This window comes from Amblyomma maculatum, chromosome 6, assembly GCF_055883805.1.
Source record: "Amblyomma maculatum isolate TAMU_Amacu chromosome 6, ASM5588380v1, whole genome shotgun sequence".
NCBI classification, from domain to species: domain Eukaryota; kingdom Metazoa; phylum Arthropoda; class Arachnida; order Ixodida; family Ixodidae; genus Amblyomma; species Amblyomma maculatum.
In genome coordinates this window covers 123506286-123578374 of record NC_139349.1, presented here as the reverse complement: position 1 = coordinate 123578374, position 72089 = coordinate 123506286, and positions in this window count along the sequence as shown.

The window sequence follows — 72089 nt, the reverse complement described above, 5'->3', positions numbered from 1 at the left end:
GCACAGCACAAGTTGAACGCCTATCGTCCACCACAACAGGGAGGCATACTCACTCATCCTTAGGCCTCAACCCTATAAGTTCCCTCAGACCCATGCACTCAAGCCCGAGAGAAATTCAATCTCTTTTAACAATCCATCCACTCCCGAAAAAACATCCATCCGGTGAATCACCTAGCTCGGCGAGAAGCTAGAGCCGCGGCGCTGCGCAAACAATACCACGCTGATACCAGTGCAATCTATGTGGACGCTGCAAAATATGCTACTCAACAAGCCTATGCCTTGAGTGTGGTTTCCAACACAGTTCACCCTACAGTTTCTGGTTTGGTTAAACCTGCATCCTCGTTAGAGGCAGAAGAAGCTGCAATTGCATTTGCAATCTCCTCAACCACTGCCTCCCTAATCTTTCATCATCATCATCATCAGCCTGATTATACCCACTGCAGGGCGAAGGCCTCTCCCATATTTCTCCACTTAACCCGGTTCTGTGCTAGCTGCATCCACTTGACCCCTGCGAACTTCTTAATCTCATCAGCCCACCTAACTTTCTGCCGCCCCCTGCTACGCTTTCCTTCCCTTGGAATCCAGTTTGTTACCCTCAGCGACCATCGGTTATCCTCTCTTCGCACTACATGTCCTGCCCATGTCCATTTCTTCTTCTTAATTTCCACTAGAATGTCGTTAACTTGAGTTATTTCTCTGACCCACTCTGCACGCTTTCTATCTCTTAATGTTACCCCTACCATTTTTCGTTCCATAGCCCTCTGGGTTGTCCTCAACTTAAGTAGAACTCTCTTGGTTAGCCTCCACGTTTCAGCCCCATAGGTGAGTACAGGCAAGATGCAACTGTTGTATACTATCCTCTTGAGCGATACCGGTAAGCTGCTAGTCATAATCTGCGAGTGCTTGCCAAATGCGCTCCATCCCAATCTTATTCTTCTTGTTATTTCCTTTTCATGGTCCGGATCTGCGGTTACTACCTGTCCTAAGTAGACATATTCGCCAACTACTTCCAGTATTTCGCTACCTAATGTAAACTGCTGTTCCTTCCCGAGGATGTTGAACATTACCTTAGTCTTCTGCATATTGATTTTCAATCCTACCTTTCTACGTTTTCTGTCTAGGTCATCAATCATTATTTGCAGTTCATCCCCCGAGTTGCTTAGCAAGGCAATGTCATCAGCAAATCGCAGATTACTGAGGTATTCTCCATCTACCTTTATCCCTAACTGCTCCCATTCCAAGTCTCTGAATACTTCCTCTAAACAAGCTGTGAATAGTACTGGGGAGATTGTGTCTCCTTGCCTAACACCTTTCTTTATGGGAATTTTGTTGCTTTCTTTATGTAGAACTATGGTTGCTGTGCAGCCACTATATATATATATATATTCCAGCACTTTCACGTACGGCTCGTCTACCCCCTGATTTCGCAATGCCTGCATCACCGCCGAGGTTTCAACTGAGTCAAATGCTTTTTCGTAATCAATGAATGCTATGTATAAGGGCTGGTTATATTCCGAGCATTTTTCTATCACCTGATTGATGGTATGGATATGATCGATAGTAGAGTACCGTTTCCGAAACCCTGCTTGATCCTTTGCTTGATTGCAGTCTAAGGTTGTCCTGATTCTATTAGCGATTACCTTAGTAAATAACTTATACGTAACAGACAGTAAGCTGATTGGTCTGTAATTTTTAAGGTCCTTAGAGTCCCCTTTCTTGTGAATGAGATTTTGCATTCTTCCATGCTTCCGGTACCGTCGATGACACCAGGCACTGCGTATACAGGGTGGCCAGTTTTTCTAGCACGATATCCCCCCCGTCCTTCAGCAAATCTGTAGTTATCTGATCCTCTCCAGCTGATTTCCCCCTTTTCATAGTTTCTAGTGCTTTCTTGACCTCGTCCTTCGTCACTGGTGGAACGTCTGACTGTTTTTCCCTACCGCCAATCTCATTACGGTCCTGACTACTTTGGCTACTGTAGAGATCTGTATAGAACTCCTCGGCTACTTTGACTATCTTGTCCATATTAGTGATGACATTGCCCGCCTTGTCCCTTATCGCATACATCTGGTTTTTGCCTATGCCCATCTTTAGTGACTCAAAAACAGCAATCCGCAACTTCGCACGAGGCAGGATTCATACGCCTGCTTTCAAAATTCTCAGTTCTATTCAACCCCTGACCAAATCAGTTGAACTCCTATGGATACCTGCTCATGCGGGCAACCATGGGAATGAAGGTGCCCACAACACAGCTCGAGCGCCCGTCAACTGAGCAGGGCAAACTACAGACCAAAGCAGTGCACGTGAACGCCTGGTTACCTATAACGAAATTACTCCCCACTACAGGGAGCAACGACTCCAGTATCCGCCCCCCCAATCACTATCTAAACTCGAGCAGGTGACCTGGCGAAAGCTCCAGTCCCGTACCTTTCTATCTCCAGCACACCTTGCCCATATCCAACCCGGCCTTTTCCCCCGTGTATGCCCCCTCTGCGGAGCACCCAAAGCAGACTTTCATCACATCCTCTACATGTGCTCTGAGCTCAAGCTACCCCGCAATTTGCAACTAACAGACATAGAGCGATGGGAGATTGTGCCGATGGGAGCCGAGCCCACCAGCACGAAAGGAGCTGGTGGGCTCGGCTCTAAGAGTCGCTGAGAGCCACAAGCTCCCGGCCACCCTACGCGATATCGAGCCGACCCATGAAAACAGTCAATGAGGCTCAAGATTCAATAAACCTTTTCACAACCACCACCAGTACCTGTCGACGCACGTTAGGAGATACCGGAAGTCCTATCAGGCAGGCAATGGCCCTGCTGGGTCCCGTTGCACGTTGTTAAAACGGGACTCAGGAGATACGGTTCAGGCGCCATCCATGTGTGGTGAGTGATTTTAGCGCACGGGCACTGCTGACATAACTGCGCCAAGCGTCAGACACCAGCATTCAAACTAGGTGAAACGCAGCTGTCAGTAATGAGTCGCTGCTTGTCGCGAATGACAGGGTGGCTGCCTCTGCGCACCGAATCGAACACCACTCATCGGAAACTGAGTGGACGAAGAGTCGCCGGTTCGCCTTGGATGTGTCACACGTCTCCTTGGTTGTGGTGTTCGCTATTTTCGCCATAACCAGAGATTACGGTCCGTCACGTAGTTTGCGCAGCTCTGCGTCATCAACATGTGCTGCGGCGAGTGTTTCAAATTTCATGGAGGCGGGAAGGGCAGATAAAACACCGATTCGGGAAAGTGTGTCTGCTACTTCTGGGCCCCTAGCAGTGGCGAATATCAGCGGGGAATTGCGATATAAATTTCAGCTGTCGGAGCTCACGTTTGCAGAGGAAGAGTTGTTTTTGAACACGATGGTTAGCGGCTTGTGATCCGTGAGGATGTAGAAAATGCGGCAATCGAGGATGAAGCACAGATGCTTGATGGCGCAATCAATTGCGGTCATCCATCTGCTAACTGTACTGTGCCGCACTTCTGTACGCTTTAGGCGCTAAGAGAAGAAGCCTACTGGCTGCCACGCACAGCCGTTGTATTGCTGAAGGACAACCCCTAATGCAGTTAAAGCGTTCCCCATCAGACGTAATGGAGCGTTTCCAAGAGGGTGGATTAGAAGCGTTGCGTCGGTAAGCTTCTTAGCTGTTGTGGAAAAGGCGGCGTGTTCCCGACTCCAGAAAAACGCCTTACACTTCTTTGCATCCCCGCGGAGTAGGTCTGGGAGCGCTTGGAGAATGAATTGGCAATAGAAATATACAAGACTGAGTATTTCGCGAAGCTTGTGCCAATAAGTTGGGGCGGAAATGCCGTTGACCGCTCGTGCTCACAAATCCAGCGGCAGGTTCCCTTGAGCTGTCACGCGATGGCCGAGAACGTCGAGGCTATCCACACCGAAGATGCATATTCTGCGGTTTTATCACCAATTCATATTCCTCAAGATGTTTGATGAGGATCAGAAGGTGGTTCTTGTGTTTGACCGAAGTGTTGCTGACTACCAAGATGTCGTCTAGATACACGAACGCAAAAGACAGTCGGAGACTGGCTTCGTTCATGAATTGCTGAAAAGTTTGTGCCGCGTTTTTGAAGCTGTTTCAACCGTTTTTCAAACTCAGGAAGGCCAAAAGGTGTTGTTATAGAAGTCTTAGAGATCTCATATGCTTCGATGGGTGTTTGGCGATAGGCGGTTTTCAAGTCGACTTTGCTGGAGATTTCGGTTCCGACAAGGCGAACGCTGAATTCATGGATGTGGGGCACTGGGTATTGATCGGGCGTCGTCTTAATGCCAGACTCCATAGACACCTCTGCGTCCTACGCGCCGGGCGTTGTGCGCGTAAAAAAAAGCGGTTCACAACTCCAAGTGCATGGCGCGGTACGCACCCGGTCACGCGCTGCATAATCGGCGAAACTTGTCGCGGAGGCTTTTCCACCGCATCTGGAGCATTTTTAGAGCCTCTATGATGAAAACTCAAGAACATATACATGAAATGTTTGATATATACGACATGAAAAACGAATATACACACTATGAATAACGAACGACCGGTTCAGCATCTCACCTTCGCGCGTGAACCCCGGCACAAGTTCCGCGGCCACTGTTATCAATCATCAGCTCTTTCGAATGAAGCGCGTGGCCCGCAAGCCATAGCAGCTACCATCGTTCGATGGCGGCGATGAGCACCTGGTTGTTGACTTCATTTATTTGGCTGCGAATGCAGGACGATGCGCTTCCACAGAGCTGGAGATCCGCCATTTTGCTCAAAACATGCTTGGAAGGCCCGCCAGTCCCGCCCCGGAAGAAACAGACGCACAGCGCTCGCTGATTTGTCAATGCTTGCACGCCGGAATTCGGAGGCGCGCTGCCGTGAGCAGCGCGCGCGCCGAATATCTGGCACTGTCGGATCCGAGCGTTGCGAACGCGCTCGGCTGTGGGCGGCGCGTCGCGCATGCGCAGACTTCCTCAAGCCGGCGCGTGCGCAGCCAAGCGCGCAGGACGCGCGCTTCGAGGGCTCATGGAGTTGAGTCTTTAGCGTTTAAGGCGCGGTAGTCAACATAAAGCCATCGCTCTTCTGCGTCGTGTTTAGGCACTAAGTGTAGCGCAGAAGACCGGTTGCTGAAAGGGCGTATAATTTCTAGATGGAGCATATGCTCAAACTCCCGGCGAGAAATTATTAGCCTCTGTCCCGCAAGCCACTGTGGTCTGGCCGCGACAGGTGGTCCAGTGATGACAAAATGATGCAGTATTTTCTGGATCACTGAACGCGCTATGCTGCGTAGCTTCGTAGGCTTGGGAAATTCAGCCAACAGCTTATCATGCGCTGAAGTGGGGCAAAAAGAGCAGCATCTTCAAGCACTTTCAACAAAATGAAGCCCAAACAATGTTTGAGATTTGCGAGCTGGTTCGACCGACGCGGTACTCAGTCGTCGACTATGCCCTGAAGTTATAAAGCACTTGTTGTACAAACCCGCTCAAATTTGCGAAAGCGACAATCGTACATGGTTACCTTATTAAATATATATTTCATCATCATCATCATCGTCAACCTGATTATACCCACTGTAGGGCGAAGGCCTCTCCCACATTTCTCCACTTAACCCGGTTCTGTGCTAGCTGCATCCACTTGACCCCTGCGAACTTCTTAATCTCATCCGCCCATCTAACTTTCTGCCGCCCCCTGCTACGCTTTCCTTCCCTTGGAATCCAGTTTGTTACCCTCAGCGACCATCGGTTATCCTCTCTTCACACTACATGTCCTGCCCATGTCCATTTCTTCTTCTTAATTTCTACTAGAATGTCGGTAACTTGAGTTATTTCTCTGACCCACTCTGCACGCTTTCTTTCTCTTAATGTTACCCCTACCATTTTTCGTTCCATAGCCCTCTGGGTTGTCCTCAACTTAAGTAGAACTCTCTTGGTTAGCCTCCACGTTTCAGCCCCATAGATGAGTACAGGCAAGATGCAACTGTTGTATACTTTCCTCTTGAGCGATACCGGTAAGCTGCTAGTCATAATCTGCGAGTGCTTGCCAAATGCGCTCCATCCCAATCGTATTCTTCTTGTTATTTCCTTTTCGTGGTCCGGATCTGCGGTTACTACCTGTCCTAAGTAGACATATTCGCCTACTACTTCCAGTATTTCGCTACCTAATGTAAACTGCTGTTCCGTCCCGAGGCTGTTGAACATTACCTTAGTCTTCTGCATATTGATTTTCAAGCCTACCTTCCTACTTTTCCTGTCTAGGTCGTCGATCATTATTTGCAGTTCATCCCCCGAGTTGCTTAGTAAGGCAATGTCATCAGCAAATCGCAGATTACTGAGATATTCTCCATCTACCCGTATCCCTAACTGCTCCCATTCCAAGTCTCTGAATACTTCCTCTAAACAAGCTGTGAATAGTACTGGGGAGATTGTGTCTCCTTGCCTAACACCTTTCTTTATGGGAATTTTGTTACTTTCTTTATGCAGAACTATGGTTGCTGTGCAGCCACTATATATATCTTCCAGCCCTTTCACTTACGGCTCGTCTACCCCCTGATTTCGCAATGCCTGCATCACCGCCGAGGTTTCAACTAAGTCAAATGCTTTTTCGTAATCAATGAATGCTATGTATAAGGGCTGGTTATATTCCGAGCATTTTTCTATCACCTGATTGATGGTATGGATATGATCGATAGTAGAGTACCCTTTCCGAAACCCTGCTTGATCCTTTGCTTGATTGCAGTCTAAGGTTGTCCTGATTCTATTAGCGATTACCTTAGTAAATACCTTATACGTAACAGACAGTAAGCTGATTGGTCTGTAATTTTTAAGGTCCTTAGAGTCACCTTTCTTGTGAATGAGAATAATGTTTGCATTCTTCCATGGATCCGGTATCGTCGATGACACCAGGCACTGCGTATACAGGGTGGCCAGTTTTTCTAGCACGATATCCCCCCCGTTCTTCAGCAAATCTGTAGTTATCTGATCCTCTCCAGCTGATTTCTCCCTTTTCATAGTTTCTAGTGCTTTCTTGACCTCGTCCTTCGTCACTGGTGGAACGTCTGACTGTTTTTCCCTACAGCCAATCTCATTACGGTCCTGACTACTTTGGCTACTGTAGAGATCTGTATAGAACTCCTCGGCTACTTTGACTATCTTTTCCATATTAGTGATGACGTTGCCCGCCTTGTCCCTTATCGCATACATCTGGTTTTTGCCTGTGCCCAATTTCTTCTTTACCGCTTTAAGGCTTCCCCCGTTCTTTACAGCATGCTCAATTTTCTCCATGTTATACTTCCTTATATCGGCCACCTTGCGCTTATTGATTAGCTTTGATATCTCGGCCAATTCGATCTGGTCTGCTGGATTGAAAGCTTTCATACTCTGGCGTTTCTTAATCAAATCTTTCGTCTCCTTAGACAGCTTACCGGTATCCTCTCTAACTATCCTACCGCCTACTTCTACCGCGCACTCGTAATGATATCTTTGAAATTATTGTTCCTTGCCTCTAGGGTAATGTCGCCATCCTCAGTTAGAGCTGAAAACCTATTCTGTAGCGAGATCCTGAACTCGTCTGCCCTCCCCCTCACCGCTAATTCGCTTATGGGTTTCTTTCTTACTAATCTATTGCGTTCCTTCTTCAGATTTAGGCTAATTCGGGACCTCACCATCCTGTGGTCACTGCATCGCACTTTCCCGATTACCTCTACATCTTGCATAATGGCGGGGGTTGAACACATTATGAAGTCGATTTCATTTTTAGTCTCTCCGTTAGGACTTTTCCATGTCCATTTTCGGTTCTTCCGTTTGCTGAAGAAGGTATTCATGATTCGTAAGTTATTGCGCTCTGCAAACTCAACTAGTAACTCCCCCCTGCTATTCCTAGAACCAATGCCATAGTCACCTACTGCCTTGTCTCCTGCCTGTTTTTTCCCTACCTTGGCATTGAAATCGCCGATTAGTACAGTATACTGCGTCTTTACTTTTCGCATTGCCGATTCTACATCTACATAGAAGCTTTCAACTGCCTGGTCATCATAACTACATGTAGGTGCATAGGCCTGCACAACCTTCAGTTTATACCGCTGAAGTATTGCAGCGGTGGCGTAGCGGTAGAACATCCGCCTCGCATGCAAGAGGACCGGGGTTCAAATCCCGGTGCCGCGCAATTCTCCACCGGATGAAGAAAACAATCCGCGTGTCGATGGAATTGCATAAACAGGTTTGGGGTGCGACCTGATGCCGGTGAACACCTCCGACAACGCACTCCCTCACCAGTACATGAGTTGGCCACCCTGGTGCAGTAATTGGCCGCAACCTCCTATGATAAGCTCCATAAAACCCCGGCCCTCAGTCACCAGCGGCTGCGGAACAACTGACCACGGCGGCGGTCAGACCTGTGACGCAGCAGGGGGTGCTAAGAAAGTCTGGCTCCGCTGGACAGGCCGCCATTGGAAACTGACCCTGGCAACGTTTAATGCTAGAACCCTAGCTAGTTAAGCTAGCTTAGCAGTGCTGTTTGAGGAACTAGAGGGCATGAAATGGGATGTCATAGGGCTTAGTGAGGTTAGGAGGCCGAATGAGGCATATACTGTACTGAAGGACGGGCATGTACTGTGTTAGCGAGGCTTACCAGAGAGCCGGCAACTAGGAGTAATTTTCCTTGTCAATAAGTATATAGCGGGTAATATATATGAATTCTATAGTATTAATGAGAGGGTTGCAGGCATCGTAATTAGGCTTAATAAGCGGTATAAACTGAAGGTTGTACAGGCCTATGCACTAAATATATATTTAAGCTGCGGTATTACTGTCTTTTCGCCAGGCATTCTGCCCCCTGCCAGACGCGGCGTGTCTGAGATGCGAATTATAACCAGCTGCTTACTTCGTACCTGCATTCAATATAAGCAGGCACTAAGACAAGTGATTGTAAGGAAGAGGACATGACAGGAACCACTGGAGAATTGGTGACCGGTATTACAACCGCCAGAATATAGCAGAATACAGGCACGCGCTTGACGTGGTCATGGTGTATGTTGGTCGAGTTCTCAGGACTTCTGTTACACCCCGTCAGATGCAAGCCCCATTGTAGCTTAAGTGCAATGTGTAGAACTCTGATTCAACGTGTTTTCTTACTGGGAGTCCTGTCCTTTTGCGCTAGAAAAGATAAATTTCAGATTTCATTCAAAAGTCGTGCAGTACGAATCTAACCTTAGTGGACATCCCTCTCTCCGTTAGTTTTGTGCCTGAGAAGCAGCAGAAGCAGGAGAAGAAGCAGAGGAAGCGAGACGAGCCCAGACTGATACGGGTTTTCTGAGCCGTGTACGTGCGTCCGTCATTTGACGTTCACCTGTATTAAAACCAATTCATTCGTTACATTTGGTGCTATGCGCTGGGTAAAAACGTTCTGGATCCGCCAGTACCTGGTCGTAGCCGTTGTGTAGCAGGTTAGCCTCCGTTATCTTTTCAATAGTACCTTTCAATGGCTACCACCCGCACGACGCAGACTCATGAACTGCGACCTGAAGAGACGGCGACCTTACCCACATGCGAGAAGCGTACTTATTCATTATTAATATGAATTATTCATTATTAATAATGAATAAGTACCAACTCGTCCAACAAAGTATCTCGAGAAGCGTACGTTTCACTGTGAGCCCGAAGATGACGTTGAAGAGCGAATCCGACATTACGAAAGATGCAGCAAATACAACCGCTGGAACTCGATCGCACGTCTGTACAATGTTGTTTTCTTCCTCGCTGCGCGGCTTTGACTTGGATTGATAGCCACGATGAAATCCTGACTGCCTGAGACCGATTCGTCGAAGAAATTGCGAAGTCCTTGGGGGATGCACTTGCGAAGAAGGAACGCGCTGAGCATCAGCTTTCCCAGAAAGCCAAGCTGCCCGGTGAGACATGCACACGTTACATCGAGGAAATATTGAAACTTTGTCGCATTGTAAACCGGCAGATGTCAGATGAAGACAAGATAGGACATCTTCTCAAGGGGATTGCTGAGGATGTGTACAACTTCCGTATTTCGCGGGACAGCCTTGCCACAGTAGCAGATGTCATCAAGCAGGGCCGGGCATTTGAAGTGTTAAAGGCACGTCGGATAGCACCCAAATTTGGCCGTCTTCCTAATGTGATAACTGTTGCCGGTATCGACATTCTGGTGGCTGAAGACATCGTTTTCGTTGTCAGGAGGATTATATGCGAGGAGCTGGATATTCAGCGGCAACGTATAAATTTAGATGTACCTTACCACCCGGCTTCGAGGTCCGTATCATCATGGGAACAGCGCACGCCATGGGCTTCACAAAATAACAGCAAACCATATTACAACAACGGCGTGGAGCGGACCTTACAACAAACATTGTACCCTTATTTCCAGCAGCATCGATCCCATCCGGATGAAGTGCCTCGCGGTGCTCCTCGTCGCGCTTTGTCGCCCCGTCTCTGCCTCCAAGGAATCCTGAAATGAAATACCAGAGCCGCCAGCCACCCGTGTGTTACGGCTGTGGAGGCAGCGGTCATATCTTCCGCCCGCCTCGTCAAATTACCCGAACCCCTATCTAAAGAGCACTCGCTTCACGAATGGTGCTCAGTGGGAGCAGGGGCCACCCGCTACCTTTTATCGGCCCCCTTCCCCTCAACGCCACACACGGAATGACTCTCCTGTGTCCGATCGCAGCATCACTCCCCCTCCTTAGCGACAACCTCGTTCGCCATCCCCACGTCGCCGCTTTATTTCTCCACCGCTGGGAAACTAGGTAGTGCGACCGATAGGTAAGGTCGCCAGACGGTGAATTTCACGCATACCTCTACCTATCGTCCTGCTAAAGAACAAAGTCTCAGTGTGTGTAGATAATGTTAAAACGGATGCTTTGGTTGACAGTGCTGCCGCTGTGTCAGTTATGATCCTTTCATTTAAAACCGCCTTCGACAGAAAGTTATGACAAAAACAGTACGTTTTGTGGAGTTGGGGTGAAACTTTAGTTCCGGTTGGCCTGTGCTGAGTTTTGGGGACGAATGCTATAGGACAGAATTCGTTGTATTGAGACGTGCCACGCATGACGTGCTCTTGGGTGTTGATTTTATGCGCGAGTGTGGTGCGACTTTAGACTTTAGTGCCGGTGAAATTTGTTTGCAGCCGAACATTATCCCGCATTAGTAGATAACATGTCTCAGAGTCAGCAAGGAGTTCTCGCCCTGAAGGAAAATGTGCTGCTGCCTGTTATCATAATAATAATACGTTTATTCGGACATGAATCATGTACACTGAACATGCCCACGGGAAGAGGCAAAAGGAAGAAGCTGCAGCATTCTTCCTGACGAGGCCTCACCCCGGGTTACACATCAATGGCAGAAGGATGGACAAGGTCAAGGTAAGTTTCACCAAGACAAAACAAAACAAAACATAACCAATGAAAACAAAAATCTCATAGATTATATTTTGCATTTTAAGAAATTATATAAGAACCATGGCATCGTAAACAAGGAAAGTACATCAGTAACGCTACAATTCGCGACAAAACAAAATAATATAAGACAAGCACTACAAGTAGCATAGATTTTGTGCATTCCTAAGAAGTGGAAAAAAGCAACTTCATTTTCTTTTCAAATTGAGAAATTGTTTTACTGTTTATAGCATCATCAATTATTGAAGGGTACGCATTGCATACTATACTAATTTGGTTGTCTGTATGTTGGGTGCCGTAGTTAGTCCGGGCACGAGTGGAAGCAAGAGAGGTAACACGCAGACTGTAGCCGGTATTTTTGTTCAGATATGTATTTCTAAATGATGTGATGTCTTGCTTAATTTTATGAAAGATATGTATAGCAACAGAATACTTATGGCACACAGGGAATGGAGGATTATGTAGGGCGTGAAATGAGTGGTCGCCGTTTGAAGGGTTTGTGGAACAAGGGCGTAAAGCTCTTTTTTGCAAAGAAAATAGTCTGTCTGAACAAGTTTTGTTGCAAGTCCCCCATATTAGATTACAGTACACCAGTTGAGAATGGATTAGGGCAAAATACAACTGTTTTTTTTTTATCTGGAAGGGCAACAGGTGTCTGATACGATTGATCACACCAATTGATCGAGCTACCTGCGGGCGAACACGATTTACATGGTCACCCCAGTCTAGGTCACTTCGGAAAAATATGCCCAGAAATTTACAGGAGGTTGCAGATTCAATCAAGGTATCGTTAAACCGCAGTTGAATGGGATCATCTATAGGCTTATTTTTAGGTTGGAATAATATAAATTCAGTTTTCTTAGCATTCAATTTCAATTTATTCACAGCAAGCCAAAGCATCAGTTCATGTAGCCAGGAGTTGGTGCGACGCTCGATTTCGCGAAGATCACAACCAGAAAAAAAATCTTCGCGTCATCTGCGTATAAAAAAATGTTAGAATAAGTTGAAATATTTACTGTCATTGATATATAATATAAAAAGAAGGGGCCCCAGTATGGATCCCTGAGGAACACCAAAGTATATTATTTATCATTTAGATACGGCATTGTTTAGTCGTGCGTACTGAGTGCGATTGGACAAGTAACTTTGCAGTAGCCTGTGAGGCATTCCACGAATATCATATCTCTGTAATTTATGAAGAAGAATGTCGTACTTGACCGAATTGAAGGCTTTGGAAAAGTCAAGAAATACAGCGACAGTGAAAAGCTTATGTTAAATATTATTAATCAAACTATTTTTGATTTCGAGCAGTGCTGCCTGCGCGGATTTTCCAGGCTGAAATCCATACTGCTCCTTACAAATTATTAATTATTATAATTCAGAAATTTGTATACCCTCGTAAAGATAACTCGCTCTGCAACTTTCGAAAACAAAGGCAGTACGAAAATAGGACGATAGTTACTGGGGTCATTTTTATTGCCTCCTTTGAAAATTACTGTAACACGGGCGTAATTCATTTTTTCTGGGAATTCACCTGCAAGAAGCATTAAATTACAGATATGTACGAGAGGAAAGATAATAAATGTAGCAGCAGCTTTTACGGCTAGTGCAGTAATCCCTTCTGGGCCAGGAGAGCATGTATTGCGCATTGAGTCTATAATTGAGAGAATTTTATCTTCTGATGTCGGAGATAAGAATATTCAACTCTGACATGCCGGAAACAAAAAGGAATCGACAGATGTTATAGCTGAGGGAAGAGTATATGAAGTGGGATTTCCTGCATTTAAAAAACAGTCGTTAAGTTTATTAGCGAGTGAGGCACCGCTATAAAGAACTCCATAGATTTGCATTTCTGAAGGAAGAACATGTCGCTTTCTTCCAATAAGTTTATTGATGCTTCCCAAAGGGATCTAGCAATATGCATGGGTGAAAACTTTCGGTGATAAAAAAGCAATTTTGCCTTTTTAGATCCTGATTTAATTTGTTTTGAAACCTCTTAAACTCTAACATATGTTTTTGATTACGTGCTCCAAGAAATCGTGCAAACAACTTATGTTTTTGTTTAATACGTTTTAGAAGGTCCTGAGAGATCCACTATTTCCTTGCCTTCCTGCATTTCTTAAATTCTTCAATTGGAAACGTCTTGTTAAACGCAACCAGTGTTTTCTCTGTGAATGCGTTGTAAGCGGAAGATGAGTTCTCCACTTTGAATACATCGACCCAGCTAATTTCAGACATAAGTAAACAAAATTTAGCGATGTTCTTTTGGTAATAGGTTTTACGTATGTAAACAGGAGCATCCGCTGCCTTCACATTCGAAAAAAGTGCAAAAAAGGGAAGATGATCGCAATTATTCCCGAAGAGAAAACACCAGACATTGTGTTGTTAGGTAAAAAGTTTGTAAAACATACATAGAGTAGGGTTTCCGTCTGATAGCCTATTTGTGTAGGCAGATCAACAATATTTTCGCAACCAAAAGATAACATTATTTTCAATAATCTGATATGTGTTTGGTTAACACTCATAATATCGATATTCAGGTCACCAAGTAGTACTACATACATTTTGTGTTGACTGGTATATTCCAAATAGGCTCAACAAACTTAAAAAACACAGACACGTCGCTATGAGGAGGACGATACACTACCATGATAGCTATATTATGATACAGGATAGTAACAACTTCAAAATGGTCAGTCACAAGTGAATAATTGTTCGTTATGTCAAAAAACGTAGGTGGTTCTTTATGAAAAGAGATACTCCCCCACCGCGTTTATTTACCCTGAACTGTGATACCACTTCATATCCTACGATTGGCATAACATCTTCCGGACAGCTGAACCAAGTTTCCGTAAAGGCCAAAAAATCAAATTCGTGCACCAGTGATTTAATTTCGCCTTCAATGCGTTCGATTTTAGTTTTCAAACTTTGGGGGCATTTAAATAATAAATAGATAAAGACTTGTCTAAAGAGCAGCTTGCATTTCTGAGTAAGTCGTTAAATGTTGTGGTATTGAAATAAGACATGGTAAAAAAAAGGGGGGGGGGGGGGGATCCTCGTATGAAACTTTTATACGAGGCCAGACTACACAAGCTTGTTCAAATCTTCTTCGCGCCCAATCCTGGTGGCATTTGCACCTGCTTCGTTTCGAGCATACACCTTCCCTTCCTTTGTCCAGACAAATTCATATCCCTTTTCTTTGGCTGCAGATTTCGCAAGCCACAAAAGCTTCTTATTTAAAGCAGTCAAGTTGTCAACAAAGTAGATACCATCCATAAGGCCTGAACGCTAAGCCATCCAATTTGTTTTCGTCGCCCGCTTCGCAAACCACATAAGCACAGCTTGAATCGTGTTTGATCGAGCGGGCAGACGATGTAGGCCTTCGATGTCGTTCTCTGTGAGGCATGGTACATCGAGCTGATTCGCAATGTCATTCACTTTTACGAGTAGCTTTTTACTTACTGACAGGGGTAATCCGCGAATTTCTATGTTTTGGCCGCGACTGTACCGTTCCATATCGTTCAGTTCAAGCTTCAACTTTCCGATTTCTTCTTTGCCGTGTTCCTTTTCTCTTTCATCGAACCTATTGCGAATAGCATCGATCTCTTTTTTATGCCTCTCTGATGTTGGAAGCAGCTGATCATATCTGTCCGAATGTATTTGATAGAAATTTCAATGCTAGTTACAGTTTGTTTTAAGGATGAGAGGTCATCCACCTTTGCTGTGAGAGCAGCAAGGGCTTTACTTATCTCAGCAAGTTGCTGAGTTAAGACAGGAGAGTGAGAACTTGAGTGCGGCCCTTCATCAGTGCGGGTTTGCGATAAACGACATGTTGGGCATCTCAAGGTTTTTCTTGCTTCAATGTTTTTCTTTTTATACGCATGCTCGCTGATGCCCGCACACTTCCCTAGGTGGTAGTACTGACGGCACTCTGCACATTCCATCATCTCATCCCCATCTTGAAAAAATTGATAGCAAGTAAGGCATGTATCATCAGGCAAGGCTGTCGTGGCTATAAGAAAGAGAACACACAGAGGCTTCCGCGGCGCAGTGGCAGCAACGGCAGCGGCAGTTACGTGAAAATAATGCAGTAACTAGAGCAAAACTAACCTGTAACATGAACACAGGCTTATAGAATTGCTGGTTGATCGCTGTTGCCGCCACCGCTACTGCCAAGCACGTGAAGAACTGCTGCGATGCATCGGGCTTTTGCAGACAGGACAAGGGGTGTTGTTTACTAGCTGCCTCAACGAAGATGATTTCCACAGATTTTCTGGTGACGTCAGCAGCCCTCGAGAAGCCTGGCTCTCCGGTGGCACTGTAACATGAACGCAGGTTTATAGAGTTGCTGGCTGATCGCTGTTGCCGCCACCGCTACTGCCAACCGTGTGAAGAACTGCTGCGATGCATCGGGCTTTTGTAGACAGAACAGGGGGCGAGGTCCGCTTGGACAGGGGGTGTTGTTTACTAGCTGCCTCAACGAAGATGATTTCCACAGATTGTCTGGTGACGTCAGCAGCCCTCGAGAAGCCTGGCTCTCCGAGGACACTGTAATATGAACGCAGGCTTATAGAGTTGCTGGTTGATCGCTGTGGCCGCCACCGCTACTGCCAAACGTGTGAAGAACTGCTGCGATGCATCGGGCTTTTGTAGACAGAACAGGGGGCGTAGTCCGCTTGGAAGGGGGTGTTGTTTACTAGCTGCCTCAACGAAGATGATTTCCACAGATTGTTTGGTGACGTCAGCAGCCCTCGAGAAGCCTGGCTCTCCGGTGAGAGTGTATTATGAACGCAGGTTTATAGAGTTGCTGGTTGATCGCTGTTGCCGCCACCGCTAGTGCCAAGCGTGTCAAGCGACGTTTCTCCCCGTGCAGTCTTCTGAATCCTTCATGCGTAAACATTCAATGGTCTTCGAGCCAGATGTCTCAAATGGAGCGAAAAAAAAATCTTTTAATGCCGCGCTCCGGGGCGGGGGGGGGGGGGGGGGGTCATGGAGGCGGAGGGTGGTCGCAGGTCTGGGCTGTGAACGTGTCAGAAGAGCCTGTTCGTCTTCCTTCTGGTTTGACACTCGCGACATTTGAGAATTATGTGACTCATACAGTTGGAATTATTTCCTATTGCAGAGGAGCCGCGAAACACAAGTCTGAATATTGTGCTGAGTTTGAGGGCATGGTCAACAAATCGCTCCCTAGTAGTGAACATCGTATTCTGCAAGACATTTTAACAACTCGTACCCAAGTGTTCGACTTTGCCTCAAACGGATCGGGTAGCCATTTAGCAGCTTCTCGGCAGCAGCACAAAATTAAAACAGAAAACGCACCCCCTATTCGCTAAAACCCTTACAGAGTCTCCCCGGAAGAGCGCAAGATAATTCAAGAACAGGTGGACGTAATGCTGCAGAAAGGAATCATCCGAGAATCTTTACTCCGTGGGCCGCACCTGTGATCCTAGTGCGAAAAAAAGACATTTCTTGGCAATTTTGTGTAGACTATCGTCGTTTGAATGCGGTAACAAAGAAAGACGTATACCCGTTACCTCGCATTATTGACGCTGTCGATTGTCTGCATTCGGCGTCATATGTCTCCTCTATTGATTTTCGATCTAGCTATTGGCAAATTCCTCTATATTCATCCGACCGTGAGAGGACTGATTTTGTAGCACCAGATGGTTTATACAAATTTAATGTAATGCCCTTTGGATTATGCAAAGCTCCCGCGAATGTGTTACCTTGACGATGTTATCATTTTGGAAAGACATTCCAAGAGCAAAGTGAGAGGCTCCATAATGTTCTTGAATGCATTGGCAAAGCGGGCCTAACTTTGAATTCGAAGAAGTGCAATTTTGGAGAGTGAGAATCTTAATATCTAGGGTTCCTCGTCAACGAGGATGGTATCAGGCCGGATCTGCAGAAGATTGCTTCAGTAAGCGACTTCGAAACACCACGAACTCTGAAAAATCTTCGGAGCTTTCTTGGCCTCTTCCTATTTTCGTCGCTCCATTGCTGGTTTTGGGCAACTTGCCCACCCCCTTACCTCTCTACTGCACAAGGATTCGCAATCTTTGTGGACCCCAGAGTGCGAATCCTCTTTCAATATGTTCAAGTCTTCTCTAACTTCAGCACCACTGCTGTGCAACTTCGACACCTTTGCTGTGGCGGAGGTTCGCACTGATGCCAGTGGCGTCGGTCTTGGGCCGGTGCTTGTGCAGCTACATTAGTGGGGCTGAGCATGTTGCATATGCCCGGCGCACGTTGACAAAATGTGAACGCAACTACACAGTTACCGAATTGGAGTGCCTCGCAGTTGTGTTCGCTGTGCACAAGTTCCGACCATACCTACATGGACGCTACTTCACCACAGTTGCTGACCACCATTCGCTATGCTGGCTCATCGGACTTAGCGGTCCATCTGGCCGTCTGAAGCGCTGGGCATTACGCCAACAAGAATACAACTTTGGTGTCGCGTAAAAAAGTGGACGACATCACAAGGATGAAGACTGCTTGTCACGGCACCTATTGCTTACTTCCGTTAACGATGAAGACGGCTTCTAAGGATGTTTAGCCTCAATCGCGACGACGGTTTCTAGTATGGCGACCTTTAGGCGAGAACAACGCAATGACCGGTCACTACAGCCTTTGATACAAGAGGCAGAAGGAAGAGCAGAGCCAACGCAGTTTACTATCGAACACGGTGTTTTGTTCAAGAAGAACTGCTCAGTTGGCGGTGCTGCCCCCCTTTTGGTCGTTCCAAAATGTCTCCGTGCACAAGTTTGGCATGCCATGCACGATGACATTACATCTCGACATCTGCGCTTCTGTCGTACCCTGCACCGAATTCGCCACCGTTTTTATTGGCCGCAAATTTATAAGACAACCAAGCAATACGTTGCGACTAGTGAACTATGCCAACAACTTCAGGCACGCACCACCAGGCTAGCCGGACCTTTACAACCCGTCAAGCCACCTGCCTCACCCTTTGAAAAGATTGGAAGTGACATCCTCGCTCTTTTTCCAAAGGCTGTAGAGGGCTGCCGCTGGGTTATCGTCTGCGTGACTGTTTTACCAGAAACGCGGAGACCGCTTCTCTCGCTACACCAAAGGGTGCTGACGTTTCGTCGCTTCTTTTGCATTCCTTTATTCCTCGCCATGATGCACCCCGTGTTATTGTAAGTGATCGTGGTCAGCAATTGACGGCTGATGTCATGGAAGAAATGCTTCGACTTTGTGGTTCATACTACGGCACTCGACACCGTATCACCCGCAGACCGATGGTCTCACCGAGCTCACCAACCGCATTTTGACAACCATGCTGTCCATGTACGTCTCGTCTGTCCATCGCAACTGGGATGCAGTGCTACCGTATGTAAATTACGCTGAATCATACTGCAAATCATGAAGTTACCGGCTATTCGCCTTCCTATTTACTCTATGCAAGAAGTACCCACGTTTTTCTAGACACCATCTTCGCATTTTCTCCCTATGATGATGCGTCTGTTTCCCAGATATGTCGTGCCGAAGAAGCCCGTCGTGTAGCCCGCTTACGCACTGGCTTCTCAAAGCCGCTCAAAAGAACGCTAGGATCTGCATCATCGTGCTTACTCCTCTGGAGACTACGCCTGGCTTTGGACGCCTATTCGCAAGCGAGGATTATATGAGAAGTTTCTCTGTAAGTACAATGGCTCCTTCGCCGTATTGGACCGACTGAATGACGTGAATGCCATCATCGCCAAAGTCACGACGGATAACCGCCTATCCCGCAATACACAAGTTGTTCACGTGGCTAGCCTGAAGCGCTGCCATCTTCGATCTGCCTAATTTTCTCGAGGACGAGAATCGTTTGTCCGGGGGAAATTGTTACGCCGCGTAGTGCCTTACTGAGAAGCAGCAGAAGCAGAGGAAGCGAGGCGCGCGCATACTGATCCGGGTTTTCTGAGCCGTGTGCGTCCGTCCTTCATTCGACGTTCACCTATATTCAAACCATTTCATTCGTTACAATACGTATGATTGGTTTGGTTTGTGGGGTTTAACGTCCCAAAGGAGTCAGGCTACGAGAGACGCCGTAGTGGAGGACTCAAGAAATTTTGAACACCCGGGGTTCTTTTATGTGCACGGAAATCGCACACCACACGGGCGCCTTGCTTTTTCCTTCCATCGAAAAGCGGCAACCGAAGCGGGCATTCGATACCGCATCCTTTTGAACAGTTGTTGAGCGCCGTAACCACTGCGTCACCCCGGCGGGGATCATACGTATGATAACAATAAAAAAATTTGTTGTGGTTTCACTCTGGTTGACCTTAGTCAATTGAATTGCGATAGCAACAACGGAAGCTTCTTTTTCTAGCTACATTATTCCCCTATCACGCCCTATCAGTGTAAGGTGCTACATTATTGGGCACACTTAAGCTCATCATTTAGGAGTATGACGAGAGAGGGTAAGTTACCAGTCTTCTTCTTCTTTTTCTGCTCCTCCTCCTCCTCGGCTGTTCAAGGTCAAGCATGGCTTTCGCCGGGACCACGCGACGGCTCAAAACCTGACTCAGTACTGCTATCGCAATAAAACTTCAGCGTCGCATCTGGAAACATGCAAATGACGGCGTAACGGCTGCGCATGCGGAGAAGATACAAAAATCTTCAACATAGAGACCACGACGCGCGTGGATACACCTTCCTGTGCTCCACTCACGCCATCGAGGTAAAGACTAGCAGAGACTTCATCACTCCAGCTACGTCCTTCCAATATCCATAGCATTATCGAATATTAGCTTATTACCTCACTGGCGAAGGCGATGTCCACGAATCTTTAGTGCATTTGTTAGCTAGCTGTCAGCGAATTCATGACACCAGTGATGCCTGTTTTGATGTCAGTATGTGTTGTTTGTGTAAAACAGCATTGGAGGGGGGGGGGGGGGGGGCTAGCCTTTGTCGCAGCTCAGTAGCTCGTGCCATCACGAGTTGGGGTCATTGGTTTGAACAAGCATCTGTTTTTAGGCGAGGCAAATGTGCATTTCCTCCTATTATCACTTCACTCAGCCACCCGTATGAGTGTCAAAGCTAAAGCGGACTTTACTTGCCCATGTAATCATTACATGTGGCTTCGTGCGAACACACTAAAGATTGGCGATGCAGAGAATGATAGTAGGTTAGACCTTCTTAAATAGTGCATAACAATAAAATTATTAACTCATCTTATATCACATGGTGCGTTTGTCACTGGGTTAGCTCCTCATCAGGATCTTGTGTCATGTTTGATGCAACATAAAGTTTAATATTTTAACCAACGCAGGTTTACATCCACAAACGTCCTTGGCTCTTAAAACCTATTATATTAGCAAGCAAAGCTTCTGCCAAATTCAACATGAGCATTAAAGCATAAAGTGCTGTTATTTTGGCGGATAGTCACTACGTCTTGCGTTTGGCATCCCGGCCGAGGTTTTCTACTAGCGAAATAGAACGGTCGATAGATGCCAGAGTTTTTCAGTTCAGTTCAGTCGTTCAGTCGTGTCCGACTCTTCGTGACCCTATTGACCATGTCATGTCACGCTTTCCGGTCTCTCACTATCTTCCTAACATCACATAACTTCATCTGCAGTGCCTCGAGGATGCCATCTAACCATCGCGTTCGCTTGTACCCCTTCTCCGGCGACCCTCAACCTTTCCCAACATCAAATCTTTCTCCAGCGACTCCTCTCTTCTCATCAGATGACCAAAGTAGCTGAGCTTTAACTTTAGAATTTGACCCTCCAATGAGTCAGAGTTTTTACCCTTACCGAAAAGGAAATCAGATGTTTGCACTATGGTACAAGGCGGATAATGTCGTTACTAACATAGACAAGTTAGTCAAGGTAGCCGAGGAGTTCTGTACGGACTTCTACATTTTGCAATATTAGTGAGGACAAGAATAAAATTTGCTGTAATGAAGAGCAATAAGACGCTCCGCCAACAACAAAGGTCGAAGTTAGGAAGCCTTAGGAGCTCTGAAATGGAAAAAAAGCAGCTGACGAGGAACAGGTAACTACAGATTTGTTGAAGGACAGAGGTACGATCATGCTAGAAATAAAGACCACCCTGAATATACAATGCCTGATGATTACAAAGGTATCGATATCATTGAAGAACGCCAACATAATCCTAATTTCTAAGTGAGGGGACACTAGAGATTTGAACAATTACAGACCAGTAAGTTTAGAAGTGCTTAGGTTAGGGCTAATTGGGACATCTTCTCATAAAGGCTGAGCTGTTCAATTGTACACAGACAAAGAAATTGGACAAACGCTAAGGTTAAGCTTCAATTTAGACTCGGTTGCTTACAAGGTATTTAATAAAGTAATTGCTAATAAGATGAGGACAACATAAGGGTTTAATGAACCAAATGATTAAGCAGGTTTTCGGAAAGAGTACTCTACCATCAGTCATATGCATGATATCAACAAGGTTATAAAAGAGTACTCGGAATATAAGCAGCTTCTATAAATAGCATTCAGCCTGTTTTCTTTGACATCGGGTATCTGTATCATTTGGCTACTGCTTCAGGCCTCTGCCTAAGATTTCAGTGAATACAAGCCTATTGAGGCATTAAAGGCAATGAAAAAGCCAATGAAGCGGCTCGTAAAGGCTACCAACATCAAAGATACATTCGGACCTACTTCATGAAATCTGATGCATCCCAACTGGCTAAAATATTTGCTACCGAAGCAAAGTCTCGACTTTGGAGCTTGCCGACATATCACTATCAATTTCTTTACTCGGTTGACCTAAATCTAAGGTAAAGACTTCCTCTAAAATTTCCTCGCCAACTAAAAACTCTTTACCACCGACTCCGCCTGAACTGTGCGTATACAAATAGCTTGCGATACCGTTTTGGTCAAATGAACAGTCCGCTGTGGTTCGGTTTAAAGTATGCAACATATCCTACTTGAGTGTCCTGCGAACGCTGGAGAGCTTGCGTACTACGAACACAGCATGGAAAAGGTATCCCCAGTGCCTTTACCAATGGACATTGTTTTAGGTCCCTACGATGCTTGCCGTATCTCTTGCCAGGCGTTACACATTCTACGTTCTACAGCACCCTATTTCACAACTCGCTTACTTCTTTGGGCTCCAGCCCACGAGTCGCTCAGCGAAGACGCCCCGGCGCGCACACTCGCTCGAGATCTCAGCTGCTGAGCTGAGAGTATGATCAGCCTCCCTGCTTCCGCTGACACTAATATCTCACGAGCTTGTCTACTCACCACTTACACGGACATACGCCAGCAGTACCGACTCCAAATATGCACATATCCTCCCGCACACCGCGATCTAACAAGACGCGAGGCCGTACAATGGCGCAAACTACAAACTGGTAGCTTCACACAACCCATCGTATACAGCAGGATCTTTCCGGAACAGATAGCCCCCATGCATAAACACTGCTCAACTCCGACCACTCTCACACACATGGCGGGGCCTTGTACACACTACAACACAGACAACTCAAACACCCCAGAGACGTGGGAATCTCTCCTGCGTATTTCCGAGCCAGCAGACCAACGCTGGCTGTATCCAGCGCGCGGTAGAGGCCGCGGCATCCCAAGGGATCCCCGCAGACCTCCTCTAAGCCAGAGCAACCGGTCCTTTGACTGGTCCCCTGTTTCTGGGCGCAATAAAAGAGTTCACCACCACCACCTGCCCTAGGCAACAGATACTCGCAATGAGCTTTTTATTCACGTATTTAAAAGACATTGGACTTTTAGACAATTTTAAGTTCAACTTGAATGTTAAACTTTGCCATTTTTCATGCTGTAAACTCCATAAGTACATTTATCGGACTATGCATTTCATTATTTCATTTTATACCATTACTTCACGATGCCCCTTAGAACACACTTAATGGCCGGATTTCATCTCCGCATTCATTTCATTTAATCTCCTCACGATTCTTTTTCCGTCTCTATCTCCCGAATTCCCCTTGCTACACAGAGTAGCATGTAAGCGAAATTTAAATGCTGGATAAAATCTCTGTTCTTCATTAAATGGTCTCTCTCTCTCATTCGTGGACTATGATTAAGCATTTGACACGGTGGAAACCTGAGCTGTCATGGAGGCATTGCAAGATGAGGGTGCAGCTCCGCGATATGTGAAACTACTGGAAGATATCTATAGTGGCTATACAGCAAACATGGGTTTGTATAAAAAAGTAACAAATTACAATAGAGAAATGTGTTAGGCGGGCAGACACGATGTCCCCAGCGATATTTACGGATCGCTTAGGTGGTGTATTCAAAGATGGAATGGGAGCAATAAGGCGCCAATATCGAAATAAATTTTTTATTAATGTGCGATTTGCTGACGCAACAAGGACCGCGCCTTTTGACCAACAATAATGAGTCATTGAGCCTTTTTCAACAGTACAGAATGTCCCAAAATTTATTATCTTGACAATGATATACAAAAATTGAGCAAGAAGCATCTTGGTGCAAATTTTGTCCAAAATAAGCAATGGCTAGCTCTCCTATTAGGTAAGTGTTGAGCAGCACGCCGACATAAATATTTCTGACCTAATAGGCACACTTTAAGAAGACAAAATAATAAGTTATAGATATTTTGAAAGAAGGGCTAGGTTGAGACGGCCAGGCAAGTGATGCCTTGTCTAGCGTTTTAATCCGATGACAAAAACCCAGGCGCGTGCCGCAGACGTCGCCACGGGACGATGATGATGGTATGTACAAATGAAAGAGGAAGATCATGGAATTAAAAAATTAAAGAACATCCACGGAAGGCTCACACAATCTGCCCGGCGAATCGGAAGCGGCCAGCCTGGCCGCTTCCAGCGAGACACATGAACAATTTCAGTTCCACGGTGGCGGCGATCAGGGGGGGATCAACAGGCGTCCCTTTGTAGTTCACTGGGGAAGTTTGGCTTATGACCTCATAGGGACCTACGTAGCGGTGGTGAAGTTTGTCACTAAGGCCAGGGGTGCGCAATGGTGTATAAAGCCGTACTTCGTCGCCAGGACGAAAAGAGGCCACTCGATGTTTAGAATCATAGCGAGTCTTGTGGTCTTCCTGGCACGCTGCCGTGTTGAGGCGGGCAAGATGACAGCATCTGGCCACACGAGTTAAAAAATGGGTAGGTACTGATGTGGAGTAGTCGGGCGTAGAGAAGAAGGAAGCGTCGAGAATTGTAGGGGGAGATCGGCCATAAACGAGGAAAATGGAGAATAACCGGTCGTCCGTTGTACTGCTGTGTTATAGGCGAATGTGACGAATGGTAGAATAGTGTCCCAATTTCGATGATCTGGTGTGATGTACATGGATATCATGTCTGACAAGGTGCGATGAAATCGCTCAGTCAGACCGTTAGTCTGGGGATGGTAGCTTGAGGTTGTCTTATGAAGGGTGGATGACGCGTGAAGAACTTCGGCAACGACTTTCGATAAGAGGGCTGTACCGCGGTCACTTAGGAGCACCCGAGGAGCACCATGACGCAATACAATTGATCGCAAAAAAGAAATTTGCTACTTCTTCAGCGGAACCAGTCGGTACAGGTGCTGTCTCAGCGTAGCGTGTGAGGTGGTCGACAGCTGTTATAATCCAATGATTACCCCCATCAGAGAGAGGTAGGGGACCATATAAGTCGATGCCGACTAAGTCGAATGGCGTGGCGGGACAAGGAAGAGGTTGTAGAAGGCCAGCGGGCGAAGAAGTCAGCCGTTTGCGACGTTGGCACAGAGGGCAGGATGCGACGTATTTGGTAACGGTGGAAGATAAGCCAGGCCAAAAGAATCGTTTTCTCACGCGGTCGTAGGTTTTGTCAAAACCAAGGTGCCCTGCAGTAGCGTCATCGTGGAGAGCCGCCAGTATACGTGGGCGAAGCACACGCGGCACGACTGGGATCCAGCGAGTTCCGTCAGGGCAATGCACGTAACGGAGTAGGATGCCATCTTCGAGCTTGAAATTGCGAAGCTGTCGGCGAAGCCTAGCATTGGGCGGGTCCGAAGCGCCGATAAGGCGGTCAATGCTAGGACGGCAGTAGACATCGGCTAATTGCTGTGAGCGGAGAGCGTCCTTGTTCTCAGAGTCGTCAAAACAAACGGTTGTGATATACGTCGGGCAAAGAGTTGGTCGGCTCTGGTCAGAGGTGGAGATGGATTGGGAAGAAAAACAGCAAGTTGATTCCGAAAGGGGACAGCGAGAGAGAGCGTCGGCGTCTTGGTGTTGGCGACCAAATTTATAAGTGACGTCGAAATGGTATTCTTGCAGGCGTAGAATCCAGCGGCCAAGTTGGCCTGTCAAATTTTTGAGTGAAGACAACCAGCAAAAAGCATGGTGGTCGGTCACAACTGTGAAGTGCCGACCGTATAGGTAAGGCCGAAATTTTTGGACAGCCGAGACGACGGCAAGACACTCCTGCTCGGTAATGGTGTAGTTTTTCTCAGCTCGAGTCAGAGTCCGACTGGCAAAGGCAATCACTTTCTCACGCGATGCTGCATCACGCTGCAGAAGTACAGCGCCAAGACCGTGACCACTGGAATCGGTGTGCAGGATAGTTGGCGCGCTGTCACTGAAGTGGCCAATAACAGGATCTGATGTGAGGGCGTGCTTTAGGTCATTAAAAGCAGTTTCGCACTGTTCCGTCCACACGAAAGGGCTGCGTGCTTTAAGTAGCTCATGAAGTGGTGCAGCAATAGTTGCAAAATGCCTTATAAAACGCCGGAAATAAGAGGCGAGGCCGAGGAAACTGCGCAAATCTGTAGTCCGTTGTAGACGAGCAAAATTCAAGACCGCGATTATTTTTTCAGGATCTGCGCGAATGCCATCATGGCTGACCAGATGTCCCAATATTCTAATTTCCTTCTGTGCAAAGTGGCACTTTTTGGTGTTCATTTGAAGGCCTGCCAAAGCGAGACAGGTGAGGACTTCATTCAGGCGCGTGAGATGATCAATAAAGGTTTCAGAAAAGATAACAATATCGTCCAAGTAACAGAAACAGGTTCTCCATTTTAGGCCACGAAGCACAGTATCGATCATTCTTTCAAATGTCGCTGGTGCGTGACAAATTCCGAAAGGCATAACATTAAATTCGTAAAGGCCATCGGGTCTTGCAAAAGCGGTTTTTTCTTTGTCGTCCTCGTGCATAGGTATTTGCCAATAACCTGAGCGGAGGTCCAAGGTCGAGAAATATTCGGAGCCTTGGAGAGAGTCAAGGACGTCATCAATTCGTGGCATCGGATATACATCTTTGCGGGTAATTTTGTTGAGTGCTCGGTAATCAACACAAAAGCGTACCGAGCCGTCCTTTTTTTTAACTAGCACTACTGGGCAGGACCATCGGCTTGTTGAGGGACGAATTATATTACGATGGACCATGTCATTTACATCTTCTTCAATTACTTTTTCATTTTCAAACCAGATAAGGCCGTCGGCGAACGATAGAGTTACCTTCAGTAATGATGCGATGGTGCGCAACACTAGTCCGTCCCAGTGGTGTGGAAGTGGCATCAAAAATGGCTTGGTAGTGTCGAAGCAATGTGAGCAGTTCTTGGCGTTGGTTCGGCGTGAGTTTAGGAATTATAGTCTTTGCGAGAACAGAAAGAGAGACATCTGACGAAACACTTTGCTGAGGCGGAGGGGCGGTGAGCACCATCAGTGTAAAAGGTTGAACATCCACCATGCAATGCAGAGAAGTTCCTTTTGGGAGCACGAGGGATTCACGTGAAGTGTTAGTGGCCAGTACTGTCGCTGAGCCGTTGTGGAACCGGACAAGACTTGACGGCAAAGCGATGCCGCCTGCAAGATGACTATATGATGGTGCTATGAGTACGTCCCCGTCAGTGATGTGGTCAGAAACAACAGTAAGCAGTTTTTTGCACTGAGGAGGCAAAACAGTATCAGCGGCGGCAACGAGGGGATGATGTCATTCAGAAAAATTAGATGAAAAATCGCTGTCTGTCATATGAATAACACGGTCACCACAAGAAATTCACGCTGAAGCGCTTGACAAAAAATCCCATACAAAAATCATCAGGTGCGCACAAGGTGAGAACACAGCAAACTGCACATGATGGCAGATGCCGTCGATAACAACTCGTACGGTGCACTTCGCTGAAGGGCGCAAAGGGACGTCATTGGCTCCACGGAGTTCAGGCCCATCATATGGTGTTGTCACTTTTCGCAAATGGTAGCACAAATCAGCGTGAATGACAGAAATTGCAGCCCCTGTATCAATCAAAGCTTCGACCGGTAAACCTTCAGCGATAACAGCAATCACATTATACGGGCGATCAGGAGGACATTTAGTAAGTTCGCAGAGTGCAGTTTGACCTCCGGAAACTGCAACACTTAGTTTTCCGTATGGCGGACAGGGAGAATGGTTGCGGGGCGGAGAGGGGAAACTGAGCGGCGGTACGGGGATGTGGACCGGCGTTGGGATACATGGTTCCCACGAGGCTCAGAGGAAGATACTGGAGGTGGGGAGGATCGTCGAGGTGCGCTTGGAATAGACCGGCGTTGATAATATGAGGTTGAAGACATGTCAGTTTCGAAGGTGTCGTAACCACGGCGCTCGTTCTTAAGGCGGCGACAACAGAAGCGGGATATATGTCCTCTAATACCACAGTAATAGCAGACTGGTCGGGAGGGACGCCAAGGTGCGTAATAGGGTGGTGTAGGTTGAGCCATCGCCATTGCATTAACGTGATTGTAAGTTGGTGCCGGTCGGGGCGGGGGAACCAAAGAAGGGGGGGATGCAGCGACGTGCGCGTAGGTCGGCGCTGGACGGTTTGCAGAAGGTTCGGATGTCATGGGGTGGCTGATAGTTGATAACTCTTCTTTAATCATGTTGTGGAGAACGGCGTCATTAGAAGGTGCGGAAGAATGATCGCACCCATGTCGACAAAAAGGATTGAGGGCTTGGAGCTCCTCGCGGATGATTGCTCGAATCATTGCCCGCAGATCAAGGTCAGCAGAGGTCGGACCAGTTGCGAAGCTGGGCTGTAATCGAGAGGACTGCAGCTGGTCGAGGCGTTGACAGGTCGTTGTAATTGAATCAACACTTGAAGGAATCTGGGCAACTAAGGTATGATAAGCCATAGAATTGATCCCTTTTAAGACGTGGTGCACACGTTCGGGTTCTGTCATGGTGGGACTAATGCGCCGACAAAGTGCAAGAAGAGCCTCTATGTAAGACGCATATGATTCATCAGGACCTTGAAGGCGGGAAGCGAGCTTATTTCTCGCGATCTCAGTCCGAACTGCCGGGTCGGCGAAGTATTGTCGGAACTGCTGCTTGAAAGTGGTCCAGTTAGTAGTGTGGGGTTCGCGATTAATGAACCAGTTTCTGGCGACCTCAATGAGATAGAACGAAACATTGAGGAATTTGAAAGCATCGTCCCACAGGTTATAGGTACTGCAGCGTTCATATGTGTCGAGCCAGTCATCGACGTTTTCGTCGCGACACCCAGCGAACAGCGGCGGGTCACGTTGACGTGGGGCCAGAGTCGGAGGCATCGGTGCAGCCCAGGTAGAGGGTCCGGCCTGGTCGGGATTGCTCTCGGTGGACATTATTATGGTGGAAGTTGCCAAACGGCGACCGGAACCTAGCTGCAGCGAGAGGCAGGGCCCAAGGCAGCAAGGGGATCGAATTGGACCTCCACCACTTGTGAAAGAAGGCTAGGTTGAGACGGGCAAGGTCGTGACGGCAAGGTCAGTGATGCCTTGTCTAGCGTTTTAATCCGATGACAAAAACCCAGGCGCGTGCCGGAGCCGGCGCCACGGGACGATGATGATGGTATATACAAATGAAAGAGCAAGATCATGGAATGAAGAAATTAAAGAACATCCATGAAAGGCTCACAATATGTATGTTTTACCAATTACATTATAAATGTTTTTGAATGGCATTTCGAAAAACAGAAAACTTTTATTGAGGTTTTCTACTTTCCCGTCTTCGCGACTATGATTTTTCCTTCTATTCTCGCGCCTGCTATTATGATGGCGATGACAACGAGACATTTTGGTACTGCCACTCTTCGCCCCCCCCCCACCCCCCCCCCCCAAAAAAAAAAAAAACTTTTCCGCAGCAAGAACCACACCGGCCCATAGTGCATAGCGCGCCAATGAAGGCTGAAGTGCAGCGCCCCCAGCTTTGCCTATACGCTAGATAAAAGGCTGTTTTGTAACAAAGGTGCGGTGCATTGCCGCTGAAATGGCGAATTATTTGCTGCGTGTAACCACGCACTGCGTGTAAATTTCTTGCCTATGGAAAACACGAAGCCTAGCAAAACTAAGAATGTCCGTTTTATTTTTTTTTTTTCGGTTCATAAATTGTCATCAGCATTCTCTGCACAAAGGTGTTTACAAGCTGCACAGGTGGCACATATTTGTGCATTCTTGCTATTACAACAAATTAGACAGCCTGCATTGTGTAGCGAGTGAGCACACGTCACGAATGATCTTCCCCGATGCTTTTTTCTTGGTCTAAATGTCAAGTCGGACATTGTACTAGCAAGATGCAAGATATCGCATAGAGATCGAAATCGACGAAGCCCGTAATAATTGTGTGAATGAATATATTATAGCTCAACTTCTATGTATGTTTATATATATATATTGTTACGTGCTTTGTACGCACGGGGGGTTTATTCACAGGGATCGGTACAAACAGGACTGCGGCCAGGCGTACAAACGTTCCTCTGCCCTTGCTCTTCTTTCTTCTTCACCGGTCTACCCGACCGTTCCTCTTCATCTTCCGTCGACGTTCTACGAAGGCGCGTGATATTTCCCTCCTCGCAGACGAAGCCCGTCGGGCGAGTTACAGAGGTCCTCTGGAATGAAATCTCTTGAGGTGGGCTACATGCACCACCTGAGACTGCCGTGACCGTCGACTATTCGCCGTTATGCGTGCTATGACGTAATTCAGGTCATTGATGCGTTCTAACACAACAAACGGTCCGGTGTAGTGTGACAGCAGTTTTTGACAAAGACCACGCTTACGGAGAGGTGCCCACAACCCCACATAGTCACCAGGAGCATAAGAAACTTGTTGGTGTCGGGCGTCGTAGCGGTTCTTAGAACGTTCTTGTGAAGATAAAATTCGAACTCTGGCCAGCTGGCGGGCTTCTTCAGCTCTGCAGAGTGTGGTAGCAAGAGAAGGTTCGTCATGAATGAAAAATGGCAGTATGGTGTCGAGGGCACAGCGAGGCGTGCGAGCATAGAGAAGGTAGAAGGGACTGTAGCCTGTTGTCTCATGTTGCGCTGGGTGATATGCATGTGTAATGAACGGTAGAACGCCATCCCAGTTCTTATGGTCTGCAGCGACGTACATAGCCAACATGGTGGTAAGCGTGCTATTAGTTCGTTCTACCACACCGTTCATTTGGGGATGATATGGCGTGGAGTGGCGAAAACTGCAGGCGCTGAGGTGAAGAAGTTCTTCGACAATGTCCGCTGTGAATTGGCGTCCACGGTCACTAATGATGACTGCAGGAGGGCTGTGCCGAATAATGACGAGTCGAAGTAAGAAATTTGATACTTCAGACGCAGTAGCGGATGGTGTCGCGGCTGTCTCACAGTAGCGGGTTAAATAATCAACGCACACAAGTATCCATCGGTTTCCTTTAGAGGACCGTGGAAAAGGTCCAAGGAGGTCAATGCCAACTTGCTCAAACGGGGCTGTTGGAGGTGTGACTGGCTGCAGTTTTCCAAGTGGGCTTGACGTCGACAACTTAAAGCGCTGACATTGCACACAGCTGGCTACATATCTTTGATCGTTCAACGCATCTTCGGCCAGTAAAATCGCTGCTGTGTGCGGTGGAGTGTTCGGGCCACTCCCAGGTGACCAGACGTGGCGTCATCATGCGTCATTTCTAGAACTGTGATAGGTAGGCTTTCCGGAACGACGAGAAGCATACGTGCTCACCGGAGATGAAATTTTTCTTCTAAAGCACTCCTTCGCGAATGCTAAATGTGTTCTTCATAGGATCGCTGGCGGAATCAAGCAGTGAAGTTAATGTTTTGTCTTTGCGTTGCTCGGTTCGGAAAACTCGGAGATCGGGGAAGGTTTGTGAAATTGGAGCCAAATATTCATCGCAATTGTCTGAGTCGTTATCAGTCGTTTGAAGAGGCAAACGCGAAAGACAGTCAGCGTCTGAGTGTTTATGGCCGCTTATATGCACCACAGAAAAATTAAACTCTTGTAGGCGTAAAGCCCATCGAGCGAGCCGCTCACAGGGGTCACGAAGACTCACGAGCCAGCAAAGGGAATGGTGGTCGGTCACAATCGTGAAAGCATTCCCGTACAGATAGGAACGAAAGCGCTGTACAGCGAAAACAACGGCTGGACATTCTTGCTCCGTAACCGTGTAATTACTTTCACATTTACTCAACGAGCGGCTGACATACGCTATCACGTGCTGATCGCGTCCATGGCGTTGTATAAGTACAGCACCGATACCGATACCACTTGCGTCAGTGTGTACTTCAACTGGAGCTGATGGGCAGAAGTGGCGGAGGATTGGGCCCGGTGTCAAAAGAAAATTCAGATGACGGAAAGCTGAGTCACATTCGCTGGTCCAATTGAATGGTGTATCTTTATGCAGTAGACTCGTAAGTGGGTAAGCGGTGTCTGCAAACCTTGGTATAAAGCGTCGAAAGTACGAGCATAGCCCCAAAAAGCTCTGCAGCTCTTTTACTAATTTGGGCACGGTAAAACTTTTGACGGCTTCAATTTTTTGGGATCTGGTCGAACACCTTCTTTCTCAACTAAGTGACCGAGGACAATTGTTTCGCGATCGCCAAAATGACATTTCTTTGCATTCAGTACAAGACTAGCTCGTTCCATGCAATTAAGTACGATATTCAGACGGCTGTTGTGCTCACTAAATGTTCTGCCAAAGCTTACTACATCGTCCAAATAACATAAACAAATTTGCCACTTTAGTCCACGTGGAATTGTATCCATGAACCGCTCGAATGTGGCAGGTGCCTTACATAATCCAAAAGGCATAACGTTAAATTCGTAAAGTCCGTCTGGTGTTACGAATGCCGTTTTTTCTTTATCTGCTATGTGCATGGGGATTTGCCAGTAACCGGATCTCAAGTCAATAGAAGAAAAGTATGAAGCTGAGTGTAGATAGTCAATTGCGTCATCTATACGTGGAAGCGGGTAGACATCTTTCTTTGTGACTGAATTTAAACGGCGGTAGTCAACACAAAACCTCCATGTGCCATCTTTCTTTTTAACAAGGATAACTGGAGCTGCCCAAGGACTACAGTACTCTCGAATAATGCCGCGCTTTAGCATGTCTTGAACTTGCTCATCTATTGCCTTACGTTCAGTTGCTGGGACTCGATATGGCTTCTGACGTATTGGAGGGGCGGACCCAGTGTTAATGGTGTGATGAATACGACTGGTAGGCAGTGGCATTGAGTCATCCTCGGCAAATTCGAACACTGTCACGTATTTCAGTAGTAGTTCCCTTAGAATATTGTCACGTAACCGTTCAGGCCCGTAACCAGAAGGTTGGTCTTAATAGGGGGTTGGCCTAGTAAGCACAGAAGAGCAGGTCCAGAGCGCACTGAGTGACAGCAGCAGACTTCAACTTCTTCTCGAACGCCACGGGGCCACTTCTTCGAGTCCGCGCACGAGACTCTCGATGAGCAGCCGCCTAGCGGCTGCTGTTGCACACGCTACATTACCCCCCTCTCTAAAAAAAATAAATGTCAATTTGATGAATTCGAAAGCAGAGAAAAAAAATAAAGCAAGAAACATGCGTTAGGCGGTGCGCTAATTTTCTCGCGAAAAGTACGGCTTCCTGCGCACGATATGGACAACCTCGGATTTCTGCTGGCGACGAGCAGAAGAAAAGCCGTCCGAAGCACTTCGTACGTGACGTCGCTCAGCTGACGGAGCACTTTGTATGGCCCAAAGTACTGCTTCAAAAGTTTTTCAGATAGTCCCCGACGTCGAATCGGAGTCCACAGCCACACTCTGTCGCCCGGTGCGAAAGTCACTACACGGTGGCGGTGATCGTAACGCTGGGCGTCTCGGCCTTGCTGGTTCCGGATGCGTGCCCTCGCCAGCTGTCGCGCTTCTTCTGCGCGTTTAGTGAACTCCTCGGCGCCAACTTCGAGGTCACGGCCGTCGTGGGGCAACATGGCTCCGAGCATTGTCGAAACTTCGCGGCCATACAATAAGGAGAACGGCGTCATTTGCGTTGTTTCCTGCTGCGCCGTGTTGTACGCAAACGTGACTTACGGGAGGACGTCATCCCAAGACCGATGTTTAACATCCACGTACGTGAACATCATGTCGGCAAAAGTTTTGTTCAGACGTTCTGTCAAGCCATTAGTTTGTGGATGGTAGGCGGTTGACCTGCGATGGGTAGTGCCACTTAGCTGCATGACAGATTCCAGTAGCTTGGCAGTGAAAGTCCGTTATTATAACTGTCGGGGCGCCGTGCCTCAGGACTATGCGTTCGATGAAAAATTTCGCTGCCTCGATTGCCGTACCACGCTGGAGGGCCTTCGTTTCAGCGTAACGCGTGAGGTAATCTGTAGCGACAATTATCCACCTGTTGCCGGAATCAGATATTGGAAAAGGACCCAACAGATCCATGCCAACTTGTTCGAATAGGCATCTTGGCACTTGAACAGGATTCATTAATCCGGCCGGTTTCACAGGCGGTGTTTTCCGTCGCTGGCAATCATGGCATGTTCTCACGTAATGTCGTAATGCGGCCGCAAGGTTTGCCAGTAATAACTTTTCTTAATTCGGGCCAGAGTTCGAGCATACCCCAGGTGACCCGCGGTGGGCTCGTCATGACATGCCTTTAAGATTTCTTCGGAAAGAGACTGTGGTACGACGAGAAAGTAATCTCTTCCCGTCGGAGCGAAGTTGATCTTGTATAAGACATTGTTTCGCATTCAGAACGATGAATGCGTTCTGGCGAAGAGACGGGGAACTTCTATAGTGCGCGCTTCCAGAAAATCGATAAGTGGTGCGAGAGCCGGATCGTTACGTTGCTGCTGCGAAACAGTGAGCGCGTCGACGGCTGCGATAAGGGGAAAGTCTGGTTCTTCGTCTTCCCGCGCAGCCTCGACAGGTGAACGGGACAAGCAGTCAGCGTCGTTGTGCTGACGTCCAGACTTATACACGATGGTCATGTCGAACTCCTGTAGCCGTAAGCTCCATCGTGCAAGGCGTCCGGAGGGGTCTCGCAAGTTTGTTAACCAGCACAGAGAGTGGTGGTCACTCACAACCCGAAAGTGCCGGCCATAAAGATAGGGTCGAAATTTCATCACCGCCCATACAACGGCCAGACATTCTTTTTCGGTGGTGGAATAATTCGATTCGGCACGGGACAAAGTCCGGCTGGCGTATGCGATAACTCGCTCGGCACCGTCTTGCCACTGGACGAGTACAGCGCCTAGACCCACGTTGCTGGCATCTGTGTGGACCAGAGTCTCGGCATTCGCATCGAAATGTGCAAGCACAGGTGTTGTCTGCAAGCGGTGCCGTAACTCGTCGAATGCGTTTTGCTGTTCGTCCGTCCAGGTGAAGGTGACATCATCCCGGGTGAGACGTGTCAACGGAGCGGCAATGCGTGAAAAGATTTCATAAATCTGCGGCAATAGGCGCAGAGGCCCAAAAAATGGGGAACTGTCTTCTTGTTACATGGAGTAGGGAATTTGGTGACGGCTGTTGTTTTAGCGGGGTCGGGACGAACTCCTCGATGGCTGAAGACGTGGCCCAAGAACAGGAGCTCTTCATAGCCAAAGTGACACTTTTGTGGTTTTAACGTGAGGCCTGCAGACCTAATAGCCCGTAGCACAGCGGAGAGACGTTGGAGGTGTTCCTCGAACGTTGGTGAAAACACAACAACGTCGTCCAGGTAGACTAGACACATCTGTCATTTAAGACCAGATAGAACTGCGTCCATCATTCGCTGAAATGTCGCTGAAGCGGAGCACAATCCGAAAGGTAGGACTTTGAATTCATAAAGTCCATCGGGCGTGACAAACGCTGTCTTCTCGCGATCACGTTCATCGACTTCGATCTGCCAGTGACCGCTCTTAAGATCAAGCGATGAAAAGTAGCGCGCGTGGAGCAGCCGATATAATGAGTCATCAATGCGTGGCAGCGGGTAAACGTCTTTTTTTGTGACCTGATTGAGCTTACGGTAGTCCACACAGAACCTTAAACTTCCGTCTTTCTTCTTAACGGGGACAACAGGCGAAGCCCAGGGACTCCTCGATGGCTGGATGACACCGTCATTTAACATCTCGTCGACCTATTGAGCAATGACTTCGCGTTCCCGCGGTGACACTCGGTAGGGGTTCTGTCGGACTGGTCGGGTGCGGTCGTCGGTTATTATGCGGTGCTTGGTCAAGGGCGTCTGTTTAACCGCGGAGGCGGATGAGAAGCAGTCTTGGAACTGAAAGAGTAGCCCGACGAGTCTTTCCTTCTCCGCCGGTGATAGAGCGGGATTCACATCAGGGTCGAAGTTGGGCGTTTGGCTGGCAGACGTGTTGGTCTCAAGAACAAAACAGTCGTGGGCAGCTTCTGCGACACCTTCAAAGTAAGCTACCGTGGTGCCTTTAGCGACGCGTTGCCGTTCGTTTCCGAAGTTCGTAACCAGCACGTCAGCTAGGCCATTAGTCAGATGAACTATACCGCGTGCAACACAGACTCCATGATGTAACACAAGCTCTGTGTCTGTTCGGCAACACCGACAGCACAGGACTGGTCGTTGCACCTGACTGTGACGAGAGCAGACGAACGTGGCGGAATTGATACATCCGCGTCAACGATGCGTAAAGGTGCGTGGCGTCGTTCTGAGTCAGCGGTCATTGTTGCAGGCGTCGAAAACGTTACAGTACGGCGAGGAACATTAATAATGGCCCCATGCTCACGTAAAAAGTCCATGCCGAGTATGAGGTCCTTGCAGCAGTGCGGCAGGATAACAAAAACGGCTACAAAGGCTGAATCGACGATGGTTACTCGGGTAGTGCATCGTCCGATCGGCGTCATAAGGTGACCGCCAGCAGTACCAATTTGCGGCCCCAGCCATTCAGTTTTCACCTTGGAGAGCCGATCTGCGAAATTCTTGCTTATTTTTGAAAAGCCTACTCCGGTGTCTACCAAAACGGTTACTGGGTGTCCGTCGACGAGAACGAAAAGGTCGGCGCTAACAACGTGATCGGCTTGAGGTTGATTGAGAGTTTCGAGTTCATGGGGCGGAGGAGGCATCGTAGTCGCAGTATCGGGCTGAGTCGTCACGGGAGGGTCTTCGGGACATCGATTCCGTTCGTCAGCAACCTGCCCCCCTGAGGTCGCCGCCTTTAGTTTCCCCGGTGTGAGCTTGGCGACCGGCGCCTCGGCACATGATTAAACCAACGGCGGCCGGGCGACGAGTAGCGCACGGGGGAAGACTGTGTACTGTCGCTCGAAGAGGTTGCCCGGGTTGCCAGATATTCTTCGATTTCTGGAGGTTGTTCGCCGACCCTGGGACGCGGGGAATCACGAGCAAAACCCCGAAGACCGAGTTCACGGTATGGACAACGACGGTACAAGTGGCCGGGTTCCCCGCAATGGTAGCACAGCGGCCGTTGGCGAGGAGTGCGCCAGACGTCTGCCTTCCGAACCGGTTGCTGCATGACGGGGCTCTGCTGGGATGGCGGCTGGTAGGGAGGCTGGTAGGATACTGGCTGAGGAGCGGACGGCTGCATGATGAAGCTCTGCTGGGTTGGCGGCTGGTAGGAAGGTTGGTAGAACAGAGTGGGCGCCGGCTGTGCTTCGAAACGAAGCTGTTGCGCAGGAGGCACTGCAGGCCGACGAAGAGCCGCTGCGAGTTCATAGAACGTGGCTCCAACAGTGACTCAGGCGGTGAAAATGTCTGACAGATTTCTTAACGCACGGCTTCGGTGACAGCTGCGGCAGTCGGGTTAGGCGATCCAAGATTGAACTTGAGGAGCTGCTCGCGAACTACCTCGCGGATCAGCTCACGCAGAGAGTGATCTTCAGTGGACCCGTTCAATGTGGCCACACTGCTGAAGGGTTGACGACAGGCAGACTCCGTGCGCCGGTATCGTTGCTGCAGGGCTCGCTCAATGAAGGTAGCTTCCTTGATGAAGTCCGCGACGGTTTGGGGTGGACTGCGAACCAGACCAGCTAAGAGGGGTTCTTTTACGCCCTGCATCAGGTGGCGCAACTTCGTTGATTCTCTCATGTCGGGATCAGCCCGTCGGCAGAGACTGGTCACGTCCTCAGCGAACATGGCCACGCTCTCGTTAGGTAATTGCACACGGGCGTCTAGGAGGCGGCGTGCGCGATCACGGCGGTCATGGCTGGCAAAAGTGTCCCGCAGCTGCTGGCGAAAGGAATCCCAGCTTTGAAGACTGGCTTCCCTATTCTCATACCACGTTTTTGCGCAGTCTTCAAGGGAGAAATATACATTGTGCAGCTTCTGAGCAGGGCTCCACTGATTGAATTGCGCCACTCGCTCGAAGTGGTCGATCCAGTCGTCGACATCTTCCGCAGTAGCGCCATGGAAACTGGGGGGCATACGAGGCTGCTGAAGCAGCAACTGGTCCTGACTTGCCTGTGCCATTACAGAAGTCTCGAACTGCTGGTCAGCTGGCGTCAGTTCAGGTAGAGGAGCGAATTCCGGCGCCAGACCTCGGAGGCGACGGCTGCAGCGATGAACCGGTGTCGACACGAGCGGAAGCCGGTTGGGACTCGATAAGCGGCTGCGAGAGGCCCGAGACATGTAATTCAAGGCCTTACCTCCACCAGTGTCACGTAACCGTTCAGGCCCGTAACCAGAAGGTTGGTTTTAATAGGGGGTTGGCCTAGTAAGCACATAAGAGCAGGTCCAGAGCGCACTGAGTGACAGCAGCAGACTTCAGCTTCTTCTCGAACGCCACGTGGCCACTTCTTCGAGTCCGCGCACGAGACTCTCGATGAGCAGCCGCCTAGTGGCTGCTGTTGCACACGCTACAATATGACGCTCAGTTGTAGAAAGAGACTTACTAATCATAGCCGTAACTTGGGTCTCCATGCCTGGTCGCACCTGCTGCTCAGTGACAGAGCTGTTTAACGCCGCGACGGAACCGGATATGCCTTCCTCGAAACGGGCGAGTTTTAGGCCCCGAGGCAACACAGTTGGCTCTTCGGAGCGGTGCACTGTCCATAGCTCAGTGCGGCCTCTAGTCACGGGAATGACGCAACAAGGCACAATGATACTGTTCTTAGAGCAGGTGAATGTCGTAGGTTCTACTATAGCCTCAAACGATTCGCACTGGTTCCGAATAGAGAAAGCCCGCACGAATGCTTCAGATAACGCTGGCACAATTGTGTCTTCTTCCACAGCAAATGCTCCACATTCAGGTGTCGAGTCATCCACAAGAACCGAAAGTAGTGAAGGATTCAAAGGAATCTCTCCGCACCACAGTCTAAAGTTGCACCACACTCTTGCAGAAAATCAATCCCAAGAATCACATCATGCGTAGACCGAGGCAGTACTGCAAATTCTACTCTAAACTTGAGGCCGCCAACAACAACATCCGAAGCACACACACCATGAGGAACTAAATGGTCACCACCGACACCACGGAATAACACTGCACGGTCACCACTGAACATTACTTTTCTACCTAAACGGTTCTTAAAACTCAAACTCATAACAGATACCCCAGCACCAGTGTCCACAAGAGCCATTGTTTTCACACCATAAACAAACATTTCCAATTTGTTCTTTAACATAAACACGGGCAGAGGTATGGACGTCATCGACTCGCCAGCGGCCTCACCTCCATCGGCCGCGCCTCCTACTTTCCCTGAGGCGGAGGGGAAGAACGATGTCGAGGGGAAGGTGACCTGCGCGGGCGCTGGGGTGGCGGCGTCACACTACGATCAGATGCAGCAGATGAATTCCTCAAATATGTCGAATGGTGTGAGACCCCAGTAGGCATAGTCGGGGATCGCTGTTGTTCGGTGTGCAGCCGTCCGTGAATGTTCGCGTGGAGTCGGTAATCTTGGACAGTTGGTAAACGACGGCGGCAGTATCTAGCGATATGCCCCGCAATGCCACACCTGTAGCACACAGGTTGACAATTACAAAAATAGATATTGAATTTCTGTTTTCTCATGTAATGTGTTTTTGATGAGTCATCAACCACTCAAAGGAGATTCAAGATTAGATGTGTTTTAACATCAGATCCACAATAGACTTTCCTTTGAGATCACACAAGAAGTTTTGTGCTTGGAAAACGCAACAGTATTTTTGGGTAGGAGCTAATGGGGAAATAAACTGACTTTCTCAAATGAGGAAAAGTATACATCACTAAGTGAATATATATTATTTCCTTGTTAACTGCACACTTTCAGAGCCCTATGTTTTCATTTCTGTTTAGCATATGTAGGATGTTGCCTAAGAAACAAGTTTTATGTGTTTTAACATGAGATCTGCAACAGACTTTCATTTGAGATTACGCAAGAGGTTTTGTGCTTGGAAAACACAACAGTATTTTTGTATAGGAGCTAATGTGGAAATACATTGACTTTCTCAAATGAGAGAAAGTATACACCACTAAGCGAATGTATATTCTTTACTATGTTTTCATTTCTGTTTAGCATGCACTGTAAAAACAAAAACAACTCTTTTGACATTTGCTTCATTCAAAACACACTTACACCCTGAGTCTTGGGTGTTTGTGCCATTTTAAATCACTTCTTGCGAAGCGAAGGGGTGCTATGGTTGGACAAGATGCTTTAGGGTGTTACGGGCAAGGATATTGTTGTGTTCGCGAACCGACGCACTGCCACACCGCTTCCAAGCAACCGGACGCATGACCGCTTCATTTCCAAAGCCTCCTTGCACCTGCGAGCAGGCCGCTTCGGAGAGACCAGCAGGGGTACCCTACCTGCGCCGACAACAACGCGCGGACGTAACCCGAGCTGTGCGTTGCCTCGGAACTGGACCGTCCTGGGACCATGTGCGCGATCAGGGCACGAGAAGCAATGCCTTCTTTACAGGCGCTCGCGCTTCATGCTTTCCTTCCTTTCCCTCTCTCCCAAAGCACAAAGAAGTAGTCTTTACCCAGCAACCGAATCTAGAGGTTCGTCGCTCACGGGGCTCCGACGCCCCGAACATAACAGATATCACTTAACATGCTGGGAGTGGGCCTGCGTAACTTCGTAGCCTTTCACACACAAGTTGCGCTGCTGATATAACCCAACACCTTAATAAAGCACCACAAATAACGGTAAAATAAAACTACACAGAAATGTTTTCTAAAAATGAAACTGAAACTGAAACAAAATTTCACCGCCAGGAGGCCGCCGGCAGCTACCTACTACCAACGCTCTTTTCAAATTTCACAATATGGCCGCTAGCATCGTGGGGTCCGTTTCGACCACGTTTCGGCGAATGATGAATGTGCTTCTTCGATTGCTTACCGTCGGGAAATATGTTGCGTTTCGCGTGCATATCTGTTACAGAAGTGAGTAAGCTTGTGAAGTGCCTTCTAGATGTGGTTTTTAACGCAAACGGGCATCTATCGTGTCGGCAAGTGTCCGTGTTTCTTTGTGCTTCGCTCAGGCGGAAGGACTGCTACACCGGGTCATGTTTGAAATGTTCAAAAGAAGAAGGCATGGACGATTTTTTTTTCTGCGTGACTAAGAGGTATATGCGCCGAATACATTGCACTCGCGCTGAAATCGCACTGGTTGGTTCGGTGCCGGTGATACGAAGGCGGACAGCGCACTGCACGGCTGACGCGATCGCCTGTAAAGGTAAGCATATTCTTACGCACATTGCGCTTTGTGGGAACAGTGTCCTAATGGATTGCTGCATTCTGTGTCTTTTTGTGCCGAAACGCTCCGGAATGTGCTGTAAGGAAAAAGTGGGAAACGCGCTTTTTTTCACCGGGCTGCCGAAATGACATCGCACATGTGGTTAGATGTCGCGGCGAGTTAGGCTGATTTCGTGCAAACATCAGTCTCAGTGGTCTCAACTTTTTTTAACAGAACTACTGTGTGTGATACGTTTTCCTTGCATTTAGTACGCGCAGGAGGTTCATGAAACGATTTTAGCTCGACAGTTTGATACTTCGCACAGTTTGCAACCTCTCGGTTTGTTCTACCGTTTCCGTTCGTGCCGCGAGGTCCATGTTGGTGTACTTTCATTCTCCTCGCACCCTCGGCTCCTCTCTCATCTCTTACACTTCGCGCTCGCTCACCTGAAACCTCCTTCTTCCTTTCTCTTTTCTCTTCCTCACCTCCTTTCACTCGGCGCGCTGTAGACCCCCCCCCCCTTTTTTTTTCTTTATTTCTTTTTTACTCGGAGCATAGGCGCGCGCGCGCCGCCTCCCGTCCTGCTGTTCGGAAGCGTCCCCCGCAGACTTTCTGTTTACACTTTTGTTCTCCGCGGCCAGTCAGCGCGGCATGCCTCTGTGCTCGCTCTCTCGGCCTCGAATGGCGCGGTCAGCCGGCTTGGTTGCATAATAGTTTATTCCAAACTGCGTAAACTATATGCCGCTATCATCAACCTGTGACTTTCCCGGCTTCAAGATTTGCGTTTTTAATCACAATGGGAGCATTTTTGATTTTACCGGGATCATATTTCGCGGTTGCATGGAGTGTGAAGTTGCATTTTTATTGTGCTGCGTTTGTTATGGCATTTACTTTTGCTCTCGAAGAATCGGTTAGCTATGTATTTTACTTTCAACAAGACTTCCAATAAGGCCCTTGTATACGTGCTAAGTGAGCTGATGTGGTTCAAATCATCCAGCTTTCATTATTTTTTGTCATATTTCAACATAACTCTGACCGCTGTACTTGATTTTTGTAGTGCCTTTAGTAGGGACGACTAGAATAAATGAATATTTGCTACTGATGCCTGAGCATTCAAGTAGAGGTCGACAGCTTGAATTCTGTGGCCAAACATTGTACCGGGTGCTGCTGTTACAGAGTTTGGTTGTGACCAGATGTTTACCTTTTTGTGCTTAAATGTGCATATGAAGCGGTTATAATAGCCTTAGCCGCATATTTACCTGCTTTAGTCATTACAGTGCCCATATTGCAGGCAAATTTGCGACTTACTGTTATTAAAAATTTCCATTGATTGAATGAAACTCCATACTTTTACAAGGTTTGAGTCATCTCATGTGACAGTGCTTCGGCTAAATATATTGAGACTTGTATATGTGTGTTACATCGTTTCCTTGGTTGGTTGGTAAATTCCTATGCAGATCCCTCTTGGTGATGGTGTCCTGGTGGAAAAGACAACACTAGATGGGCTACGTACGGACTGAAAAGCAACAGCGGCAAAATTTTCAAAGGCATGATGCGGGCAATGTTCACCGAACAACTGAGAGGAAAGTCCCTCTACGACAAGTGAAGCAACCTGAATAAAGATGCAACCTGCAAGGAAGTTCTGGACCCTTTTCGGGTACGGTAAGCACGGCACTGTAGCAAATTGAGCATGTGAACAGTAAATGCCATCTCTGTCACACTAATTTAACTAAATGCCTCTTCTCTATTTTCAGGTTACACTTGTGGCAATTTTAACACCACTGTGGTGCAAAAAATGAGGAGCTTGTCATCAATGGTTGCATGCAAAATAAATAAAATGTGAACTTTGGACTTCATCTCCAAGTGACGATCTGAAAATCGAAATACTTCAAAGCCTTCTGGGGTAATTGCAGTTTCAGTGGCCATAACAGTCCACTACACTAGGGTGCGCACTGGGATCTCAAGGGACATTAGAAACACCTCAAAAAATACACATTATGATGACAATATCCACTCATGCATTAGGAGGTAAAAAAAATTCATGCACAAAGAGTGCATCAGAACCACGGTGGCCAACTTTCTTATGAAACTCATCAAGAATGCATCAAGAAAATGTATTGAAATGTTAATGTGCATGATGATAAATGTAATCAACATTTAATCAGAAACTCATTAAGCTTTTTTGTAAGGGGAGGGCGCCAGCGATCAGCATAAGAGCCCTCACTAACAAAGTCGCAACGTTGGCTGTAGCGAGGCTCTCGCTGCTGACGAATCACATTTTCAGAGTAGGCGGGCCTCTTTTCCATCGGCTGGTGGTCATGACGTTGAGTACAGCTGCGCTGATCGTCCATATGCGAAGCGCCGCTAGGTTGAACCCACGGAGTGGACAGGGCGGCAACATTTGCCTGCGGTGCACAACTCTGCCGCACATATTCACTACAGATGGCGTCCCTAGATCTTGACAATTCCTCGCGTACAATCTCTCATATCATATCAGCCATGGAAACTGAAGGACAGGCTTCAACACTGGCTACAGAGGTGACATTGGCCAGTCTTCCGAATTTAGGTGTAATTTGTCGCAGCTTGAGAGCCTCAAATGTTCTACAATGCTTTATAACATTAACGGTGGTGCTCAGGTTCTCTCTGCTAATAAGAAAATTATAAACGTCTTCCGCTATTCCTTTCAGGAGGTGACCGACTTTGTCTTCTTCAAGCATAGTGGAGTTGACCAGTTTGCATAGCTTTAAGATGGCTTCGATATATGCAGTACAAAATTCTCCGGGTACTTGCGCCCGGTGAAACAAAGTTTGTTCAGCGCGCTTCTTCTTTGCAGGTTCATCCCCAAAATTTTTCTTGATTTCGCTTGTAAAGATAGCCATTGCACTTAATGAATCCTCGTGATTATCGAACCAGTCAAAGGCAGTGGCGGCAAGGAAGAACACCACATTAGCCAGCTTAGTGGCGGCGTTCCATTGATTGTATTTACTCACTCTTTCGTAGTGCTCCAGCCACTCATCAACGTCCTCCTCAGGTTTTCCGGAAAAAGTACGCGGCTCTCGATAATGGGGCCAGTTGTTCGCCGTGGATGGTCCTGGCTGCTTGGTACCGCCGTCTTCAGTCATGTCTGATGGCATTGGTGGTAGGCCAGCAAGTCTACGGCTTCTTCGGTAGATGAAACGCTCCGTGGTCGCTACCCAAGCACCTCTCACCAAGATGTTACGTGCTTTGTACGCACGGGGGGTTTATTTACAGGGATCGGTACAAACAGGACTGCGGCGAAGCGTACAAACGTTCCTCTTCCCTTGCTCTTCTGTCTTCTTCACCGATCTACCCGACCGTTCTTTTTCATCTTCCGTCGACGTTCTACGAGTGCCATCTTAATAGGGGACACTTGCTTTGTGTGGGTAACGTTGGTTTACGCAGTAACCTCAATAGTGTTACATTTGGTGGAGAGTGCTGTTTCGATACCCCGCCATTGACGCGCCCTTGGAGCGTCGTTGTAGCCGCCGCCTTGCTGGACATTCGCCACTGCTCGCTACCATGACGCCGCCAACTGAGTCTAGCTCTGTGCTTTCCACCACTTCAAGTCAGGCGACTTCTGGGTCTTTTCCAAAATACCGGAAGCCCCGACCTTTCTCTGGCGCGGAAGAAGAAGGCGTCGACGACTGGCCCTGACACTACCAACGGGTGAGCCGTTGCAACCGTTGGGACTCCGCCACTCAACTTGACAACATGATGTTTTTCCGGACCGACACTGCCCTTATCTGGTTATCTGGTTTGAAAATCACGAGGACACGCTGGCAACATGGGAGCGTTTTGTCACTGAACTTAAACAGTGTTTTGGTCACTCGTCAGAGCGCAAGAAACGGGCCGAGCAAACTCGCCCGTCGTGCCCAACTACCCGGTGAGACGTGTACTACCTACACCGAAAATGTCTTCAAATTGTGCAAGACTATCGACTCTCGTATGTCGGATGAGGACAAAGTAGAACATCTTTTGAAGGTCATTGCACAGGATATTTACAACTTTCTCATAACCAAAGATGATATCTCGACTGTCTTTGTTGTCCTTCGTCACATCCGCTCATTTGAAGAGCTGAAGACCTTGCGAATAACGCCCATGTTTGGAGGACTGGCTAATGTGACAACTGTCGCCAGCATTGACGATCATGTCTCCACCGACCTAAATTCCACTATTCGGCAGACCATTCGTGAAGGACTACTTCGGGCCGATTTCCACGACCGGCGCACCTCACCAGTGTCCTGCCGCTCATCTTTTCCGAGCGAACCGGCCTACATGCTCCAATCGCAGCCCGAATACTCTTCTGTCCGAAGAGCACACCCTCCCTCTTTCAACGAAAGGTCGCGCCAATATTTCGCCAACGCTGTGTCTTCCACGCATTCTGATCAGCGTAATGACCTTCGCTCACGAAGACCTAGACGACCATTCAAGCTTGCAGATCAGCGGGACCCTGGCTATTATCGCCATCCTGACATTGAGGCCTTTCAGGACCAAACCCTTTTCCACTCTGTTCCTGTCTGTTACCTGTGCAGCATCCCAGGCCATATCTCAAAACAATGCCGCCGTCGTCCACCATCGCGGTATGACCGACCCACGCACCCAGGCACGACGGATTATTACCCAGTTCACTCCCCTAGGTACTGGCCACCTCCTCCACAGAGCCAGTTTCATACCGGTGGCATGTGCAACCACTCTCCGAATTTTGACCGGAGTCTGACTCCAACACCAGCGTTTCGTGTCCGCCATTCGCCGTCCCCGCGGCGTCGCTCCCAGTCACCATCGCCGGAAAACAAAGGCGCCGCGACCGATGGAGGTGAGGCCGCCGGAGAACGATTGCTACTCGCTGAAATACTTCCTTCTAAGACTATGCTCAAAAATAAGATTCATGTGTCTATGGACGGTATTTCCACAATGTCGTTAGTGGACACGGATGAAACTATTTCGATTATAAGCTTATAGTTTAAAAATCATCTGAGTCACGATGATTTCATGGGATGGAAATGCAAATTTTCATGGCGTTAGTGGCGATTTATTGTACCCTGTTGGAGTGTGTAGTGCCAAGGTGTGTCTTGGAGGAACCGTGTTTTCGGCGGAATTCGTAGTACTGCCCCTGTCTACACATGCTCTAATTCTAGATATTGATTTCCTGCTCATGTGTGGTGCAACCATAGACTGTCGTACAGGCGAGATCAGTGTTGAAGGCCGCCTTCCGCCTGAGCTCTTGGAGGACCCTCTTGTTTGTGATGACCTGCTTTGCGTGTGCGAGGATGCTGTTGTGCCCCGATGTCTGTGCAGTGTGTTCCAGTTTTGTTCTCGCCGGGCAACCGAAGTTTTTGATGCGATCATGACGCCTAATTATTCGAACTATGTGAAGCCTTCTATCCTGGTCGCTCATTGCTTGGTGTCGGTAAACGAGGGCTGCACGCGACTGTGGACCATGAATTGCTCCACGCGGCCAATTATTTTTGCAGCTGGCGTGAAGCTTGCCTATTGACGTGCGAGTGTCAGTAGCCTAGGTTACGGATGTGCCAGAGAGGCATGTCGCAGAATCCCCAGTGAATTCTAAACTGTGTGGTATGATTAGTAATTCCCTCAGCGCCACAAAGCGTAATGATTAGGAACAACTTTTATCGAAGTATTCATCCGTTTTTCACTTCTTCAAAACCACGATTCCTCGCTCTTTTTTTTGAGTCACGCACCAATCATTGCATTGACACCGGACATGCGCACCCAATTCGCCAAAAGCCGTACCGTGTGGAGCCTTCCGAGCGCAATGTAATAGATCAGCAAGTTCGTGAAATGTTGCAGCAGAGTGTAATTCAAGAGTAGTGCAGTAATTGGGCGGCTCCAGTAATTCTTGTGTGAAAGAAAGATGGTACTTGGCGGTTTTGTGTAGATTACCACCGCCTGAATTCAGTCACCAAAAAAGACGTCTACCCGCTTACCCGCATTGAGGACGCCTTGACTGCTTGTACTCTACCTCATACGTTTCGTCCGTAGACCTTCGGACTGGATACTGGCAGATTTCGATGCAGCCAGCAGATTAGGAGAAGACCGCCTTCATCACTCCCGATTGACTGTTCGAATTTAACGTTATGCCCTTCGGTTTATGCAATGCACCTGCGACATTTGAAAGATCATGGATTCAATACTACGCATACTGAAATGAGAGGTTTCTATGTGCTATCTTGACGACGTAGTCACCTTTGGCCAGACATTCAAAAAATTTGGAGGATGCTTAAGCTTCGCCTTCAAGAGTGGAACGCGATAGCGTTATTGCACCTCGTCAAGAAAACTTACTAAACGCAAGGGTATTGGGGCATCCTCGCACCGGTACCCGCGCGGCCCGAAGGGGAGAAGCGGGTGAGCGAAGATAGTGATCTAAAGAAAGGAAAGACGCTTGATTCTACAACCTGTGAGGGTGCACGGCGAAACGTCAGGGGCGAGTGGCGCGCCACGTGTGGGGGCAGCGCCGCACATTGCGAGGAGGGGTTCTTCTGTGTTTTCCGCAAGATGGCTCTGCATGTGCGCAGAGCGCAGAAGAAATGTAGCGGAAACGTACTTCGCTACTCGTGTAACTGCGACTTCTGTAAGTAACATGCTCATAATTACCGATATACACTGCAGTATAACGTTCTACGGCATGTTTCTAAGGCAACGCCGCATTCACTAGAAGCGCTTTTGTACCGCTTTCAAGCATCGAACTCGTGGCTGAGTGGTAGCGTCTCCGTCTCACACTCCGGAGACCCTGGTTCGATTCCCGCCCAGCCCATCTTGGAACAGCCGACGACACCGGCTTTTCTGCGACACGAGCTCCTTAAAGCTACCGCGTTAAAAGCACAACGACCGCCTAGTGCTCGTGCTGAACTGCTTGCGCCAAGCTGGCCTCGTGCTGAATTCAAAGAAGTGCAGTTTTGGTGAGCGACAGGCGTTGGTGCTTAGTCCCCTCATCGATGGTGATGGCGTTCGGCCTGACTTACAGAAGACCGTACCCAGGTAGCACAAAATGGGCTTTGACGTGGGGGCCCGCTTGGGCCTGTGGGGGCAGCCCGTACGGGCCCCATGCGGGATTTGCAATACGTACCCAGAGGGAGTCTGCGTGGCTGCCCAATTTTGCCGCGATTGGTGCCAATCTGTAGCCGTGTGGGCAGCCCAAATAGGGCTGCCCGCATTCAGCCCAGATAGCTGAATACGGGCAGCATACCAGAAATATTAATGGGTCCTACGTTTATGAAGGCAGTGCCGTCCCATTGATCAAGGTTTAATATTTATGTCGATTAATCCCTCCCATACCTGAATTGTTCCGGCACGGACTGTGCGGAGGCCATTCCGTTCCGGGCTCGCCCACGTGCTGCCCTCATGGGTTGAATCTGGTATTTTCGGGGCTGCCCAAGTTCCATTATTCATCAAGTGTGAAACACTGAGCACTATTTATTTATCTTGTATTCGACACTTTCAAATGATGTGATCAGAGCTTGGATCCTGTCCTCGTGCGGAATGTTCGTGAAAAGGGACACGACGCCAAGGGCCACTAAAAGGGCATCTTTGGGGACAGTAAATTTAGATAACTCTTTCAAGAAGAGATTAGTGCCGCATATGTACAATGTATGTTTGGGAGGGATATGTTTTATGAGGGAATCGATGTAGTTAGATATTGACTCTGTGAGCCTGCCAATGCCGGATACGATGGGTCGACCGGGATGATTTTTGTTGGGCCCTTTCGGGAGCATGCAGAAATGCCCAGTGGACGGATCTATTGCCTCTAGTGCCTTACTTACTCGCGGTGGTATTTCCCCTATCTCGGTGAGCTGCTTTAGAGTTTGTGTTATAATTTTCTGGTGGTCGGCCGTAGGACCTGATTGGAGTAATTTATACAAATTTGAGTTCTTAGGTTGGCGATATCCCTCGTTAATGTACTCGTCGTTGTTTAAAATTACTATGCCACCTCTTATATCGCAGGTTTGTTGACGATGTGAATACGCTGGCTAAGTGATACTGCACCCAGCTGCACCAGTTTTTTACCCCAATCTCCACTACAATACAATTGTACTTCCATCCTGTTAAGCCCTCTTTCCTTCTTCGCATTTGCGCCACCTATTTTCTTTTCCCCACTTCACCTTTAGAACCTACCCGCATCGACTACATTCGCAATCCTGTTGAAGTCCAGCTTCTGGTCGAAACGTCGAGTCATATAAAATATTTCTTTAAATGAAGCGTATACTTCGCTCTGTAACTTTTTAAGCGGCCAAATACAGTAAATGCTCTCGCATCCTACCTTCTTCAATGGCCACCATTAACACTTCAAGGAACATCATCTGAAAATTTTCACTCGACGCACCAACATGGGCTCTAACTGGCAATTCTCATATGAAGCATGTCTGCAACAACTTCCACGCATCACGCCTATACTCTTCAGCCTTCATTTCACAACCCGAAGCCAAAATCAGCGACCTAAGAAACCTCCTGGACTTCGTTCCTCCGAGTGTCAGGGGACTCTTCATTTGGGCGCCAACGAAATCGACCGTACAAGTATCGAGCCCTCACCCGCTACGCGGAAGCGCTAAAACTCATTTGCACCGCACAGCCTGAAATCGAGGCAGTATATGCCACTTTGGTGCTACCGCGGGCTCTTAACCGCCAGCGAGGTTCCGGGAATTGGCGAATAGCAGATAAATTTATTCAACGCGTCATGAAGTCCAATTACGGACTCATTGAATTGTGTTCGGAAAGCGTAAACGTTTTCTAGCTCCACCATTTCCATGAAGCCTTTCCTGCTCCAAAAATTCTGGCTGTTGATGAAGTGCACCCAAGTTTTGGAGGTGTTTTGGTGTTCGCCTGGAATATATTCATCCTCCTCCTCAGAGCTCAACAGCACTGCATGGCCCCATGGCAAGACCACCTGCCAACATCAGATAAGACCGACCAACCCACCATGGAGCCCAGCATCCGAATAGCTGTCAGCTATTTTGAGGTCGCATGCCAAACAATGAAGATGCCAGTCCACCCGCAACACCAGATTTACCGACTAATGAGGAAGCAGAGCACCTCATCAACCAAAGACGGACATCTGAGTTGAATCCTGCCGTACCTCGCGTAACCTACCTCCGAGAGGTCCAGGCTACACCAAACTCACGAAGACAGCTACACCCCATCGCCAAGCTTTGCTGCCAACTCCAATAAACATCGCATTTCACTGCGCGTCCAGCCACCGCCAAACCATCCAGAACAACAACAAGAGATCCCACACCGGATAACCAGACTTTCCCAGCGTCAAACCGCCCGTCCCTACTACCGACGTCGTCTGTGAAAGGCGGTATGTCACCGGTTTCCACGTCGACGAGGCCCCGATCACGGATGGGTCCAGTCTCAGCTGCAACACTTGGATCCCAGCAAGCTTCATCCACTATGAAGGACATCGGAAATGGTGTCACCACGTGCACTCCAAGAGACACAACAGGACACCACCAACCTCCTTCCAATGCAAACGACCGTCCAGAGAGCGCCATTTTACAATTTTATTTGTCCTCCCGAACTGAGAAAAAACAACATAAAAAAGGAGAGGGAGCCCGAACCAGCAAAAGCTTTGCCAGGCTTAAAGCCAATGTTAGCCGACTGTTAGCTTCTTTCCTTCATATATATATATATATATATATATATATATATATATATATATATATATATATATATATATATATATATATTGTTAAGGTTTATTTACAGAGGATTCTGCACCTTAGCCTGATGTGCTAACAGATGGTGAGCTTCCTCTTCTTCTTCCTCTATTCCGGAGAGCCTCTTTTTGCACTTCCTTCTACTCTTCTGTGCGCATGCCTGACATTTCCCTCTTCGCAGACGAAGCCCCTGGGCTGTCAGAGGCCCAAGCGAGAGTGGCAGCGCTTCATTCTTGCGACATGAACTACCTGTGTTTTCCGAGAGGGGCGACCGTGGGAACATAGGCGAGACACGACGTAATTCAACTCATTGATGCTTTTGAGCACAATAAATGGGCATGTGTAGTGCGACAACAGCTTCTGGGACAAACCACGCTTGCGGAGAGATGTCCAGAGCCACACTAAGTCGCCGGGAAGGTAGGAGACATCCTGATGCCGACGATCGGAGACGAGCCTCTTCAGCGCGGCAGAGGGTGCTCGAAACAGACGGCTCGGTGTCGAGAGAGAACGGTAAAATGGTGTCAAGAGAACGTCGAGGCGGATGGACGCAGAGGAGAAAAAATGGACTATAAGAAGTTTTCTCATGCTTCGAGGTGTTATAGGCGCAAGTAATGAAAGGAAGCACGTTATCCCAGTTCTTGTGCCGCGAGTCAACATACATCGCAAGCACGTTTGTCAGTGTCCGGTTTGTACGTTCCACGAGGCCATTTGTCTGAGGATGGTACGGCGTAGAGTGACGCAACTGGCAAGTAAAATAGCGCAGAAGCTGTTCCACAACATCTGCCGTAAACTGGCGGCCTCGGGCACTGATAATTACGTGAGGAGGCCCACGACGGAGGACGACAGCGTGAAGAAGAAAGAACGAGACGTCAGCGGCGGTGGCGGAAGGGATGGCGGCAGTTTCACAGTAACGCGTGAGATGATCAACGCACACGATGACCCAGCGATTGCCTTTGGACGAGCGGGGAAACGGGCCTATGAGGTCAACACCCACTTGCTCATGAGGTGTAGTCGGTGGTGTCACCGGATGTAAGTAGCCCGGCAGAGAAGTGGAGAGCTTGAACCGCTGGCACTGCAGGCAGGAGTTCACGTAACGCTGAGTCGTTCGACGCATATTTGGCCAGTAGAAACGTTCCTTAATGCGCGTAAGAGTCCTGGCAAATCCCAAGTGCCCAGCTGTAACGTCATCATACATAGAGTGTAGAGCAGAGGAATAGAGGCTAGCCGGAACGACTAGCAGAAAGCGTGCACCGCCAGACGAGTAATTTTTTCGATACAGCAACCCATCGTGAATGCAGATAGGGTTCGCAGATGCCGGATCACGAGCTTTTTCAAAAAGTGATACCAAGTCTTGATCTTTTCGTTGTTCTCGCTGGAAAGTGGCAAGGTCCGGAACTTGTACGGAAACGGCGGCAAGATAGTCGTCAAAGTTGTCGTCGCAGAGGGTAGTTGCGAAAGGCAGCCGCGAGAGGCAGTCAGCGTCAGCGTGTTGGCGGCCACATTTGTACGACACTGTAAATTTGAACTCCTGAAGGCGTAATGCCCAGCGGGCTAACCGACCGCAGGAGTCGCGTAGATTCACCAGCCAGCAAAGCGAATGATGATCGGTGGTGACTGTAAGGGAACGTCCATAAAGGTACGAGTGAAACCGCTGTACGCCAAAAACGACGTCAAGGCACTCTTGCTCCGTCACGGTATAGTTGCGTTCAGACTTGCTATGTGTGCGACTTGCGTAAGCTACAACGTGTTGGTTGCTGTCATGCCTTTGTATGAGCACAGCACCCACGCCGATGCCACTTGCGTCAGTGTGGGGTTCAGTGGGAGCTATAGGGCTGAAATGACGCAGTATGGGCCGCAAGGTAAGAAGAAACTTGAGCTGGCGAAACGCATCTTTCTTTTTCACGAGAATCACAGGGGCGACCCATGGGCTAGATGATTTCTGAATGATTCCTCTTTGCATCATATCACGGACCTGTTCGTCAATTATCTTACGTTCTGAAGGCGAAGCACAGTATTGAAACACGGTATGGTGTCTGTCTAATTGGTTGTGCAGATCCAGTGTCGATCATGTGAGGGCTGCGGGAAGGCGGAATCGGTGGTGGCTGATCTCGAGCAAAGTCGAACACATCCGCATGTTTTATAAGAACTTCCATAAATATTCACCGGTGGTTGGTGGGTAGTGATTCATTTATCATAGACTTAAACTGGGAATCAGCATGATCGGTACGTCTAGTTTAACGAGCAACGCCGTCACTGAACGCGGCGATGTGCATAGAAAGGCGTTCTTCAAAGTCGGCGTTTCAAACCACGCTGAAATACGGCAGGTTCATTAGTATGGTTGACAGTCCAACGCGTGGCACGGTCCTCGTTCACTCCAACAAGGCTGGGGGGCACCAACACACTCTTTTTGGCACCGGAAAGGGAAGCGGGTTCCACCAGAGCGTCGAAGGCATTGGGAACCGCACCCGAAGATACAACTGGGACGAAGATGGCGGACATCGCCGGAACGAAGGTATCCTCGAAGACAGAAAACACTTGGACTGCCCGCGGCGATTCTTCTATGAGGGCCGATCGAGGGCTGGGGATTATTGATATCTCGCCACTGTTGAAGTCGACAGTTGCGCCACACTGCTGTAAAAAGTCAACTAGCTCCTAGAACAACGTTATGCGTACAGCGATGGAGCACCGTAAATTCAGTTCTAAACTCGTGTCCAGCCATCGCTATATTTACATAACATACCAAGCGGAACCAACGATTCTCCCCCTACACCTCGAAATATGACAGTTCTATCCCAGGCAAACATAATTTTGCGGCCGAGACGGTTCTTAAAATCTAAGCTCATCACGGAAACTGTAGCACCCGTATCCACTAAGGCCATAACACAAACACCATTCACTAACACTTCCAAGCGGTTCTTCAGTATAACGACCGGTAGAGGAATTAGGAATTGGCAATATCGATGACCTGGCGACCGCACCTCCATCTGCCGCACATGCTAGTTTCCCGGTGGCGGAGAACGGCGGGGAGAAGCCGATTGTCGGGAGCGGCGGGCAGGAGGAGTCAGGCTGCGATCAGAAACTGGTGAGTCGTTGCCTTGTGGTACGTAGCGGTAGGAGCCCGAAGGAGGGGGATAGGTCGGGTAACGGACTTCTGGACTCACGGTAGAAAGGCGATTCCACCATTGGCGCTGGTAGCGTGGTGCCGGGTTCCGGCGGCGGCAGAATCTGGATATGTTGCCAAGCATACCACAGCGGTAACAGACGGGTGGTTCACGAGCACGGTCCAAATAATAGTCCTCGGTAACAGGATCGAAGCGATCAGCGAAGTCCAGCCGCTGGGGTTGTTGCGGAGGAGGTGGCGCCCTGTAGTGAGTACGAGCTGGGGGAGCAGGGCCATAAGAGTCGTTTCGGTAGTCACGGACGGGAGGAGGAGCAGTAGAACACCAAGAAGAGCGCTGGATGGGAGCTGCCTGCAGGGAGCAGCTATCACAGGGGATTGCACTGCGGTTCACATCTTGGTGGCGGGAGGCTCATCACGGACAATTTGGCGAATCATGTCGGCCAAATGCGGAGGCTCATGTGAATGCTCGTGAGAATCCACACTTGCAACAGTGGTCACGTTAGGCAGACGGCCGAATTTCGGGGTTATGCGACGCAGCTTCAAAGTTTCGAACGTACGACAGTGCTTGATCACGGCCGCGGGAGAATGTAAGTTTTCTTTTGTAATTAAAAAGTTATATACGTCCACCGCGATGCCCTTTAAGAGGTGGCCAACTCTGTCTTCGTCAGACATGTTCGAATTCACCGCTTTGCAGAGGTTTGGAACCTGTTCTATGTACATTGTGCATGTTTCACCTGGCCCTTGGCTCGCTGGAATAAAGTCTGCTCAGCGCATTTCCGTTTTGCCGTGGTATCCCCGAAACAATTTTGAATCTCATCTTCAAAACGATCCCAGCTCGTTAGAGATGCTTCATAGCTCTCATACCATGTCAGGGCTATGGAGTCTAAGAAAAAATCATTTGCCAGCACTACAGTGGCATCCCAGCGATTGTACTTGCTCACCCGCTGGTAATTGCTGAGCCACTCATCCACGTCTTCGCCAGCCTTGCCAGAAAAGGTCCGCGGCTCACGGTAGTGCTGTCATGCGGGTGCCGCTGGATCTGGCTGCCGTGCGTCGCTGTCTTGGATCATCGTGGTGGTCAAAGGGGGAAGCCCAGCGAGTCGTCGGCTCGGACCACCACACTATAAATATATATATATATATATATATATATATTAGTGTGATGGAAGGTGTTGCAAAGATCACCACGGATTCGCAGCACAAAAAACCTGCTTTTTACCCCACCCATCACTACAATGCCATTGCAATCCTCTGCGCACCTGTCTCTTTTTCACTCTTTGCATATATAACCTATCCCCATCGCTAGCATTCACACTCCTGATGAAGGCCAGCTTCTGGTCGAAACGTCGAGTCCAATAAAATGTTTCTTTAAATGAAGCGTACTCTTCGCTCTCTCTCTCTCTCTCTCTATATATATATATATATATATATTGCCACCTGACGGTTCGAGGTAGCGCTAAAACGACAAAGAAGTTGGAGACTCTCGCGCGCTTCGGCTAGTTAACCCTTGTGGACTCTTGAGCTTGTGTCTTCGTGCTACCGTTTCTCGGGAACCTCTCTCTCGACTGTGTGTATCTGCCCCTGTTGCCGATACCCCTAAATCCCTGTCTTCGTGACAGTTTTGGTGGAGCCGCTGGGTAATTGTCCTCTCAATGTCGCACACCCCTCCGCGAACCAACGACACCGAGCCTGTGGACACGCCAGTTCATCGCGTCAGCCGGAGGAACCTGGGCCTTCCTCCCGAACACGGGCCCTTGGAGTCCACTTCAACAACGAGCCTCCGGCCAGCCACGCAAAGCACTACGACAGTCATGCAAGGTACTCCTGTTTATGTTCAAAACCCCCGAGTGCCGAAATCGTTCCATGGCACTGCGCATGAAGACGTTGAGGATTGGCTAACTCAGTTCGAACGAGTCGCATCCTTTAATCAGTGGGACGACAGCTTAAAGCTACGGAACGCCATTTTCTGCCTGGAAGACCATGCTTTGACATGGTATGAGAACCGAGAAGGCACGATAACATCATGGCCTCAGTTCCGCCGTCTTATCGAAGAGGCGTATATCAGCCTTGATAAGCGCGAACGAGCAGAACGTGCTCTACAATCTCAAAAACAGATGCCAAACGAGTCCGTCATGATGTATGTTGAGGACATGAGGAAACTATTTCGACGTGCGGATCCCAACATGTCTGAAGAGAGAAAGCTGCGCCACCTCATGCATGGGGTTAAAGAACAGCTTTTTGCTGGTCTTGTACGTAGCCCACCAACTACAGTTACCTCATTTTTAACAGAGGCGGTCACCATGGAAAAGATCCTACACCAGCGCCGCTCGGCGGTCTACGACAGCCCAATCCTCGCTACGACTGCTGCCGAGCCTCTTACAGCTGCTGTAAGAAATACTGAACAGCTCCGAGATCTTATTCGTGCGATTGTACGCGAGGAACTGCAGAAGGTTTGTGGCACGTTCCAACCCAGGGGTGATTCTCTCGCACATATGATCCGTGAAGAGATTCAGCAAGTCACGCAGCCATCTCTGCATGTTACTGAAGCTCAAAGTACCCCTGTTCCTGATTATTCTCGTCCGACTTACGCTGACGTTCTCCGATGCCCAGTTCCTGTCCAAGCTCCGTTGTCTACGTTACCACCAACCCAGTGCATGCCCGTCCAGGAGCCAATGCAATACATTCCTGTACAGCAGCCTACGCGGTACGTGCGTCCACCGCGATCAAACTTTCGACGAACGGACGTCTGGCAGGCACCTCGGAGCCGCCGCCTTTGCTACCACTGTGGGGAACCTGGTCACATTTTCCGGTGGTGCCCTTATCGGGAACTCGGACAGGAGGGCTTTTACACCAACGCACCTAGACGCACGTTCGGACAACTACCTCGTGACATTGGAGACAACCTCGCACAAGAGAGCCTCCGGATGGCGCGCAGACAATCCAGGTCTCCATCCCCACGTCGGCAAACCGCTTCAACAACTGGCAACTTCCCGCGAGCACCGCCTGGTCGCTCGCCAAGCCCCCACCGGGAAAACTGAGTAGAGCGACCTCCGGGGGCGGGGCCGCTAAATGTCAGCACAAAGAAGTCCCCCCAATGAGAACAGATATGGATTTTGGAGCAGAAACGACAGCATTTGGTTCACGAGACCGGCTATCGCTGGACATCCCTGTGTGCATCGATGGTCATAATGTCAGCGCTTTAGTGGATACCGGAGCAGACTTTTCGATTTTGAGTGGGAAACTGGCAGCGACCCTTAGGAAGGTTATGACACCATGGTGTAGCACACAAATACGCACGGCTGGGGGGCATGTAATTACTCCTATTGGACAGTGCACGGCTAGAATTCACATTCGTACTTCAACGTTCGTTGTCAGCTGCGTCGTTCTCCGGGAATGTTCTCGTGATTTGATTCTCGGTGTGGATTTCCTGCGGGAATATGGCGCCATCATCGATCTCCGACAGCGAACGGTCTCGTTCTCAACGGAGAAAGCGGCTGCCAGCCCCACCGATGGCCAACGTACGTGCGCCCTACGGGTTTCAGCCGAGTGTGTTTCAGTGCCTCCCCGCTCCAGCGTGTTTGTGAGTGTTGTGTTCGACGGGCTTCGTGACGGGCCGATAATAGCTGAAACCAACCGTTCTCTTTTATTTTCTCATGGCATCTGTGCAGCTCGAAGCTTAATTATTCTCAGCAATGGTCACTCTGAGCTTCTCGTCACGAACTTCACGAATGAATCTCGCCACCTCTATCGCTCTACTGCCATCGCTTTCGGCGAACTGTTAAATGAAGTTTCTGAATGTTTTGCGTTTGACGTTATCGATACTCCCAGTGTTCTAGACCGCATCGATGTTAGCAGTGACCTTTCTTTCTGTCAACAACGCGCCCTGCGTGCCTTACTGCTGGAGTACGCCCCGTGCTTTGCCTCATCATCGAAAGTCCGGCAAACTTCTATCGCCAAGCATCGCATCATAACGTCTGACGATGCCCGACCTATTCGACAGCAGCCGTACCGTATTTCGGCCAAAGAACGTGAGGCAATTCGGACACAAGTCCAGGAAATGCTTAATGATGATGTTATTCAGCCGTCTAAAAGTCCGTGGTCGTCGCCCGTCGTGTTGGTTAAGAAAAAGGATGGCACGCTGCGTTTTTGCGTTGATTACAGGAAACTGAATGACATCACAAAAAAGATGTATATCCGTTGCCCCGTATCGACGATTCACTCGATCGACTTCGCAACGCCAAGTTCTTTTCCTCAATTGATTTAAAAAGTGGTTATTGGCAGATAGAAGTGGATGAGCGCGATCGGGAAAAGACTGCCTTTGTGACACCCGATGGCTTATATGAATTTAAAGTATTGCCTTTCGGTCTGTGTTCAGCGCCAGCGACGTTCCAGAGAATGATGGACACCGTACTTGCTGGTCTTAAATGGCAAACCTGTTTGGTTTATTTGGACGACGTCATCGTGTTTTCAGAAACGTTTGACCAACATCTTAAGCGGCTGCGAACGGTATTGGACGCTCTTCGCTCGGCCGATTTGACACTCAAACCGGAAAAATGTCACTTTGGATATCAGCAGCTAAAATTTCTCGGTCATGTGGTTAGCGCTGACGGTGTCCGGCCTGACCCTGATAAAACAGCCGCTGTAGCCAATTTTCCCATCCCTACCACGAAGAAAGCAGTCCGACGTTTCTTGGGCCTGTGTGCGTACTATCGCCGTTTCATTGCCGATTTTGCCAAGATTGCAGAACCTTTGACGCGCCTGACACGTGATGACGTCCCGTATGTCTGGTCTTCCGAGCAGCAGGAGGCATTCACCGAGCTGCGCCAACGGCTGCACAACCCTCCCGTTCTTGCACACTTCGATGAGGACGCTGCCACCGAAATTCACACCGACGCCAGCAATGTCGGTCTGGGTGCTGTTCTGGTCCAGCACCAGCAAGGCGAGGAAAAAGTGATCGCTTATGCCAGCCGCACCCTTTCTCGGGCAGAATCAAACTATTCAACTTCTGAAAAGGAGTGTCTCGCCGTCGTTTGGGCCACAATGAAATTCCGACCTTACCTCTACGGCCGTAAATTTAAAGTTGTGACAGACCATCATGCTTTGTGTTGGTTAGCTAGTCTTCGAGATCCATCAGGACGTCTTGCACGGTGGAGCCTTCGTATGCAGGAGTTTGATTACTCTATCGTTTATAAATCCGGACGCAAACATGAAGATGCTGACACGCTGTCTCGATCACCCGTGGGGTTGGCCCATGACAGTACGGATGAAGACGCCCATTTTCTTGGCATTATCAGTTCCTCTGATTTAAAGGCCCGGCAACGGGCTGACCCAGACCTCAAAACTGTGATCGATCATCTGGAGGGTTTCGATTCTACAGTATCTCGACTGTTTGCTAAGAACTTGTCATCCTTCTGTACGCGCGACGGAATCCTCTACAAGAAAAGCGCCGGCAACAGTGACCGAGCCTATCTTCTAGTCATCCCTGAAGATCTCCGCGATGAAATCCTTCATGCTTGCCATGATGAACCCACCGCTGGACACTTGGGCTTTGCACGCACTCTAACGAGAGTGCGCCAGGCCTACTACTGGCCCAAACTTACCGCCACCGTTCATCGATATGTTAGAGGTTGCCGCGAGTGCCAGCGACGCAAGACACCGCCATTGAAGCCAGCGGGTTTCCTGCAGCCTATTCCCCCACCGCTAGTACCATTCGACCAAATTGGTATGGACTTTCTTGGCCCTTTTCCTCTATCGTCAGCTGGCAATAAGTGGATTATCGTGGCTACAGACTATCTGACACGTTACGCGGAAACTATGGCAGTGCCATGTGCAACATCCTCCGAAGTGGCACAATTTTTCATGACGCAGATTGTCCTCCGCCATGGCGCCCCTTCATACGTCATTACTGATCGTGGCAAGGCATTTACAGCGCGTCTTCTTGAAGAAGTTTTCCAACTAAGCCAGACACATCACCGAAAGACTACTGCTTACCATCCTCAGTCTAATGGCCTTACTGAGCGACTAAACAAAACAATAGCGGACATGCTCGCCATGTATGTCGATGTCCGGCATAAAACATGGGACGAGATATTGCCTTATGTCACATTTGCATATAACACGGCCGTCCAAGAAACAACTCGATTCACTCCGTTTCGCCTAGTATACGGACGCGATGTACAGACCATGCTCGACGCTATGCTGCCATGTGCGGCTGACGACCAGCTGCTTACCGCTGACGCAGAAGAATTCACCACCTACGCTGAGGAAGCTCGCCAACTCGCCCGTAATCACATTACAAAACAGCAAGCAACAGATGCACGCCGATATAACGACCGCCATCGCTATGTCGTGTTCCAGCCTGGTGACAAAGTCTGGGTCTGGACACCTGTCCGGCGCCCAGGCTTGTCAGAAAAACTTCTCAATCGTTACTTCGGACCTTACAGAGTGTTACGTCGCCTCTCAGAAGTTACGTACGAGGTTATTCCAGACGGAACTGTACCGAGTTCTAGTCGTCAGTGCTCGTCTGACCTGGTGCATGTGCTTCGCATGAAGCCGTATTTTACCCGCTGAAAGTCATATTTGCCATCCGGAGCAGTTTTTTTTTCTGTGAACTTGCGGCTTTTTTTTTCGAGGGGGGGAATAATGCCACCTGACGGTTCGAGGTAGCGCTAAAACGACAAAGAAGTTGGAGACTCTCGCGCGCTTCGGCTAGTTAACCCTTGTGGACTCTTGAGCTTGTGTCTTCGTGCTACCGTTTCTCGGGAACCTCTCTCTCGACTGTGTGTATCTGCCCCTGTTGCCGATACCCCTAAATCCCTGTCTTCGTGACAATATATATATATATATATATATATATATATATATATATATATATATATATATATATATATATATATATATATATATATATATATATATATATATATAATGTATTAGGACAGAAATAAAGAGAAAACGAAAACAACATAGGTAACCTTTCAGAGGAGATACGTAGAAAAAAAAAATACCGACGATTACGTTACTTCCTAATGCGAAATTTGAGCGCAGCAATTAAGCTGTTTCACCTTTTCGATAGATTGAGGCAAAGAAATCGAGCAACACATGTATGCGCTGTCACAGACTTTTTTTTTTATTTTTCACACGTATTCCTTTAACAAAGACTCCCTTCTCGGCGGCGGCGATGAGCTTCTGCTTCAGCCTCGCTTACACATGGTTGCTCTCGACGGTGGCGATAAGCCTCCGCTTCGGCGGTGCGAACGGCAGGGTCTTCTCGACGGCGGCGATGAGCTTCTGCTTCAGCCTCGCTTACTGCTCTGGATTCTGCCGGCGACGGCGCTGGGCCTCTGCTCTTGCAGCTCGTTTAGCAGCAGCAGCAGCACCAGCAGCAGCACCAACAGCAGCACCAGCAGCACCAGCAGCAGCACCAGCAGCAGCACCAGCAGCAGCAGCAGCAGCAGCAGCAGCAGCAGCAGCAGCAGCAGCAGCAGCAGCAGCAGCAGCAGCAGCAGCAGCAGCAGCAGCAGCAGCAGCAGCAGCAGCAGCAGCAGCAGCAGCCGCCGCCGCCGCCGGAGGACTTCCACCGGTCGTCTCGCTCATGGCTCAGAAAGAACTGGCAGATAATTTCGCAGTGGCGAACGGCAGCGGCAATTTCGGCTCGTTCGGTGCACATATACAGATCCGCCGCCACCGACCGCACAGGGGTTGCATTGGAGGAGGAGCGAAGAAAGGAATTAAGTTCGAGCCGGCGCTTTGACAACAGGAGACTCGCAGGAAGACGGGGGAGGGGGGCGGCGTGTACACCCAGCGGCAAACGATGGGGGCAGAAGCGCGCGCAGCAAGCGGACAACGCGATAAAGGGAGGAGGGAAGAGATAGCAGCGACTGACAGATGCTGCTGACACCGATAGTGAGTCAACCCCAGCTGCGGAGTTGGTTTCAGGGACAACGCCGCCGATGCCGACGCAAACAATATGGTACCCTCGCTTCCGCAGCGCCAAGAACCAGGTCTAGCCGTGGGAAGGTGGTCACGTATTCGTCGACGTGCCGGGGCCTACGTGAAATAACCGGCGCGTCGGCAACTGAAGAGCACCCTATCCGCCACACAGGAACAGGGGGGGGGGGGGGACCCTCCCCTCCTCTTTCTGCATGGCGGCGACGGTGTTCTATGCAGTCACGTTATCTTGACTCTCTAGCGGCGTCAGCGGCATCAAGCGGTATCAGTCGGTCGCTGCTAGCGCTGGGGGGATGAAAGGGAGGCGGAGCTGGTTACGAGGCCGACGCCGACGCGAAACCCAGGAAAGGACGCCAAAGAGCTGCGCTCTAATAAACCCTGCGGCATATAATTTAAAGAATGCGAAAATGCAAGCAGATAGTTCGCTTTGCAGAAGAATGTCAGCGACAATAGTCAGGTATAGTGCTGCTTATGTGTTGAACCATTTGAATTAAAATTGCACAAGCGGCAGGATTCCGAAGCAACGTCGGGTATTGAGACGTTGTTATATCTGATGAACAAAAAGACTTTAGGCGAGAAACAAAAGGAGCAGTAAGGGAGCAGTCTTGGAAGTAGTGACGGACGTCATTACACATCTTGCCACAGGAATAAAGTGAAGAGGAGGATAGACGTACTTTTTTTTAAATAAAAAGGAAATCTACCATGCCTTGTAATTAGAGTTGTAATCGCATTAAGGGGCGGACAAATGCGTGGTATATTGAGGGTATCGGGTACCCAATTAAATAATTCTGTGCCGCCATTATTTTCGCGCCAATATGTGCTCTACAAAACAAGGGAATAGCGATGTAAGCGTGAACGGACATAACGTCTTGAAAGGGTAGAAGGATGTAAGCCGCCGTACTGGCCTGCGCTACCAGCTGCTTGGTCGGCCAACTCATTGCCATAAATGCCGGAGTGGCCCCGGATATGGAATAACATCAATTATAGCGAGATACAATAAGCGCGACAGGTTCTTTTTAATGGTAAGAATTGTGGTGTTAAAGGAATTTACTGAAGAGATGGCCGATAGCAGGCACAGAGAATCTGTATAGAAATGAATAGAGTAGTGGGAGGGTTGTTAAGTGCATATTGAACTGCAGAATCAAAGGCTACAAGTTCCGCTTCATACGCACTGGAAGGTGGCTGCAAAGAAAGGCGATGAACAAATAATATGTTTTGGGTTGAGTTAAGCACTACAAAAGCTGCGCCCGCGGAGTAAGTGTGAACGACCCATCAGTATAGATATGCAGTGCGCATTGGAAAGAACAAAACATGGCTTCCTAGTAAGTGAGTTTAATAAAATGAAATTTAAACTTGATTGGAGGGGTAATCATCCCAGATATTGAACAATAGCTGTGTTTCAGAAGGGTTGTATGTAACGTTGCCATAAACTATAGGTTGCCGGAGTGTAAAAAGCTTGAACTCGGCACATAACTGGTCTAGATGAATAGGCAACGGAACAACATTTGCAAGAACGCAAAGTGCAGCAGTTCGCGTGGTTGCGTAGGCACCAGTAAGAGCGAGGAGTGCTATTCGTTGTAGTGGTAGGACGCGATCTCTTAGTCGAGAAAGAGGACAGTGGTACCACCATGCAGCGGCAGCATGTGTAATCGAGGGGAGAATGACTGTGATAAATTTGACGCAAATGAGAAGGTGAAACACGAAAGTGCAAATTAAACCAATTAAGGAGCTTAGTGGTAGAAGCCAAAGTTTTAGTTTGCAAGCGATTTACATGGGGAATAAAGGTAATTTACGAATCAAAAACAACCCCTAATATTTTGATAGTTGGCTCGCACTTAAGGCTGTGAGGTCCAAGACGGATGGTGGGTTTACGCTTGTGTAATGCTGGTACTTCATTATGAAATAAAACATGAGAACATTTTTGTGCGTTTAACTGAACACAATTTTCGGTGCACCATTACTGGACTAAAGTTAGAACGCTGGTTGCCCTTGCAGATAACTCGCGACTTGTCCTACCAGGCACAAGGATAACGTTGTCGTCGGCATATGCCTGAATGTGAATTGGGGAAGGGAGAGATATATTTAGGAGGTCATAAAGGACAATGTTCCAAAGTAATGGGGAAAGAGGCGAACCTTGCGGACTACCAAGAAAAGAAGGAGCCGAAATAGAACAAGAAGGAAACTGATATGTTAAATGCCGGTCATCTAAGAAGGAAGCTAAAAGGGAATACATATTTTTTGGACATCGATGCTGCTTTAGAAAACGCAAAATTAAAGGGTGCCAAACACTATCAAATGCACCTTTAAAGTCCAGAGAAATTAAAACCACAATGTGCTTCTGTTGTTTGTAATCGTGTAATAATTCAAGTAATTTATAAATGGCCTAGACAGAATTCCGGCCGTGAGTGAAACCATACTGATTCCTGTAAAGCAAGTTATTTTTTGATAAAAAGTAGTACAGTCGACCATAAAGCAAGAACTCGAGTACTTTACCAAATGAAGAATTAATACAAATCGGGCGGTATGAGCTCGAAGGGTCCGGTGGTCTGTTGGGTTTGGGAATAAAAATAACTCAGCCTATTTTCCATGGTTGAGGGAAGGGACCCAAAAACAGAGAATTGAAAATTGAGGAAAAGAAGAAGGGATGAGTATTAAACAAGGAAACGACAAAACGAGGAAAAATAAGATCGGGGCCAGCAGAAGACCTTAAATAAAATGAAGTTATCATCATCATCATCATCAGCCTGATTATACCCACTGCAGGGCGAAGGCCTCTCCCATATTTCTCCACTTAACCCAGTTCTGTGCTAGCTGCATCCACTTGACCCTTGCGAACTTCTTAATCTCATTCGCCCACCTAACTTTCTGCCGCCCCCTGCTACGCTTTCCTTCCCTTGGAATCCAGTTTGTTACCCTCAGCGACCATCGGTTATCCTCTCTTCGCACTACATGTCCTGCCCACGTCCATTTCTTTTTCTTAATTTTCACTAGAATGTCGTTAACTTGAGTTATTTCTCTGACCCACTCTGCACGCTTTCTATCTCTTAATGTTACACCTACCATTTTTCGTTCCACAGCCCTCTGGGTTGTCCTCAACTTAAGTAGAACTCTCTAGGTTAGCCTCCACGTTTCAGCCCCATAGGTGAGTACAGGCAAGATGCAACTGTTGTATACTTTCCTCTTGAGCGATACCGGTAAGCTGCTAGTCATTATCTCTCGAGTGCTTGCCAAATGCGCTCCATCCCAATCTTATTCTTCTTATTTTCTTTTCATGGTCCGGATCTGCGGTTACTACCTGTCCTAAGTAGACATATTCGCCTACTACTTCCAGTATTTCGCTACCTAATGTAAACTGCTGTTCCTTCCCGAGGCTATTGAACATTACCTTAGTCTTCTGCATATTGATTTTCAAGCCTACCTTTCTACTTTTTCTGTCTAGGCCATCAATCATTATTTGCAGTTTATCCCCCGAGTTGCTTAGCAAGGCAATGTCATCAGCAAATCGCAGATTACTGAGGTATTCTCCATCTACCCTTATCCCTAACTGCTCCCATTCCAAGTCTCTGAATACTTCCTCTAAACAAGCTGTGAATAGTACTGGGGAGATTGTGTCTCCTTGCCTAACACCTTTCTTTATGGGAATTTTGTTGCTTTCTTTATGTAGAACTATGGTTGCTGTGCAGCCACTATATATATCTTCCAGCACTTTCACGTAGGGCTCGTCTACCCCCTGATTTCGCAAAGCCTGCATCACCGCCGAGGTTTCAAATGAGTCAAATGCTTTTTCGTAATCAATGAATGCTATGTATAAGGGCTGGTTACATTCCGAGCATTTTTCTATCACCTGATTGATGATATGGATATGGTCGATAGTAGACTACCGTTTCCGAAACCCTGCTTGGTCTTTTGCTTGATTGCAGTCTAAGGTTGTCCTGATTCTATTAGCGATTACCTTAGTAAATACCTTATACGTAACAGACAGTAAGCTGATTGGTCTGTAATTTTTAATGTCCTTAGAGTCCAATTTCTTGTGAATGAGGATAATGTTTGCATTCTTCCATGCTTCCGGTACCGTCGATGACACCAGGCACTGCGTATACAGGGTGGCCAGTTTTTCTAGCACGATATCCCCCCCGTCCTTCAGCAAATCTGTAGTTATCTGATCCTCTCCAGCTGATTTCCCCCTTTTCATAGTTTCTAGTGCTTTCTTGACCTCGTCCTTTGTCACTGGTGGAACGCCTGACTGTTTTTCCCTTCCGCCAATCTCGTTATGGTCCTGACTACTTTGGCTGCTGTAGAGATCTGTATAGAACTCCTCGCCTACTTTGACTATCTCGTCCATATTAGAGATGACGTTGCCCGCCTTGTCCCTTATCGCATACATCTGGTTTTTGCCTATGCCCAATTTCTTCTTCACCGCTTTAAGGCTTCCCCGTTCTTTACAGCATGCTCAATTTTCTCCATGTTATACTTCCTTATATCGGCCACCTTGCGCTTATTGATTAGCTTTGATATCTCGCCAATTCGATCTGGTCTGTTGGATTGGAAGCTTTCATACTCTGCCGTTTCTTAATCAAATCTTTCGTCTCCTTATACAGCTTACCGGTATCCTCTCTAACTATCCTACCGCCTACTTCTACCGCACACGTAGTAGTGATATATCTGAAATTATTGTTCCTTGCCTCTAGGGTAATGTCGCTATCCTCAGTTAGAGCTGAATACCTATTCTGTAGCGAGATCCTGAACTCTTCTGCCCTCCCCCTCACCGCTAATTCGTTGATGGGCTTCTTTCTTACTAATCTATTGCGTTCCTTCTTCAGATTTAGGCTAATTCGGGACCTCACCATCCTGTGGTCACTACATCGAACTTTCCCGATTACCTCTACGGTGAACACCTCCGGCAACGCACTCCCTCACCAGAACAGGAGTTGGCCACCCTGGTGCAGTAATTGGCCACAACCTCCTATGATAAGCTGCATAAAACCCCGGCCCTCAGTCACCAGCGGCTGCGGAACAACTGACCACGGCGGCGGTCAGACCTGTGACGCAGCAGGCGGTGCTAAGAAAGCCTGGCTCCGCTGGACAGGCCGCCATTGGAAACTGACCCTGGCAACGTTTAATGCTAGAACCCTAGCTAGTGAAGCTTGTTTAGCAGTGCTGTTAGAGGAACTAGAGGGTATGAAATGGGATGTCATAGGGCTTAGTGAGGTTAGGAGGCCGAATGAGGCATATACTGTACTGAAGGATGGGCATGTACTGTGTTATCGAGGTTTACCAGAGAGGCGACAACTAGGAGTAGGTTTCCTTGTCAATAAGTATATAGCGGGCAATATAGATGAACTCTATAGTATTAATGAGAGGGTTGCAGGCATCGTGATTAGGCTTAATAAGCCGTATAAACTGAAGATTGTACAGGCCTATGCACCTACATGTAGTTATGATGACCAGGCAGTTGAAAGCTTCTATGAAGATGCAGAATCGGCAATGCGAAAAGTAAAGAAGCAGTATACTTTACTAATGGGCGACTTCAATGCCGAGGTAGGGAAAAAAACAGGCAGGAGACAAGGTAATAGGTGACTATGGCATTGGTTCTAGGAATAGCAGGGGGGAGTTACTAGTTGAGTTTGCAGAGCGCAATAACTTACGAATCATGAATACCTTCTTCCGCAAACGGAAGAACCGGAAATGGACATGGAAAAGTCCTAACGGAGAGACTAAAAATGAAATGGACTTCATAATGTGTTCAACCCCCGCCATTGTGCAGGATGTAGAGGTAATGAAGTTATAACAGCCTCCATTTCTTCAAGAGTGAACGGTGGATCCTGGATTGAGTTATTATAAGGCTGCTTAATAATATCTCTAACGTGAGTATGTAGAGGTATGCGACATGCGTATTCGTCAGAACCTTTATAGTGTCTTGAAACGTCTGTATAGGTACCGTCTGAATATCTCAGCATAGGAATTATTGAGGGAGTCCTGAGCTTTCCAAAAGCAAACTTGTATGGCTTGCCAAAAAGGAATTTCCTTGTAGCATTTGAGCAAAGTTCCTTTACATAATTGTCATGTGTGCGCCTGATGTTAGTTCTATAGACAGCACGAGCTTTATAACAAATTGAGCGGTGGTAAATTCTCTGTGTGGGATTCCAAATACGTTGAAAACGACGTCGAAGAGCCCGAACACGTGAGCGCTTCATGCGCAAATCGACCGACCACCAAACAGATCCCTCAGGAGATGTTGATTTAGCTGACCCTAAGTTTTCGTTGTAGAGTTTGATAAAGATCTGATTAAATTTTGAAAGGACGCTATCAAGGGCAGGCGCTGGATAGATCTGATGATTGTAAAAATGCTGGAACCAATTCAGAGACGCTAACTGGGAAATTAAGCGACATGAGCTGGCTCTAGTAAGCCTCTTAAACAAGTGATGAAGGTTGAGAAATGAACGAGAAAGGAATAAATCTGTGCTCTGAAAGGGATGAATCTGGCAAAACTTCCCAAAAATAAGCGTCGTTAAGTAAGTTTGGGGAAGCCAATGTGATTTCAATCGAACTTGAAGCGTACGGAGTTTCATATGTTGGCAAGGAATTTGGATTATTAATAACAACCAAGTTATTGGATGCAGCAAATGCTTGAACGTGAGTTCCTCTTAGGTACGTAACACTTCCACCCCAAAGGATGTTTTTTTGCGTTAAAGTCACCGCAAATAATAATATTATCTGTAGGTGAAGTCTGTACACAAGTTGCCAGTAAAGCAAAAAAGCTTTCGATATCTGCGCGAGGTGGTATATATACTGCTATGAAAAGATATTGATAAGTCGATGTCGAACACATCATGGCAACAAGCTCAGGCGAAATGAAAGTAGGAAAAACATCAAAATTAGGATTGTGGAGCCATACAACGCAGCGGGGATTTTCAGTACAATACGTTTTATGAAATGAAGGGGGAATTCTTGCAAATCCTTTTTTAGGGGTAATGTATGGATCGCAGAAAGCAGTTACTGTAATATCATTATCTTGAATGGATTTAACACTGGGGGCAGTCGCGCATCGTGTGTGATCCAAATTTACTTGTAAGAACTTAACATTAGGGTTGGGACGAGGGGTTGCGGTGCGGGTTGCGGAACCAAGCCTTAGTTGGTTCTTTCCCGTATTCGAGCCACTCGATCCTGCAAGATAGTGCAGGAGACGTCACCAGCAGGATGGGCACAAGAGCGGCCTGCCGTTGCGCATGGGGCGCATTTTACGTTTGGGCCCTTAATCGGTCTGGGACACTGCGCAAGGGGGTGCGAACCGGCGCATCGAGTGCAACACGCCTTACCCGGAGAAGTTTTTTGTGTACAAGCTCGAAGGGCATGACCGTACTGCGCACAAAAGGTACATAAAGACACATGTAGATCCTCCTGAACTTCACCTGAAGTTCAACCGTTCGTGACCCTACGTGCGGCGTGAAGTCGCGGGAATGCGGGAGGGTCGACCTCTATGATGTGCACCCGCTGCCTAGATCGCTGAGTAAAAGAAAGTCTGACCTTGCATGTTTCGGGATCGAGGCATACTCCGGGGTTCCTGCGGTTGACGACCGCCACCAAATCATCCGGGAGGACGTCCGGATGATTTGGTGGCCTCCCGGACCTTACTTGAGGCGTTGGTGGCCTCAATGCGGGTGATGGCTGCCCTCAAACGCTCAAGATCTCCTGGATCCTTGGAAGTTACTACAAAGGCACGACGCGTGGGCCGGAAGTTGAGAGCGCCAATCCCCTCGGATTCTGGGTCTATTGATGCCTTGAGCACAGTTGCAACTTCCTGTCCCACATGATTTGTAGCGGCCACAGACGTTAAGACCATCTGGTGAAGTTCAACAGTATGATGCTCGTGAGGCATTATAAAGTCCTAAATACCATCCATGGATCTGCGAATTACTTTGCGAGATGCCACGGAATCTGCAGCGGCCCGCAAAGTTCCTGCGAAGATTCGAGAAACATTACGTCCAGTTCTCAGCGGAGTAACTTCGCAAGCAGATGTCTCAAGAAAGCTCCGCGTTGTGGGCCTTAAGAGCTTCTATTTTTCGGTCACGAGAAGAGCTTTGGTCATGTAAAGAACGGATACGCTCCCTGTCCCGTACCGCACAACAAAAAAGTGCATTGCCTGTGCATTCAGAGACGAAGCCAAGGAGACGGGCACAGCGCGAACTCCAGGACCAATCTTACTTTTGCTGGCGTTGATTTTAGATATCAGGTGCTCGAGGGCCCTCAAAATGGCAGCGTCGGAACCCAGCGGAAGCTCATCAAGATCTGTGGACGGCTCAATGACTGCCGGATGTGGGGAGAGGCCCGGTAAGGTAGTCAGATGAACCACATTTGTCTCCGAAAACGAATGCGAATGGGAATCAGCATTCACTTCCGGGGCAGAATCTTCCAAGAAAGGAGCAACGTCCGGAAGGTCAGCCTTACTGTCGGAAAAGTCCGCTGTGGCTGGAGGGTGCGCGGTAGAATCAGCAGGGTGGTGAGCGTTGCCAGCAACAGCAACTGTGTCAGCCATGGTTGTTAGAGCAACTGTCAGGCCTACCCAGGCTGCCGGCTGAGCCCTGAAGGTTGCAAAGTATCTCTGCAGCGTGGAAGGACGCCAGTAGAAGTCCCCCGGAGGGTCCCTGGAAGACGACAGGGGCCCTCAAAGCACACGCACTTGCAAACGGGTCCCTGGAAACTCGATAAAACGAAATATTCTGGAGCACCAAAACCTGCTTCCTTTGCAGCTTTGCAGCAAAGAAAAAGAGAGCGCCGATGGGCCGAAACAAAGGTATGAGCTCAGGCGACGCTTTGGCTCAGCCCAGCGGATTAAGCGGGACTGGCGGGCTGACCGAGCTCGCCCGCCTACTGCTCCCTCCCCAGATGATGCCACGCACTCCAAGCATTTCTTAAAACTAAGAAACTTTATAGACAAACGAATCAGGTACCAGCTCTTTGTAAAAGATTTATCTTCAATCAAATATGGTACCGAAAGGCCTTTGTGTAGATTTACCTCCGTCAACGGACAACTTTTCAAATGCCCATAAATTGGCTTGGAGCAAAAAAACTTTACAATGCATCACTTAACCTTGTGAATATAATCATAGATCACTGCGAGACGGTGTTGGCATCACAAAGTCGGGAGGAGGGGCGGGTTCGTAACAACAAGGCACTAGCAACAACTGAGGCCAACGAGTTTGAGGTCTTCCAGTGCAGGAGAACTACAGAAATTTGGAATAAGAAGTGTAAACAATTTCAAAGAGAACGTCTGTTCTCATATAACGATCTAGCATGGCGCGACACCACAACGAGTAATCATATAAATCAATGTAACCATAAAGCAAAGGATTCAAGAACCCACCTTAACCATTCTAACCAAACACCGGACATACCACACTTTTAGCAGAACTTTATTAACTTCTCAAACGCAACACTTACCCCGGAAAAAAAGCCCTCTTATCACGGGGTTTGCAAGTCTGCCCAAATATATATGACGAATACTAATTACTTAAGGTCTAGACAATATTTTGCGAACACTAAGACTAGATGAATATTTTTCGAAAAACCTAGCAGTACTTCTGTCTTATTTCCTCGGTCTCAGGAACAGTGGACCTCTAGATCTGGTAGGGAACATCATCTAGACCTCTACATAAAAGCTGTACAGTGGGACATCCTTGGCGCTTTCGAGACTTACAAACCCGGACCCTCTAACATTTTGAAGAAAGAACACAAGCCTTAGTGTCACTTAGCCAGCGAACGGCCATCGTCTGCAAACCTGCCGATAAAGGAGGTGGTATAGAAATTTTAAACAAAGACGAGTACATTAACAAGGGATATCGCCAACTCAAAAACTTTGATTTCTATAAATTTCTCCCAACAGATCCTATGGCCGAACACCAGGAAATTATAACACAAACTCTAAAGCAGCTCACTGAGATATGGGAAATACCACCGCGAGTAAGTAAGACACTAGAGGCAATAGATCCGTCCCAGGGCGTTTCTACATGCTCCCGAAAGTGCACAAAGAAAATCATCTAGGGTGACCAATCGTATCCGACATGTATTGGCACGCTCAGAGAGTCAATATTTAACTACAATAATTCCCTCATCAAACATATCCCTCCCAAACATACATTGTACATACGCGACACTAATCACCTTTTG